The following is a 71,908-nucleotide window of genomic DNA, read 5'->3' as shown; positions in this document are numbered from 1 at the left end:
GCACCAGTTTCTTGCTAAAGAGCCATTACCCTGCCAGCTGCTAGGCACAGCACAAGCCTCAGGCAACTAGTGAGCTCAGCTCTTAGGAAGGGCGCCACTGCATAAAACAAGGGGAGCCCAAATGCCACTCCCACACGATTCATCTGTCTTTCCTGCTCTCTCCCTGTTCTCTCCCCATTCTTTTTCCTTGCCTCTCCCCCTCCCCCTTTTTCTTGGCTTTCTTCCCTGGTGCCTAAGGGTGGGGGATCAGGCAGATGACTAAACCAAAGGTTGTCCCCCCTTCACTCCCTACCACATGAATCATTCCTGGTGTCAGTTGTCTCCTCCCTGCTGTCATTCCCCAATAGTTTTACCTTTCAAGGAATTGTGTCTGGTCTGAGCCAGTTAAGCAGAATTCAATGACTAGGAATGGAAGACAGGTAGAGGAACATGGAGGCATGAAAGAGAGTACAAGACTATTCTTAGAATAAGATGGGGAGAGGTTTAGAAGGAAAAATACCACCTTTCTTTGTACCCTTACTTTTATCATCCCCTTCAATATGAATGGGCAGTCAGTCAAAGGCCTAGATAGGTTCTGGCACAATGTTTGGGGCTGAGGCTGGGACTGGGACTGAGGAATGGGATAAGAGTGTGGTTATCAGTACTTCCTGTAACAGATTTCTTAGGCAGAGGGTCTGGAGCATCATCCTAGATATGGAAAGAATTTGTAAAGACATTTTGCAGATGGCCAACAGGATCTGAGACCAGTATCTCAGCTGTATTGTGAAAGGAGAAAGAACCTATTTTTTGTTAGTCCATGCCCTGTCTTTGTTGGTCTAAGAGCCATGGCGATTGGCTCTTGCCATCTGCCCTATGGAACGTGCATGCTAATTCCCTCCCTCAATGGGATGAGATGGAGAGTGCAGGGTGGAGAGCCCCAAAGGGCAGTGAGGTATCTATCTGTTCAAGAATCTGTGGAGAGGCCTATCCTGTGTGATTTACTCTGGGCTGGATAGAGCAGTAATGACTCACTAAAAACTGCCCAGTGACCTAGCCTACCCTGGGGAAGGCATCCTAGGCTGGGATCAGCACCTCTTGGTTGGGTCACCACACGGAGGCTAAACCATAGCATTATCATATTAGCATCCTGGGGTGCCTCTTTACCCTTGAGTCTAATTCCTGCTAACTCACAGACACACTAGTTGTGATTTATAATATATTTTATCAGAGATTAGAAATTAGACCTAATTGGTTTACCAGCCCCTAGGGCAGGCCTGCTTGTCTGCCCTTACTTGTTCTGTCTGCTTTTGTCTTCTAAATCTCAAGAGACAACCTTCCTTTTATGCCCCACCCTAGGGAGACCTGTTTACAGAATAGGAATGGGGGTGTTGGTGGTATGAAACCCCAAAGGTCATCTAGTCTATCCCATGGTTTCGAGTCCCTTCTGAGAAGATAAAAGTCTCAAACCTCTTTTTAACCCTCTGTTAATATATATGGCTAGCTGTCTAACCCAGATTCCTTTACCTATGATTGTAGGCCAGCTTCTCTTACTTTGGTCCTTAGCCTAGTGGATTCAGTGCATTCTTAGGAGTTGAAAAGATCCAAGTTCAAGTTCTGCCTCTTACATGTACCAGTATGCTACTAAGAGCAAGTTACTTAATCTTTCAGTATTTTAAAGACTATGTTGGGACAGCTAGGTAGCATAGTGGATAGAATGCCAGGCCCGCAGTCAGGAGGACCTGGGTTTAAATCTGGCCTCAGATATTTCTAGCTGTGTGACCCTGGATAAATCATTTAACTCCAAATGCCTAGCCCTTACTGCTCTTTGCCTTAGAATCTGTACATAGTAGTGAGTCTAAGACAAAAGGTAAGGGTTAAAAAAAAAAAAGTCTATCTTACAGACAAGTTGCTTATCTGCATTGCTGGAAGAGGGAATTTCCACACAGAGAATTTCCTCTCATCATCATCCCTGCCTCTCCCCCTATTCTCCCCCCCCCCCAAAAAGAAAGGTGGCAAAAAGCAGGCCAGCATTCTTCTTTTAATCAACTTTCTTACTCTGAAAGGCTTTAATTAACTCAATCCTTCTCCAGGCTAAATAATCCCAGAACTCTAATGCTTTCCTCATAGCAACTATTCTCCAAGCCTTTAATTATTTTCACTGCCTTTCCTTATATCTTAAAAGCCTAGCTATAGAACAGAAGTTCTTAATCTGGGGTCCACAGACCCAAGCTTCAGGGAATCTGCAAACTTGGATGGCAAAAATATGCATCTTTATTTCAAGACAATTGATTTCCTCTAATTTTTCTTATGTATTTTATCTCATGCATTTAAAACATAATTCTGAAAAGGAATCCAGAGGCTTCACCAGACTGCCAAAAAGGTCCCTGATATAAAAATGTGGTTGCTCTTCTGGTCAAAGAACTCTTGACTAGAATCATAAGAAGAGAAGAGCTGGAAGGACGCTTCTAGGTCCTTTCATTTTGTGGGTAATGGAACCAAGGACTCCCCCCAAATAAAATGACTTCATTAAGGTCACCAGATGAGTTAGTAGCAGAGGAGCTGGGTCTCCTGACCCTCAATTCAGGTCTTGTTCCATGACCCCACATTGCCTTTTTGCCATCTTTCCTTGAATAGAGAGAGCATGATTCTCACCCCTTACTTAAATGTACCCTATAACACCCCTACCTCCCCCCATTTAGCCCCACTCCCTATTTTTCCATCTGCTTCTGCCCACATCTCGAATAACTGTGTGCTGAAGTCAGTTGAGTCTTAGTGGGGCCAAGAAACCTTCATTTTGTTTCATTCATCTTCCCTGCTACTCTGGCCCCCACTATCCCATCATTCCTGTAGCAGGTTCCAGGGCCTCCTTCTGATCTCTTGGGCAGAGAGGAAGGAGACCAGAGCTGGGTTAAATGTATGCTCCTCCTGGTCCTTATAGGAGGCCAACTCCATCTTCTTGAATGGTAAGGCTAATAGGTCACCTTTTAGGGTTCCACAGAAAGAAGCTGCTTTGTCTAATATTCCTTTTCCCTTTGACCTAGCTTTGAGGAGTTATAGAACTCCTTTCCCAGAGAAGGCCAGGCACGGAACTACTGGGCATAGCCCTCAATGGCTAATGTCCTATAGATCTTTGTCTGCCTCCTCTCCTTCTCACCTTAAAGTATGTCCAAAATATATGTTGTTTCTCTCTTCCCTAGGCCTTAGCTTATATCCCCTAATATTCCCAGGGAAGGAAAGGAGTATTTAAAAGAAAAACAGTTACCTCTATCTTAGAATTGATACTAAGAATGGGTTTTAAGGTAGAAGGATTGTAAAGGCTAGACATTTGAGGTTAAATGACTCCCCCAGGGTCACAAAGCAAGTAAGTTTCTGAGGCTAGGTTTGACCTCAGATCTTCCTGATTCCAGGCCAGTGCTCTATCCACTGTACCACCTAGTTTCCTTCTAATTCAAGCACCACCAGACAGATTTTACCAGGTTTCAGTTTAGTTTTATACATTTTTTGATAGCAAATAGATATACTGAACTAAAATGAGTCCCACAGAATCATAAAATGTCAGAGCTGAAAGGAACCTTAGAGAACATCTTTATTTATTTTACAGATAAGGAAAAAAGATTAAGAACAATAATTTCTACTAAGTCTTAGAATGAAAACAAGATGATGCTAGAAATTTGAAGGTACCCCACAAGGTCATATAATGTATTTTCTTGTATACAAAATGTATATGAAACCATCTCATTTGGATGGGAATTGGTCCTTAGCTTTAAAGCTTTCTCCAGAAAGAAATGGATAAGAACAATAGTTCTCTTCTTTCATCTGAAATCCAGCTTGGATCCCTCATTATGTCTCAGAGGTGACTCTGGATTATGGGAGGCTATATCAATTAGAAAAGTTACATGTATGAACTAAGACACATTGGGTCTGTACTCTGATAATTAAACTGAGCCCAGAAAGGCTCATTTGATCATGAAGGGATGAACTATTTTAGCCACAATAATTCCTGAAGAACATTTGTTAAGGTGTTGAGGGGTTCAGATCTGTGTCAATGGACCAATGAAATCACAAGGCTTTTGAAATGGTGATGCAATGTTTCCCATGGTAGCATGATTCAGTGACTCACAACCTAGAAAATGATTCCATTACTGTCTAATATAAACTCTTTCCTGCCCCCTCCCCCCAAGCCCCTGATCTCTGCTCTAGTCAAGTTGGCCTTGTAGCCATTCCCCATCCTATTATCTCTGTACCTTTGTGTCTTTGGTCTTTGGTGTCTGGAACTCACTCCTTCATCACCTTTGCTTTGAGGCATCTCTAGATTCCTTCAAAGGAAAGTTTCCTTCTGTCCTTCTCTTCATTTGAACATTTCTCTTTGTGCATTTTATTATTTCATGAACGGCTGCAGGAGACATCCGTGTGGGAGCATCCCCAAGCACTCCTCAGTGGGTGGCTACATTGGCTCCACCCCACTGAATCAGGGGAAGCTTCTAGCAGGCAATGGGCTTTGAGGCATACCTTGTGAAAGAGATGTAGGAAGACCCACAGAGGTGATGGGGGGCAACTCTTGTAAGGAGCTTCTCTGGTGTCACTTCTTATTTATCACCCCTTCATTCTCAATTCAATCTCTAGCTCTGTTGCTCTGTTGCTCTCTTTCCCTGATCCCTCTTAAAACTCCATATTAATTTATTTGTGCATGTGTATCTCTTTGAGGACAGTTTGGGTCTCATTTTTCTTCATGCACATTCCATTCTCAGTATTAAATGCTTTGAATATTTTGTTGTCGTTTGGTCATTGATCAGTTGTGTCCTATTCTTTGTAAGCCTATTTGGGATTTTCTTGACTAAGAAACTAGAGTGGTTTGCCATTTCCTTCTCCAGCTTATTTTACAGATAAGGAAACTGAAGCAGTCAGGTTCAAGTGACTTGCCCAACGTCACACAGCTGCTAAATGTCTAAGACCAGATTGGAACTGAGGAAGATGGATCTATTGGGCCACCTTGCTGTCCTACTTTGAATATAGTATGAAATTAATAATGCCCTGAATGTTGTAGGCAATTAACAGTGTTCTCTGAGGTTCCTTCCATCTCTCAATCTCTGAAACTCTGAACAAATCTTATATATTCCTGCCTACTGTGAATGGGAAAATAAGGCTGGCTGCCAACTCTCAGCACATCTCTTGTTCCCTTTCTGAGATAATGAGTATGACTGTGTTGAATCGAGAGATTCATTTTTCCCCCAGCCTTTTCTTAAACACAGTGTCAGAGGTGAGATTTCAATCCAGGTCTGATGAATTTCAAACCTGAGTCTGCAAGGCTTCCATTCCCTCTTATCCTGTGTTCAGTGGCTACAGGGAGCAGTCATTTGCCACTGTCTCTTTCATGTCTAAAATAATTATTATAAAAGATTTAGGTTAGGTTTAGGAAGAACTTTCTGATGGCAATGGCTACTAAGCCCTGAGATGTAGGCTTATGAGAGGTTGTGGAGTCTCCTTCTCTTTAGAAATAGGGAGGGGCAGCTGGGTAGCTCAGTGGATTGAGAGTCAGGCCTAGAGACGGGAGGTCCTAGGTTCAAATCTGGCCTCAGACACTTCCCAGCTTGTGTGACCCTGGGCAAGTCACTTGACCCCCATTGCCCACCCTTACCACTCTTCTGCCTTGGAGCCAATACACAGAAGTTAAGGGTTTTAAAAAAATAATAAAAACCTTAAAAAAAAAGAAATAGGGGAATGACCTCCATCTATTGGGGAAAAGGTCTTGTACAGTCTTACACAGGGGCAGAAGACGGACTTGTCAGCTTCTCTCTTCCAGATTCAGGATTCCGATGAAGAATCTTTTTCATTTGAACAGATCTCTTCACACATTTTATTATTTTATGAATGATTGGAGGAGACATCAAGGGGGACCATCCCCAAGCACTAGTCAGTAGGCGCCTACCATGACTCCACCTCACTGAATCAGGGGAAGCTTCTAGCAGGAGATAGGCTTTGTGGTATTCTCTGTAAAAGGGACCTAGGAAAACCCAGAGCTCTTGTAAGGAACTGCTGAAGTGGAAGGGTGGAGACTTAGGGGACTGGTCAGAAAATGGATAGCTTGTGTGAGATCAATATGGAACAAAAAGCTTGCTTACACTGTCCTTTGCTTTGGCCACTCATTATCCCACGGAATGAACAAGAGATGTGTTGGAAACTGGCAGCCAGCCTCATTTCCCCATCTGCAACAGATAGGAGTATATAAGCTTTGGTTAGAGTTTCATAGATTTAAAGATGGAAGAACTCTCAGAGAGCACGTAGCTCAGTCCTAACACACCTTCCCCTTTTTTAAACTTGAAGAAACTGAAATCCATTTTGTCTTTGTTTGATCATTCCAGGCATATCCAACTCTTTATGACCTCATTTGGGGTTTTCTTGGCAAATATACTGGAGTGGTTTGTCATTTTTTTCTCCAGTTCTTTTTACAAATGAGGAAACTGAGGCAAACAGGGCTAAGTCACTTGGCCAGGGTCACGCAGCTAGGAATGTCTGAGGCTAGATATGAACTCAGGTCTTCCTGACACCTGATAGGTCAGGCGCTCTATCCACCACACCACCTAAGTTCTCACAGTCCAGTTTAAACTTAGCTAAAGGATTTATCCAAGGTCATAGTAATTATCAAAGGTAGGATTTGAATCCAGGGATTCTGATTCCAAAGGCAGTCATTTTTTCTATCATACTATGTTGCAGCTTCACATGAGATTCAAGAGAGAATTTTCTCGACCATGAAGGTTGGTAAAGGATGGTAAAGGAGGTTTCGGGGTTGCTTTCTTTGAGAAATATTGGGGAGAGAGGAGATTCCATTTGGTGAAGAGCCTTGAGTTCATTCTATGTCAGAATTCCTTGAAAGTACTAGGGTTGGGGCAGCTGGGTGGCTCAGTGGATTAAGGGTTAGGTCTAGGGAGGTCTATGGGTTCAAATATGGCCTCAGACACTTCCTAGCTGTATGTCCCTGGGCAAGTCACCTAATCCCAACTGCTTGTCTTTACCACTCTTCTGCAAGGGAACCAGTACCCCCAAAGACAGAAAGAATAAGAGAAAGTTCTGGAGTTATTTGGCCAAGAAAAGAATTGGGAGGCTGTGATAGTTGACTTCAAGGGGCTGTCATTTGGAAAAGATACTAGAATAAATCTGCTTAGCCCAAGGAGGCAAAACTGGGAGCAATTGATGGAAGTGACCGAGATTCAAATTTTGATTTGACATTAAGAAGCTCCTAACAATCAAAGCTGTCTAAAAGAAGAGGGACTGCCTTGGGAGGTGGTGGATTTCCATTCATGAGAGTTGTTCAAGCAAAAGCTGGCTGACCACTTGTTGGGTAGGTTGTAAAAGGCATCGTTTTTTAGGCATGGGTTGAGTTTAATGGCCTCTGGGGTCCCTTCCAAGCCTGAGATTGTTAAAAAGTACTTACATTGTAAATAGGATAATAGATTTATAGCTGGAATGAATCTTAGAGGCCATCTAGTCCAACTCCATCATTTTTTAGATTAAGGGGAAGGGGGGGAAGTAAATGACTATTAAGCACCTACCATGTGCCTAGCACTATGCTAAGTGGTCTTAAAATATTATTTCATCTGATCTTCATAAACAATCTCAAGAGTTAGGTGCTGTTATTATCTTCATTTTTAAGGTGAGAATACTGAGGCAAACAGAGGTTAACTGAGGCAGACTAGACACAACTAGTCAATGCCTAAGTCTAGATTCAAACTCAGGTCTCTCTAATTCTAGATCTGGCATTCTACATGCACTTTGATACCCAGATGCCCCTAGGTAAGGAGAATTAAAGTCAAGAGGAATTAAAGGACTTATCCAAGGTAACCCAGGACAGGAGGCAGACCTGGGTTTTGAGCCCAAGTTGCTTGATTGTAGAGTCATTTTTTTAAACCCTTAACTTCCATTTTAGAATCAATCCTGTGTGCTGGTTCCAAGGCAGAAGAGTGGTAATAGCTAGGCAATGGGGGTTAAGTGACTTGCCCAGGGTCACACAGCTGGGAAGTGTCTGAGGTCAGATTTGAACCTAGTACCTCCCATCTGTAGGCCTGACTCTCAATCCACTGAGCCACCCAGCTGCCCCTGTTCATAATTCTTTATATTGGACTAGACTTGCCACTTCTCAGAGGCCCAGGCTATGTGACTTCTTGAGGTCTCTGACTCCAGTCTAAGAAAGAGGTGTAGTGATGCTAATGACAGCTCTAAATTATACTCCTCTTCCACAGATGCTTTTTGGAGGCGGGATATGGAGGTCATAGGAGTAGATCAGGCTTGGGCTAGTGGGGTTTTAGCTTGAGAACTGTCTTCTCATGGAATCCCTTCCCCCTCCCCAACCTCCAAGTCCTATTTCCTTCTCCTCCTCCTCTTCCTCTTCCTCTTCCTCCTCCTCCTCCTCCTCCTCCTTCTTCTTCTCCAACTCCTCCTCCTCCTCTTGCTCCTCCTGCTCCTGCTCCTGCTCCTTCTTCTTCTAAATTTTATTTTATTATTTTTTAAAAAATGTTTTTCCATGGTTCTGTGATTCCTGTTGTCTCTCTCCTCTCTTCCCTTCCCTGTCCTGGAGTTGCTAGTCTCACCTTCTTAACTCTAGGCCTTAACACACAAAAAGTTATAATCCTTCAATTCTGATAGGTGCAAACAGGCTTGGGTGAATCATAAGGGGCTAGGTTGGAGGAAAGGAGGAGACCCTGGTGCTTCTGGCAGATTCTCAATAGAAGGTGGTTAAATTATATCTTATAGTCCCTGGGATACTGCGGCTCCTTCTAGGGAACCTACCCTGAACTTGACACTATAATGACGCCCAGCACAGAAGAGGAACAATCCATTAATTGCTTTAATTTAACTTGACAAATATTTATTAAATGCCTACTAAGGTCTTATGAAGAAACTAGATAGACCATTGGAGAGAGCACTGGGTCTGGTATCAGGGAAACCTGAGTTCAAATCCAGATTCAGACATTTACTAATTGTGTGACCTTAGAAAAGTCACTTAACCTCTGTGTTGGAGGCTGCTAGGTGGCTTGGTGGATAGAGCCCTGAGCTTGCAGTCAGGGAAACCTGAGTTCAATTCTGGGTTTAGATGCTTACTATCTGTGTGACCCCAGGCAAGTCAATTGACCTCTGTTTGCCTTAACTGTAGAAATCCTGGAGAAATCCAGTGGCAAAATCCATTGGAGTGACAAATCACTTCAGAATCTTTACCAAGATGGGATCATGACTAAAGAACAACATTACACAGGTAATGAGTATCATAAGTGCATTGGACCTAGAGTCAAAAAGACTTGAGCTCAAATCTGGATTAAGACATTTACTAGCTGTGTGACCCTGGCCAAGTCACTCAATTCTGTTTGCCTCAATTTCCTTATTTGTAAAATGATCTGGAGAAGAAAATGTCAAACCACTGTAGTATCTCTGCCAAGAAACCCTAAAGAGGGTCATGAAGAGTCAGACAAAATTGAACAAGATAATCATAAGATTTAGAGTTGGAAGAAAACTTGAAGATCACTTAGTTCTGGGGTTTTAACTTATGATCCATCAATCTGATTCTTAAAATAAGTATGTATATTTAATAATTGTTTCAATATAATTGATTTCCTTTGTCACTGGTTATATTTTATTTTATGGATTTAATAATATAATCCTAAAAATGGCTCCACAGGCATCCCTAGACTAACTGACAAAAGGATCCGTGATAACAAAGAGGTTAAAAACCCTGGTCTGGTCCAACTTCCTCATTGTGCAGAGGAGGAAACTGAGATCCAGAGCTAACATTTATTGAGCACTTTTAAGTTAGCAAAACATTTTCCATACATAAGTTCATTTATCCTCACAATCACTCTATGAGGGAAGCATGACAGATATTATTATCCTTGTTTTGCATATGAAGAGACAGCAAGAGATATTGAGTGACTCACCGATGTATTGCATGGCAATTGATCTGAATGGAGGTCTTGCTTTCTTTAAACCCTGGACATTGATGTATGTAGGCTCTCCATTGTATATAGCACTAGACTCTGAGAAGAAAACAAAGTAGGCTGAGGGCATTCTCTTTGGATTCGAGGAGCCTACCATTGATTTGAGAGGACAGTGCATATATATAAAACATGGGTGGTCCTGGGTTCAAAACTGAATTTAGACACTTATTAGTTATGTGACCCTGGGCAAGTTACTTAAACCCAATCGCTTAGCCCTTACCTCTCTTCTGCCTTGGAAATGATCAATTCTAAGACCGAATGTAAGGGTTAAAAAAAAAAAGAATTTGTGTCCATGTGATCCTCCTGCTGAAGGCCATACTCTTAGACCAGTGATGGGCAAACTACGGTCAGATGTGGCCCCCTGAAATGTTCTATCTGGCCCCTCTGACGTTATTCCTAACTGACGAGTACAATGAGTAGGATACAATACAATGAAACTTCGAAAGAGTTGCCTTAGAAACAGTCTGACAGATGAGCATTTTCTTTGGCCCCCTCTTTAAAAAGTTTGCCCATCACTGGTCTAGAACCTCTGCAGGTGTGAGAATGACAGAACAGGCCTAGATCTCACTGATCCTTGTCTTGTCTAGTGAATCTGGACCTGTAGGGGAGATGAGAACACAGAAAGAGACAATTCCCAGGATAAATCCATGCCTTCCCCACCTGTGACTAGGAATTTATTCTCCCCTTTAAGGAAAATTGAGGGAATTGAGGATTTTAGGACAGTATGTGGTTGAGTATGAGAACTGAGACTGACACCACACTGACACCCCCTTGTGATTCAGTTCTAGATCTAGCTTAGTTTCTAGTAAATGATGAGTCTAGTCCAAATTCTGTCCTGTGAGAAAACTTTATTCAGTTGTAGGAACTGGGAGAAAACTTTATTGAATTATTTGAACCTACTCCTGTGTGGCTGGGAAACTAGAGCCTCTGTACCTGCTGTTTGGAGACCCTTAACTAAAGATGTAGGTCCGTGTTGGTGAATCTATGATGCACCTGCTGGAGGGGGCTGCTCCCCTCCCCCTCTCCATGCACCTGGGGACATTTCTTCCATCACCCACCCCTCTGCCCAGCAGCCCAATGGGAGCACTTCCTCCCTCCCCTGTCTGGGGTAAGGGGGCAGCTCAGGGCAGAGTGAGGATTGCAGTTTGGGCACTCAGTCTCTAGAAGGTTCACCATCACTGACCTAGGTTATGCTGATCAGAAATGCAGTCAGATTCTAAGATCAATGTAAAGAGTTTCCTCATAATTGTAAATCTCAAGCAACCCATATGTTTTATCTGAAAACTAGCCCCATGCAAATCAGTCAGTTATTGTTTCTGTCCTTTGATCATATACAGACACTTGGGAGGAGTGGGACAACTCTCTTTCTGAATTCAGGAAATTCTACCTGTTCACTCACCCCCTTCCAACCTGGAAAGTCCCTAATCTTCCCTCCAATTAGAAATCAGATTGCCTAATGTATCCTTTCATTTTATCTAAATTTGGTTATTCGGTTAATTGTTTTTAATGTATAAAAGTCTATCCCTGTATTTGGGGTCCAGCCCTAAACTGAGGAAGGAATTTGGTCCTGATTTATTGGGCAGTTGCCACTGCTTAATAAATAGATATGCTCAGAAAATCGAACCCTTGTTTCCTCCCTCATTTTATCTTTCACCCGCCATACTTTCTGCTGAAATTCTCCTTTTAAGATTTTGGGCTCTTTGATTGTGCTCTTTAGAGGCCTCTGAATTTACTGGCCCTCCCTGCCCTGCTCCCTCCATCCTTCTCCCTGCAAAGCAAAGGATTAGGTGTTTAGGTCAGGGATCCAAGAGCAGAATCAACCCAGAGCTTGGTGATGCAATGGGAAGGGGAAAATCTCCCCTCACAGGCATTCAACCCAGAACCTCCCCACCCCGGGAGAGGGAAAGCCTTGTATCCAGTTCGTTGGTTTGCAAAGACCATCGAAACTGGAGGCCTCCCAGGATTTACTAGGTGGCATGCCCCAGCAAGAACACAGGAGATTGAGAAAAGTATGTCTGCAGTGGGAGGGCAGTGTACATTTCTCTAAGTCTTTTTCCCGTCATCCTCCCGGGCCCCAGGGGCTTTTATTTAGTTAATAGCCATACTGAATAACTGCTTTGACCTTCTTCAGGGAATTATACTGCACTATGGAGAGGGAGACTATCTGAGAAACAGAAGCAGTGGAGACCAGGGTCAGAAATGCAGAACTCTCTTGGCACCTCTTGACTTGGGCATTTCTTATGCAATGTCTTAACTAGGTTTTTCCATCTCTGAGGTGCCAGCTGGGGTGGGTTTAATGTGTATAGAAACATCCATTGCAAGTATGTGATACTTACTAGCTGTGTAATCATGGGTAAATCAATTAATCTCTCTGGGTTTTGGTTTCCTTATTTGTATAAAGGGTTTTTTTTTTCTTCTTCTTCTTTAAAACTCTTACCTTCTGTCTTGGAATCAATGCTGTGTATTGGCTCCAAGGCAGAAGAGTGGTAAGGGCTAGGCAATGGGAGTTAAGTGACTTGCCCAGGGTCACACAGCTGGGAAGTATCTGAGATCAGATTTGAACCCAGGACTCCCATCTCTAGTTCTGGCTCTCAATCCACCGAGCTCCCCAGCTGCCCACATGGCAATGCCGAGTATTACTCAGAGAGCTGAACTTGGAATCAGGAAGATGCAGGTTTAAATCCTACCTTTGACATGTAACTGTGCCACTCTGGGTAAATCAATTGCTTCAATTCCTAATCTCATTTTTCTCATCTGTCAAATGAGGGTGTTGGACTCGATGGTCTCTAAGTCTCTCTTACAGCGCTCAAAATCTCTATGATATTTTTGATGTTATATATGTTCTATATGAGGTTATATCTGTGTGGCGATGAGGGGATAATGGACCAGGTCGTTAGTGCTCCATTAATGCTCCCCTCAAGGTCCAAAGGACCAAATCCAAATGAAAACCACGAATGCTCCTTAATGTGAGACGCCATCCCGCTCTCTGAGGGTGGGGGAATCCTCCTCAGCAGCCCAGGCCTCCAAATTACAAGGCTGCTTAGCTTTGGTGACCCAATTAATGCCCCCTTACTCCGTGGGTCATTCTGGAAGCCGCACCCACCCTTTTAGGACAGATTTTTTTCTTTCCAGATGAGAAAGAGGCCCATTTGATGGAAGTAGCTCAACTGGTTATTGAGTTATGGAAAATAATTAAACTGGAAAAAATGTCTTCTTTTCACAAACCAGGTGAGGTCTGAATGTTCGGGGTGTGGTCCTGGCCATGTAATTAGGCGCTCAGCTGGCATAGCTGAGTCGTCCGCTCCTCCCTCCTTCGATCAGGTCTGCTCCTGTTGCTGAGGTTGGGGCCGCCCCTCCTCCCTCCGGGCCCTGCAGGTGTGTCTCCAGGTTGCCTGGCTCCGTTCTCCACTCCGTTCCCAGACTCGGACCTGATCAGTCACCCCGCGCTAGAGCTCCAGTCCGTCCCACCCCCGAGTACAGAGAGAATGGAAACTCCAGAGGGCACAAGGAGCAACGGGGCCAGCCCCGAGGCCAGGGATGCCCGCAGCCCCCTGGGAACCAACGGCAGTGTAGAGAACGGCGGTAAGGTGGAAGCCAAGGAGAGCAAGGGCACCAATGGGCATGCCGGGGAAGGCGCCGAGAATAAAAACCCGGGGAGCCCCCTGAAGCATGGGGAGGGAAGGAGCGCCTTGTTTTCTGGCAACGACTGGAGGAAACCCATCATCCAGTTTGTGGAGTCTGTAGACGACAAGAACTCCAATTACTTCAGCATCGACTCCGCTGACAAGAGGTCACCTTATGCGGGTCTCCAGTTGGGGGGCTCTAAGAAGCCCCCCGTAACCTTTGCAGAAAAGGGGGAGCTGCGCAAGTCCATGTTCTCCGAGTCCAGAAAGCCTGTGGTGTCCATCATGGAACCTGGGGAGGTAAGAAGGAACAGCTACCCCCGAGGGGGAGAATCGGGCGCTCTCCTCCGCAACAAGTCGAATTCAGAAGAGATCCTGTGTGACTCGTGCATCGGCAACAAGCAGAAGGCGGTGAAATCGTGCCTGGTGTGCCAGGCCTCCTTCTGCGACCTGCACCTCAAGCCCCACCTGGAAGGAGCCGCTTTCCGGGACCACCAGCTGCTCGACCCCATCAGGGACTTTGAAGCCCGGAAGTGCCCCCTGCATGGCAAGACCATGGAGCTCTTCTGCCAGACAGACCAGACCTGCATCTGCTATCTCTGCATGTTCCAAGAGCACAAGAACCACAGTACGGTGACTGTGGAGGAGGCCAAAGCCGAAAAGGAGGTAACCCATCGCTCAGTCCCCCAAACCTCACCTGTGCCCCCATTTGCTCTTTTCCCATCCCCCTTTCAGACCGCTGGAGGAGTGGGGGACTCCTTTTTCCCAGGCCGCCTCTGGCTCGACCTTCCCCCCACCCCAGCTTGTGGGACATAACGGTGTTGGCTAATGGTAGCGGGCTAGAATGTTTCTCTCCCTGCCTCAAGCTTGGGTACTCTTCGTTATTCCCAAAAACCTCGGAGAGGCAAGATGAGGAGGAAGGGGTCGTTTCTCGGCCATGGAAGGTAAGGGTCTTAGCCAATGTCCTGGAGAAAATCCACACTAGAAAGAACACCATGTGGGTGTACAGCTCTGCTAGTCTCTATACTGGGATTTTTTTTTTTTCCCCCCTGTGGGGGTAGGGGTGGGGTAAAAAGAGGAAAAAGAGGAGGGAGGAGAAGGGTGGAGGAGATTGGAAAGATTCCTGTATTTGAGTCAGAGGACTTAAGTTTCAAACACAGTTCTTTGAATTACTACATGTATAACTTTAAAGAAATGACTTCACTTTCCTGTATGGAATTCATCTTCTCTAGAAAGATGAGAATGGACTCTTAAAAAAAAAATTGAGGGGGCAGCTGGGTAGCTCAGTGGATTGAGAACCAGGCCTAGAGAAGGGAGGTCCTAGGTTCAAATCTGACCTCAGGCACTTCCCAGCTGTATGACCCTGGCCAAGTCACTTGACCCCCATTGCCTAGCCCTTACTACTTTTCTGCCTTGGAGCCAATACACAGCATTGACTCCAAGACGGAAGGTAAGGGTTAAAAAAAAAAAAATTGAAACCCTCACCTTCCATCTTGGAATCCATACTGTGTATTTGTTCCAAGAAAGAAGATCGATAGGGGCTAGCCAATGGGGATTAAGTGACTTTCCCAGGATCCTAGGGCTGAGAAGTGTCCGAAGCCACATTTGAACCCAGGATGTTTTTAGTCTCTAGGTTTGACTCTCTATCCACTGAGCCTTCTAACTGCCCCTTAGACTACATCTTCTTTAAGATCCTTTCTAACTCTAAATCCTAAGATCCTGTGCTTTTTGACTAATTTTAAGGAAAATAGACCTGAATAGGGTGATACTAGATGGGGGCAAGGGGTGTTTTTGGTAGTCTGGGTCCTTCTCGGTAGAATCCAAGGTCTCTCTAGGTAGCATAGACTCTTTGTCTTAGAATTTCCCAAGGATGAGGCAGCTAGTATCAGAACCAATACACAATATTTATCCTGAGTCAGATGGTAAGAGTTTAAAAAAAATTTCCCCAAGGATCTTATTTATCATTATATGTGACTCTCAGTGATGTGTGTAAGTGAGAAGCTTGGGAATCCACTTCACTTTAAGGCTGGACTGGCAATGCCTCTCTTCCTTTTCTTTCCCTGCCTTCCCCAGCATTATTCTGTCTTAACTTTCAGGGATTCCTCCATTTTCCCTGTCCCTTCCTACCATGGGATGAACAGAGAAATAGGAATCATTAACTCACAGGAGCAGACATTTAGAATTGGAGGGGACCTTCGACAACATCTGGTCCAAATTCCCTCATTTTACAGATAAGGAAACTAAGGCCAAGAGGAGACTTTGACTAAGGTCACACAGGTATTAAGTGGCAGGGTAGGATTTGAAGCCATGACCTTTGTCTCCAAATCCAGAATGCTTCCTATTGCCCCACACTGCCTCTTAATAATAATAATCTTTTATCATTGTGTAACACTTCACAAGTTTACAAGGGACTTTTATAAACACGGTCTTATTTGATCCTCACACAACCCTGGTAGTTAGGCATGGTAGATATGATTATCTTCATTTATAGGTGAGGAAAATGAGGCAGAGAGGATAGTTAAATGAGTTGCCTCTGGTCAGACAGTTAGCAGATGGGGTTAGATTTGAAACTTAAATTTAGGTTGAGAACCAGACCTAAAGTCCTGGGTTCAAATCTGACCTCAGATACTTCCTGGCTGGGTGATCCAGGGCAAGTCATTTCACCCTCATTGCCTAGCCCTTACTGTTCTTCTGCCTTGGAACCAATATAAAACACCAATTCTAAGACAGAAAGTAAAGGCTTAAAAAGAAAAACAACAACAAAAACTTAGGTCATGTGATTCTAAGTCTAGTGCTCTGTCCAATGCACCATTTTTTGGACATAGAGACAAATGATCTCTGTTCTGTCTCTGAAATAGCCTTTACCCCAGGATACTGAGGAGTCTGAGATCCAGGAAAGGGAGCATCCCTAAACTCACAAAACCCTCAGCTCCTTTCTGTTTCTTTTATCCTCCTCCTAGGCCTTCCAGCATGTCCTCAACATGAGTGGGCAGGCATCTGTCCATGCTACTGGCATCCTGGGTTAAGGATACTTTAGTTTTCCCTGATTTGGGGTGACTTTTCCCATGGTTCTGTCCTGACTTCTTCATTAGCTGAGAAGCTTCTCAGGGCATGAATCATGTCCTCTTCCCTCTGGGTCTTCCCTTAGTGCCCGTGACCTGGGGAAGTATCAATGGTAGTGATCAAGTTCAAGAAATGAGTTTCATCTAATCCAACTCCATCATTTTATGGATAAGGAAACAGACCCAGAGAGGGGAAGGGCTTATTCAAAGTCACATAGGTCATCATTACTAGAGGGGAGAACTGAACCCAGTTCCTTTGACCCTAAATCCAATGTTCACTGGTCTGCTGCAGCATGCTCCACTCCAAGGCCACTTAACAGCTGCTTTTAACAAAGCTCAAGAGGGCTCTGGAGAAGCTCTTGGCTCCATTTTAAAAGTCTCTAGATTTAGTCCTGGCCCTGGTCTCAGACTGCAGGTCCTGTCTCAGCCCAATGAATCATACTTCAATGTACAACAACTCAGATAACCCACTAGAGGCCTGGAATTGCTGTAATCCCTATGTGCATTCCTTCGCTTTTGTGTATAGATAATAATAACTAATACTTATAAAGTGCTTTCAAACTTTCAAGACATTTTATGCATACGATTTCATTTGATTCTCACAATATCCTTTTGAGGTAAGTACAATTATTGTCTCCATTTTGTAGATGAGGAAACTGAGTCTGAGAGAAGTTGAGTGACTTATCCAGGTTACAACTATTATGAGGCAGGGTTGGAACTCCGATCTTCCATGCTCCAAGTCTATCTATTGTACCCACCCAGCTAGATTTCTGAGAGTTACTTGATCATAGAGATTTAGACCTGAGAAGGACCTTAGAAATAATTTAATCCATTTAACCCTATGCCCCAAGTCATTTCTCCAAGAGAGTCAATAGTGGAATAGGCATCTAACAAACCTATTTCTTGAACTTGGTCACTACCATTGCGTAATAGACACTATGGGAAGACCCAAAGGGAAGAGGACATGATCCTTGTCCTGAGAAGCTTCTCAGCTCATGAAAAAGTCAGGACAGATCCATGGGATAAGTCCCCCCAAATGAGGGGAAAAAAGTCTCAAAGCAGCATGCTGGTACATGGAGAGAAGCCTGCTCACTCATGTTGAGGACATGCCAGAAGGTCTAGGAGGAGTAGAGCTAGTTGGGCCTAGGATGGGAAGGTCTCTTGGAAGAAAAATTCCAAAACAAACTTCACACACCTCATCTTGAATCCCCCAAGGTCCTCCTCCTAGCAGAAAAGTAGAGCAGAAAGATTTAGGATACATGGGTCCTTCTGACAAGTCGTGGGACTGTGGGCAAGTCATTGATCTCTTTATATGAATAACTCTTTTTAGTCCTAAGATTTTCCAATTTTTAGAGTCTCATGACATTTGGAAAAACAGAGTTAGCATAGTAGGTGCTCTCAGTAGAATGAGTTTAAATTGTGGGCAGCACAGTCACCAATCCAGAAAAGAAACCTTCCCTTGTACACAATTAGTTACCAGACTACAGCTGGTCTGCACCAGTTCAGGGTTCCCTTCATCTGTGTCCCTCCGCTTTCTGCTCTCCCTGAAAACCTCTGCAACTTGGAACTACCTGGGAGGTGTCAACATTTGTAAGTGCTTCAAAGAATTTCTTTTTTTCCATTAGAAAGATATTTTATTTTCCCAGTTACATGTAACAACAAATTTCTACACACATTTTCTGAGATTATAGGACCCAAATTGTCTCCCTCCCTTTTTTGCCTCTTCCCTCCTGGAGCTGGCAAGCAATTCAATCTGGGTTATACATGTATTATCATGCAAAACATATTTCCATATTGATCATTCTCCAAAGAATTTATGAATCGGAAAGAATGTCCAATTTGTACCTGTAAGAAATCCCCTCAACCATATCCCTGAGAAATGGTTGTCCAGTCTCTGCTGAAACACCCCCTATTGGCTCAAAGCATTTATTAAACACCTATTATGTGCCAGGAACCGTGCTAAGTGCTTTATAATTAGTATCTCATTTGATCTTCGCAACAAATCTATGAGGTAGATGCCCTCATTAACTCCATTTTACAGATGAGGAAACTGAGGCAGACAGAGGCTAAGACCAATAGAGATCATTCAAGTCCATCTTCCTTGTTTTACAGTTGAGGAAAATGAGACACTAAGTGTGGTTAAATGACTCATCCAAGATCATACAACTTGTAAGTGTCCGAAGCCAGAGTCAAATTCGAGTCTTCCTAACAGCAGACCTAGTACTCTAACTCTTGTGCTGCTTATCTGCCATAAAGCTACTTCCTGGGTTAGACTCCCATTAAAAGCCATTTCTTGATTTCAGAGAGACTCGGAGCCAGAAGGAGGAAATTTGGTAATCTTAAGACCAACCCTCTTTATTTTGGGCAAGAAGAACCCTGGAGAAGTGAATGACTCATGGGAGGTCACATAGGTGGCTGGCCACTAGGAATGGAGTTTCTAATGGGTCCAGAATCCTGGTCTCCTGACTGTTGGCACCTCTGCCTGTGCACTCTCTGGGGGTGCACTGAGCTGGGCACTGTGGGGGCTGCTCCTTGCCTTTGGGCTACTCCTAGTCTAGTGAGGACAGGGCATACTTCCATGCATGTGTGCGTGCCCAAACACGCACCATCTTAAAGAACACATCCCCAGAGAAAAGCAGCTCCGAATGACTATAGCATTCCCTGAACAGATGCCTGTAGAGGGGATGTGGGAGCCTGGAGTGACGGAGAAGACACTTCAGTGCCATACAAAGAATGCTCAATGTGAAATCTGAAGAGCTGGTTTGAGACCCTGATCTGTCATTTACTATTAGGGGAACTTTGGGCAAGTCATTAACTTCAGGGGCAGCATGGTGTGTGGATACAATGATGGTGTTGACCCTGGTAAAATCTTGCCTTGGCTGATTAGCTGTATGACTTTGGGCAAGTCATTTAACTACACTTTATGCCTCATTTTACTCAGGTGTAAAAATTTAAGTTGGACTTGAATGATCCTTATTAACCCTTCCAGCTCTTAAATCTATTGTCCTATGATGTCTTCTCTGAGCCTCAGTTTCCTTAGCAGTAAATTTTAATTCAAACTAAAAGATATTTACTAAAGACTTATTATATTTTTCTGGGGCTGGGGAGGGTGAAGCTAGGTGGCTCAGTGGATAGAGAGCCAAGCCTGGAATCAGGGAGACACCCTGAGTTCAAATCTGGCCTCAGGTACTAAGACCCTGGGTAAGTCACTTAATCCTATTTACCTCAATTTCCTCATCTGTCAAGTGAAATGGAGAAGTAAATGGCAAACCACTCACGGATCTTGGCCAAGAAGAGTTGGACATGACTAAAAGACAACTGAACAACAACAGACTCTACTCGGTGCTAGTAATACAAAGATAAGACATGAAACAAACTGTGAAGGTTCTTGCTTATCTTCTTCTACTGGGAGACTGGAGGAGAGAGGACACATATGCTGTTAAATTTAATACAAAATAGGGAAGAAAGGGGCAAAGGAGAGAGTAGCCAGAGAGCTTCAGGAATTCCTGAGGAGGGATAGAGTCCTGACTGCTAAGTTGGGGAGAGAATTCAGAAAGGGTTTCCCAGAGAAGGTGACAGAGAAGTTGTGTCTGAAAAGAAGGTAAGGATTCTGAGAGGCAGAGGTATAAGGTGTGAAGGAAAACGTCTCAGGCTCTGGGCAAATGCTCAAAGGCTGGAGATGGAATGTCAACTTCAGGAGGAAATGAGATAGATTTGGAAAGGGAGATTGGAACTCAGCTGTAAAAGGTCTTGAAGGCCAGACTTGAGGAGTTTGTATTTTATCCCAGATGCAATAGGGAGCCACAGAAGGTTTTAGATGATAAAAATACTTAAACTTCTTCCTGCTTAGGGCAGTCATGCAGAAAGCCTGTTCTGAAACATGACATAAATTATCTATTTACTATGATCATTTTTATGAGGGATGAGTCTTTCTCTATTCATCTCAAATGCCTATAGGGGCTGCCTTCTATGGGGACAGCAAAGCAGAGGACCAAAGAAATGGGATAGTTTTAAGACTTTTCTGTCTGTTTTTTCCTTGGACCTTTGAGTACTTCCCATTGGGATCATTTTTCTTGACTTAAGTCATTGTTTTCAGAAATGCACATCAGTTATCTGGGAAGGACACCTTCATGGTCATCCTTTGGAATGGTTTTTAGAGCTAGAAGGATTTCAATGATCTAGTTGATCATTTTACAAATGAGGGAACTGAGACCCAAAGGCAAGGTAAATGATGTACTCAAAATCATTACTATGTAGGAGGTAGGGGATAGCTAGATGGGTAAAGAGCCAGGCTTAGAGATGGGAGGTTCTGGATTCAAATCTGGCTTCAGACACTTCTTAGCTAGGTGACCCCGGGCAAGTCACTTAACCTTCATTTCCTAACCTTTACTACTTGTCTGCCTCAGAACCAATACATAGTATGGATTCTAAGACAGAAGATAAGGGTTTAAAAAGAAACTAGATGGTAGAACCAGGATTTGAACCAGGTCCTTTGGCCACAAATCCAAAGTTCTTTCTACTGTGCAAAACTCCGTCTATTGTCACCCTTGTGTAGATTAATTTCTCACATTAGCCCTTTCACAGAATGAGGCCCTGAGAGGATGGAATATAGAGTTGCAAAGTCTTAGCAGGGGTCTTAATGTCTGTAGGGTTTGTAGCTGATGCTGGCACTACTGATCAGGCAGTGGTGGGATGAGGAGCTGATAGATCAGGATGCCAGCTGAGGCTGGAGTAGAGGAGGCCATTCATAAAGGGATGTGGGGCATGCCACTGACCTCATAATTGTGCCTAGGGCCAGTCAGCCTCGTTGGAATGTCAGAGGTGGCAGACATCATGAAAGGAGTTTGTGGGTGGAGGAAAGAAAGCAAAAGAGAAGGCCTGTCTTCTTCCTGACTCTCCCGAGGACCCAAACATCAACCTCTGCACATGGGCTTTTGTTTGGGCCCTTGGACCAAAACTGGTTCATCAGGCCTATTAGCAAAGGGCATAGATGAGGTAACTGCAGAACCATCTCAACTGTGTGAGTCTGTAAATAAGGCCAGGGCTCTCCCTGGACTCAGGGTGAATGTATATCTTAAGGATCTCAATGTCTCTGAGTCAGGGATGTTTGGGGAGAGGCTACTTGGTAGGGGTAAACACATTAGCCTATGAGAATAATAAAGAGTAGGATGTTGACTAATCCACCCAATAGTATCACAGAATCTCAGGATTGGAAGGAGTGTCAGAGGCCAAGTTTAATCAGGAATCTTCCTACTGTCTAGCTACCAGTGGTCATCTGGCACTGTCTGGAAAACTTCCAGTGAGTGAGAATTTAGTACCTCTGAAAGTTGCCTATCTCAACTTTGGAGAGATATAATTGTTAGCAAGTTTTTCCCTTTATTGAGCCCGAATCTACTGCTGAGAAATTTCTCCCATCTGCTTCTACTTCCGACCTTTGGGACTGAGCAAAACAAATCTCTCTTCTACCTGGTAGCCCTTCGAAAACTGAAAGTTGACCATCAAGTCCCCTCTGCCCTAAACTAGCCAATTCTTCTGTCCTCACCAAACATTAACAGTTCCTTTGACTGACTCTTGGAAGGTATGCTCTTTATGCCCTTTACCATAATGGCTACCCTCCTCTGAATATATGCCAGCTTCTCATTATCTGTCTCAAACGGTGGCATTCAGAACTAGATACAATACTCCAGGTTTTGCCCTATTGGGACAGAATTCAGTGGGACTATCTCTTTGGTGCTAAACACCATACTTCTTAATCTTAGCTGGGGGCAGCTAGATGGCACAGAAGATAGAGTCCCAGGCCTGGAGTCAGGAGGTCCTGGGTTCAAATCTGGCCTCAGACACTTCCTAGCTCTGTGAACCTGGGCAAGTTACTTAACCCCATTTGCCTAGCTCTTGCCCTTCTATCTTAGTAGAAAGGAAGAAAGAAAGAAAGGAAGGAAGGAAGGAAGGAAGGAAGGAAGGAAGGAAGGAAGGAAGGAAGGAAGGAAGAGAGGAAGAAAGAGAGGAAGAAAGAGAGGAAGGAAGAGAAAGAAAGGAAGGAAACACTTCTTAGCTCTGTGACCCTGAGCAAGTCACTTAACCCCATTTGCCTAGCTCTTGCCCTTCTATCTTAGTAGAAAGGAAGAAAGAAAGAAAGAAAGAAAGAAAGAAAGAAAGAAAGGAAGAAAGAAAGAAAGAAAGAAAGAGAGAAAGAAAGAGAGAAAGAAAGAGAGAAAGAAAGAGAGAAGGAAGGAAGGAAGGAAGGGAGGAAGGAAGGACAGAGGGTTTGAGAAGAACCCATCATGTTCCTCTGTCTATTCCCTTTCTCTCTTTAAGTAAGCTAGGTAGCAAGGTGGGGAGACACTCTTGAACCTGGACTTAGGAAGACCCAAATTCATCTTGCCTCAGAAACTTATTAGCTTTGTGACCTTGGGCATGTCATTTAATCCTTTTCAGCCTCAGTTTCCTTAACTATGAAAACAATATCTACCTCAGAGTTGCTGTGGTCAAATAAGATAGTATCTGTAAAATACTTTGCCAGCCTTACAGCCTAATATAACTGTTAGCTGTTATTATGATCCTAAGGGCCATATAGGCCTTAGCATCATTGGATTTAGGGGGAAAGGGAATAAACATTTATGAAATACTTACTATGTACCAGGCACTGTGATAAGCACTTTACAAATATTACCTCATTTAATCCTCACAAAAACCACATAGGTAAGTGCTATTATTATCTTCACTTTACAGTTGAGGAAACTGAGGCAAACAGAGGTGAGGTGGTTTGCCCAAGGTCACGCAGCTAGGAGATTTCTGAGACCGATTTAGACTCAGGTTCTTCTGACTCAAAGTCCAGAGGTCTGCACCTCCTCGCTGCCTCAATGGATGCTACAAGCCATCCCACTAAACCTCTTATGTCATAAATGAGGAAACTGAGAGCCTAAGAATTGATTTGCCCAAGATGGTATGTAGGAGAACCAAGATTTGAATTCAAATCCTCTGACTCTAAGTCCAAGTGTTCTTTGCACTATACTACATCGCCTTCTGTCTAACCAGTATCCTCACTGCGGAAACCTACCAGTAGAGGAGTTCTCAGAATTTAAGCAAGTTCAGGGCACCTTCCCAGGGCAGACCAGCTGTCTATTTTGCATCCCAGCCTACTTGGCGTAATAAAATGGGCAGCTCAGCACTGACTCAGGCTCCTGTTACCAAACTCAAAATCCAGAGTTGAACCAGCTGGGGCTGTGTTGGTTGCCAAAAACGTGTGGTGTGCTTTGGCTATCCTCTTTGGACTCTGGACTCTCCTGGCTCATGCAAAGCTTCTCATTTTAGTTTGCCAGGACCCCCTGGGACCAAATGAGCTCCCTGTCTGCCCTCTTGGTTTCAGTTGTTCCATTTAATTAATCTCCCTTTTACTTTGCTGGGCTCTGTGGCAACCCATTGCTCAATTCTTTTGCCAAGGCCCAGCTCTCCAGCCACTGGCAATGGTCTGTGAGAGGTCCTTTATCTTCTGAAGCAATGATGCCGAAAAAAGTTACTGTTTGGACCCAGCTCTTAATGGACCCTCACCTTAATGGGACTTCCCCCATAGGAAGAAGGACTTTGGCAAGAGGGGAAAAATCCCTCTCCCTCAAGGTTTTGCTAGATTTGTTAAATATTAAAAGTGGGTAAAATGTTAAAGGCCATCTAGTCTAATCCCTCATTCTTGAAATTAGGGAAGAAATATAACTCTGGAATGGGAAGCTATATGAAGAAAATTTAACAATTTATTAATGTATTTTTAAATTAAAGTAATGTATTGTTTATTATTTATACCAATTATTTATTGTATGTATAATTATTTTTGTTATATGTAGCTTATTAATTTAAATAATGATTTATTACTTATTAACCATCTGCTATGTGCAGGACACTATGTTAGGCATTAGAGACATAAAGAAAAAAAAATGAAATGGTTCCTATTCCCAAGGACAAGCTATAGAAAAACATTATAGAGAATGGACACATTTAACCAGAAAGTAAATAAAGTCACTTTAAGATGAGACAGTCTTAAAAGTTATGGGGTGAGAGGAAAAATCAGGAAAGGGTTCATGGCAACTGAGCTATGCATTAAAGCAAGCTAGAGATTCTTCTAGAGGGAGGAGAGAGTGGACTGCATTTCAGACATGGGGGCCCATCTCATCTCTGAAGAGCACCTCAAGAAGTCCTGTTTCTAATAAGTGAACAGTAAAACTTGGTCTCAGATGCCCAGAGCACCAGACAGGAGGTGAGAGCTAGAAGGTTGAATGTAGCAAGTAGGAAGTGGAAATGACATGAAATGGCTCCCATGAGTCATCTCAAAGTCAAGGACTGGAAAGATCGCATGGTATGGCAAGACTTGTAGATTAGGATTCTTCAAGAACCTGGGTTCTAGTCCTAACTCTGTGTCGATTGGCTGTGGGATCTGCAGCATATAACATCATCTCTCTGGTGCTTGTTCTCCAGCTGTTCAATGAAGGAAGTGGACTAAGTGATCGTGAAGATCCCTTCCCATTCTTGGCATTCTGGGACTCTCGTCCTCTGTAGCAAACTGAGAGGCTGGAAGGCTTCAATGTGGGTGGCCTGGTATCATGGTTGTGTTAGAATCTTAGATTGGAAGGGGCCTTAGTCAATCAATAAATATTTGTTGAGCACCCACTTAGGTGCCAAGCCCTGGGCTAAATGCTGGGGCTAGAAAGAAAGACAAAAGTCCCTGTCCTCAAGAAGTTGTCCATTTGTTTTTCAGTCATATCTGACTCTTCATGGCCCCATTTGTGGTTTTCTTAGCAAATATACTTGAGGGGTTTGCTATTTTCTTCTCCAGCTCACTTTAAATTTGAGGAAACTGAGGCAAAGAAGGTTAGGTGACTTGCCCAGGGTTGCACAGCCACCTAAGTGTCTGAGGCCAGATTTGAACTCAGGAAGACAAATTCTTCCAGACTTTAGACCCAGCATTCTATCAACTGTAAAACCTCCCTGAAGACTGATGGAGGAAGATACCATATAAAGATAAGCTGAAGGGGGAAGAGATAGTACCCAGGTAAGGGGCATGATGGAGTCCTGCAGTGGGTTAGGAGATGATGGAGTTGGCTGCCCTGGGAAATTGTCTATTCCAGCACCTTCATTTTACAGCGGAGGGACCTGGGGACCAGAGTGACTTGTCTAAGGTAACACACTTAGTTTGTGTCAGAGTCAGGATTAGAATTTGGGTCCCCAGACTTCCCAGTCCAGGGCTCTTTCTACTGTACCAGAGTTGACTTTCCTGGTAGTGGGATGCCTAGAAGGAAAAAGGATGATGAGAGACCAGGGGAACAGATGAGTGCTTAATCTAGGGGACATCAAATATCCATATGAAACTGAAAGCTGTATTCAGTGTGTTGCATGCTTATTCAGATAACTACCAATTACCTAGAAGTAGAGGCTTCAATTATCTAGTTCATTTGATTATCGTCGACAGCCTCTAAGATCTCTTCCAGATCTAACATTTTATGAGTCTGTGTGGGTAATTTGGGCCTGGAGGGGGACATACAAGTACCTAATCACCACTTCCTTTTGGGAAGCATTGGCTCTAGTGGAGTCCCTCTGCCTCTGGCTGGACTCCATAGTTGGTCAAGGCATCCCTGTGTATTCAGGTCTGTCTTTTGCAGGAGAGGTTCTGTTCCTGTCCCAGGGTTCCAGACAGGTTTGGGCTACCCAAATGGAAAAGGCTGGATACAGTGGCATAGGAAGGGTTCTGAGCCTGCCATTTAGAGTCAATCCCAAGTAGTGGAAAAGCAAGAGGCAGCCAGACAAGTGTGGGAGAGAGAGGAAACAAAGAAAGTATTTAGGGACAGGCCTGGGCAGGGAGAAGGGAATTGAGCTGGGAGTAGGAGGAAATCAGCACAGAGGTGTAGGTAGGGGTGGGACTGTGGGAGCAGGTGAGGCACAGAGGCCCCAGCCTGACATCAGGGGGATCCAGCCTAGCCTCTAAGAGAAGGGGGATGGGGGAGACTGCTTCAGATGGAAGTGGGGAAAAAAGCAAGATCATTAGTGGGGAAGAAGGGTGGGGACAATCTTAGGATCATAGATTAAAAAAAAAAATTCTTACCCTCCATCTTTGAATCAATACTGTGTATTGGTTCCAAGGCAGAAGAGCAGTAAGGGCTAGGCTATGGGAATTAAGTGACTTGCCCAAGGTCACACAGCTAGGAAGTGTCTGAGGCCAGATTTGACCCCAGGTTCTTCTGTCTGTAAGTCTTGCTTTCAATCCACTGAACCTCCTAGCTGCCCCTCCCCGAATTAAAGACTTAGAATTGCAAGAGACCTCAGAGAGTTGGGCAGAATTTAGTTTCAGGAAGGGAGAAAAAAATGATTTAGGAGGAATAGAAATGGGATCCAGAAGGGAAGTGTCAAGGTTAGGTAGGATAAAATTAATTTAGACCAGACACTTTAGTCTTTGGAGACTTAAGAAAATGAGAGGACTGGAATAGATTAGTTCTAATGTCTCAGAGATCTAAGGTCCTACAGTCCTAAAGATAATAAGGGGATGAAGAGAGAATAAAGAACCAAAGACCAGAGGGCAGTGGGAAAAACAGAGAGCAAAGTAATAATCAGCTCCAAGAGGGTCTGTAAACTCGGTGTGACTCAAAGAGGCAACAGGTTGGAGACCCAGAATAGTACATTCTAGGACAGATGGGTGGAGGTCCTGCGAATGAGAGATTCCTGGGAACTGAAAGATCAGCTGGCTGGATTAGAGCAAGAGGCTGGGCCAATAGAGGAGAAAGAGCAAGGCTTGGTGGAGGTTGGAGTCCAAGGAGGAGAAAGCTGAAAACTGAGGGTGATGATGAAAGGGCAATGTTTTAGGGAAAGGGGAGATGGATGGGGGCAGGAGAGGTAGGAAGAGAGGGTGAAGGAGAACTCTCTTCCTAGAGTGAAGGCTGAAAGAACTGAAGTTTATTGGGAGAGGGGGGACAGGACATTAAAGATGGAGGTGAAAGGAAACTCTCAACTCACCTTTTCCTCAGAGAAAAAGGGATGATAGCCTTTGTTTCTAGAAAAGGAAGAGGTGGAGGAGGAGGAGGAAGAAGGAGAGAAGCAAAAGATAATTTGTAAATGTGTGAGGGCAGGGTTCAGAAGAGGAGACAAGCTAGTTGTCCGCTGATCTAGGCAGAGGAATCAGTCAGGGAAGAGAGGAGAAGTTGTTGGAGAAGGCAATAGGAGGCCTCTTGATTCCTCCAGGGCACTATTAGTGAGTCATTGAGAGGGACTTTTCTTCCAAAGATGGTTGTTCAAGATTAAAACTGGGTGGGAGAGAGAGCTAAGGACATAAAGCTAATAATAGAGAACAGCCTTTGGAGGGAATGTCTTCTTATAATACTTCCCCACCATGTCTCTTTTGGAATGAAGAGACTATAGAGGGGTAAGTGGGGATTGGGTTTGGATGACAACAAGGGAAGGAGGTAGCTCCCAGATGCCATCATCAATCCTTGTGCTGACTTGTTTGGGACCAGAAAAAGCTGGGTTGAAGTTATAAAACATGTTGAAGTCTCAGAGAGGTTGTATTTCTTTTGTTGTATTTCTTTTATAAGCGATAATCTATGCTCACCTAGCATTTTGAGGGGTGCTCCATTTTCAGAGAAATGTGAGTAGTTGGTTTTCCAAAATGGAGCGTGGATTTTTCCCTGGGATTGGGAGTAAGAGAGAGGGTTCGTAGGAATGAAATGTTTCTTTCTCCAGAGGATATCAGGGAATAACAGAGATGGCCCAAGACTTGGAACCAGGAAGACTTGGATTCAAATTCTGTGTGACTTTTTGATCTCTCTGTACCTAAGTTTCCTTATCCATTACAATGAGTTAGGCCAGTTGATCTCTAAGATTTCCAGTTTCAAAGAGGCTACAATCCCTCTTCAGGAGCAATGGAAAGAGCATTGGAATTGGAGCCTTGGCTTTGACCTTCACAAGCCTTGTGACCTTGGGCAAGTCACTAGTTATCTGAGTGTCAGTTTTCTTCTCTATTAAATGAGAATAATTACAATATGAATAATTCCAATTATGATAAATTTACCTACCTCATGAAGCTGGGCTGAGCAAAGTATCATTGTTGTATAGATAGGAGTGATTCTTGCTGCCCCCTTTGGGTGGAGTCCCTGGCGGATAGGTCCTCATTGTGCCAGCCCTCCATGACTTCATAGAGAAAACAAACCCTTCTGCCTCTAGATTGGGTTAGGAAGTCTCACCTTGAGTAGGAAGGACTCCAACTCCACCCTCAAGCTCATGCTTAGTTCAGAATTTCCCTAATGACAGGAGAATCACTAGGAATACATTTTTCTGTCCTTTGACCACCATTCTTCTACATGGGAGTGGTAGTGAAAAGATGGAGTGTTTCTCTTAATTTTTAGACTAATTCAGGTCTACCATCTGCTTGAGTCTCTCCAACTCATAGTACTATCCATGATAAATAAATATTGATGGATAAATATATTTGTATAAATAAATATTTATAAATATATCTATATAGAGAGCCAGAGACAGTCAGAGAGACAGAGGCAGAGCAAGACAGAGAGACAGAGTTGGACTCTCAGAAAGCCTTTTAGAAGTAATCTGGTCTACACCCAACTCACACTTTATGGATGACAAAACAGAGGTCCAGAGGAGATATGATTTGCCCAGGGTCACATTGGTAGAGTTATTAGCCCAGGTCTCTTGACTACTAGTCTGGGACTGTTCCTAATTTCTCTCAACCTTGAACTGCCTTCTGTCCAATGGATAAATTTTTTTTTTTACTTTCATGTCCAACTGGGTGGGACCATTTCTAGATCAGGATTAGACAGAGAAGTCTAAGATCTCCTGGAAAGACTAAGAGGCCAAAATAATCCTTGGCTTTTCCAGGAGGTCTTGGACCTCCCTGTCTAATCCAAGAGATGGAAGTCTTGATTACTTTTTCCACTTTCCTGCCATGATGCTTCTTTCCTGGGAATGCCAGTGGTGGTTAGGCTATATTTCTTTCTTGTTTTTCCTTTAGGCTGATTTAATCTATGTTTTAGCCAAACTAGCCTTCTTCTTGTTCCCTACATGCACCATTCCCTCTCTAGCTTCAGTCCCTTTGCCCAAGGTCTCTTCCTCACCTCTGCCTCTTAAAATCCCAATGCCCTTCAAGTGCTAGCTCAATTTACCACTTCTAGCAAGATATCTTACTTGACTCCCTAATAGTTAGTGCTCCCTTTTGCACCTTCCCCCTACTAATTTGTATTTATTTTTTGAATCTACTTCTCTGTAGAGTATTGTAAGCTTCTTGAGGGCAAGGACCATTTCTTGCTTGTCTTTGTGACCATTTCTTGCTTGTCTTTGTGTCTCCTAGAACAGAGCCTAGTACACTGAAAGGGCTTTTTTCCATGTCCCCTTTTCCACGTCCCTTCCTGTCCCTTCCTCCAATTGCAATCTAAATTTGCTTAGCACTGCCCAGTGGGTGGTCAGTAGCTTTTGAAGTTGACACTCACTTTTAGCAAGTGGCTTGTGTGACCTTCCCTACTTAGTGTTAAGTAGGGGTGTTTTCAGTTTTTGTTGATTAATTAAAAAATAGGCAAGGGGAAAGTTAATCCTATCTTCACACTAAATATGTGACCCTAGGCAAGTCATTTAACCCCTATTTCCTAGACATTACTATTTTTGTCTTGAATCCAATACATAGTAAGGGCTAGGCAATGGGGATTAAGTGACTTGCCCAGAGTCACACAGTTAGAAAGTGTCTGAGGCCAGATGTGAATCTAGGACCTTCCATCTCAATCCATGAACCACCTAGCTGCTCTACTCTTATAATAATTTTTCCTGAGAAGAAAACTGAGGCTCAGAGAAGCCAAGGACTTGTCTGTAGTACAAAACTATCAGAGCTAGGGTTTGAATCAATGTTTCCTGATTGCAAATTCAACAGGCTTCCTAAGACAGAAGCTGGGGAAAGGGTAGAGAGATAAGATAATCTGCCGAGTAATCTATGGTTTCCTGATTGGATAACCACTTTTCTCTTCCCCACTAGTTTTCCCAGCCCCCTGGGCTCTTTCTTCCTTGAGAAAGCCCAAAGGAGCTTCAGCCACAGTCAAATCTCTTCTCTCTGATCTCTATCCATAATTGGCCTGTTAGCTTCGACTCCTGTCATTTGTGGGTAGGAGTCTCGATCCCAGGCTGAGTCTAATGGCTCTGTGCTGGCCAAGGGCCAACTAGCATTCCTAGTGGTTTTTGACTTCTTTCATTTTCTGGTTCTCTTGGCACCTTGGCAAAGGACATGGAGTAGGGATAGGGGAGGGAAGATGGCGGCCCTAAATACCCAGATTCAAATTATGTCTACACTTTTGCAGAACTTGGGGGAGTCAGGGTTCTTCTAGGGACCTTGTTTTCTTCATCTACCAAAAATGGGCCATTCACATTCTCTCCCCACCTTCTTTCTTGGGTCAGCACAAGGATAAATGCTTTGAGATTCCCATGGAAGAGTCCCTATTAGAACAAGAGGATTTGCTATTGATTTTGATTAACTGGGTTGCTCCCCTTAAGGTCTGGCTGATGCCCAAAGGTCGAGTCAATGGAATACCCATCATCTGTGCCAGAGGGACATGTAGACACAAGTGTGCCCAGGTGCACTTTTTAATCCGGAAGACCCAATAGCATGGGAACAGAGGGACATCTCCTTCTACCTTACCCCCAAGCTCGAGAGGCCCACCCTTGCTCCCTTAGCCAGGGCACTAATTAATTCCTCTTCTATTTCCCCATCAGACTTCTGCCCTCCTCACTTCATCATCTAACCCTTCTCCCATCAAGGGTGATGGAAAAAAGTGCAGATCCCATCAAAACTGAGGTTCTGCCTGCCCAGGCAGAGTCCTCCCCAGCACACAGCAGTCTCAGTACCTGCCTGCCTGCCTGCCTGCTTGCAACACTCACCTAACACCATTCCACAATTATATATGAGACTGTTATTGCTGCTGGGACACTCCCTGGGCTGGGCTAGACTGGGCAGGGCCTCCCATCTCACAAGCCCATCTGACCTGACAAGGCAGGTGTTTCCCTCCTGGAAAATGGCCCAGGTCCTTATAAAGGAGCAGAAGCAACCTTTGCAGAAATGCCACAGGAGGGGAGTTGGGTAAAGTGGGGCCTGGGGAGCAGTCAGAGCTGATCCCATACCACTCACTTTCTGCCAAGTTTTCTTGTTCTTCTGAGAAATAAATCTGCCCCAGATTTGAGGAAGTAGCTAGTTCTTTATAGAGGTCCCCATATGTTCCCCCCAGTGGAAGCAAAATCTTTTGTTCTTTAAATGACTGAGTCTGGATAAGACTAAAGAAAAGAAGTTTTCTACTGTCAGTAAGTCAATTTGCATTTATTAAGAACCTATGCTAGGCATTTGCTAAGCCCAGGGGAGACAAAGAAAAGCACCCCTCACTCCGGCCACCAAAAAAGGAAAAATGAGTTCCTGCTTTCAAGACGCTCATGGTCTAACAGGGAGACAATATCATGCAAAAAATGATGTTCAAATGAGATATGTAGAAGATAAGTTGGGAGTGGGCTCAGAGGGGAGACACTAAGAGTAAGAAAGGCTGGAAGAGGCTTTTTTCAGAAGGTAGGAATTTAGCAGAGACCAAAACAACAAAAGCCTACATTTACATAACACTTTTTAGGTTGAGTTAAGCTCTCTGCTTAATTTTTAGGGAGTGAAAGAAAGAGTATCCTATTTTTCTGATGAAACAGGTTCCGACAGATGAAGAGACTTAGCCGTGATTTACAGGATTACAGAATTTAGAGCTGGGAGGGACCTTAGAGATTCATCTGGCTCAATTCTCTCACTTTACACATAGAACAACTGAGCTTTTTAAAGGAACATAGAAGTAGAGGTAGAAGGACCTGAGAATTTGTACCATATCAGTATTGGATCATAGACCTGGAGCCCGAAGGAGCCTCAAAGGGCACTTTGTCTTAGAGTGTAAGGAATCATGAGATCTTAGATTTGGAGCTGGATGTCTCCATCTTCCCTCGCCACCCCATTTTATAGATAAGGAACTGAAGTCTAGAGAGGTTAAGTTATCTAAGTTTTGCTCTTGTTTAGTCATTGTTGTTGTGTCTGATTGTGATCCTGTTTAGGGTTTCCTTGGCAGAGATACTAGAGTGGTATGCCGTTTCCTTCTCTAGTTCAATTTATAGAGTGGTGTGTCCCTGGGCAAGTCACTTAACCCTCGTGCCTCCATTTCCTCATCTGTAAAATGAACTGGAGAAGAACATAGCAAAGCCATTCCAATAACTCTGCCAAGAAAACCCCAAATGGGGTCAGGAGGAGTCAGACACTCCTGATCAACAACAGCCAGCTGTAGACCTACGCCCATATAGATGGACCATTGTGGATCTGGACCTGAGGGAAAGCTCATGCGTGCCCTCCCTTTTCCATGTCTCCCTGGGATGCCACTGGACTCTCTGTAGTTTCCTCAGTAGTCCTCCTTTGCTCCTGGCTCCTTTTATTCACTTTCAGGTATTCAGTTTTCCGTGGTGTGCCACAGGAACATATCTTCACCCACTTCTTCAGAGTGACAGCTGGTCACAGATTCCCTCCTCTATACCCTCTAGGTAACAGGATCTCCATAGACACCACACATAAACAAAACATCAACACTTTAACAACTAACCCCTCCCTGCCTTAGTAGCTTATTTTATGAGTTTTTAATATGACTAAATGATCCATGATTTCCTCAATATAGGGAATCCCTTCTGTAGGAACTCCCTCCACTAACCCAGTAGCAGGTAGGGGTGAAGTGACTTACTCAGGGTGTCAGAACTGGTTAGAATCAGAGCCAGGCTTTAAGTCCAGTTGTTGAACCTGAAACCCTGACTCTCCATGAGTCACTGTGGCCAAAATATTTATCAGCACCATAGTGTAGTGGTAAGAGTCCTAATTTTGGTATCTGGTGATCTGGGTTCAAATCTTGGCTCTGTCACCTTTTTGATCTTTAAGTCACTTGTGAGGTTGAGACTTAGTTTCCCTTTTAGGAAAATGATGCCCAAATCAAGGATATCAATCTCAACTATAAAGAGGGCCATTAAATGGATCCCTGACAGCTTCACATTGACTTAGAAAACTATGTATTAACATTATCTAGGTTCTACTGCATTTTTTGTTTATTCTATTAAGTATGTCCCCCAAACATTTTAATCTGGCTCAGCTGAATTGTGGAGTGTGGCAGGCAGACAGTTTTGTCTAGATGACCTCTATAAAGTTTCATATATCTCTAAATCAATGATCCTCAGATCTGATAGCCAGTCTTTGGCTGATGAGATCTCCAAAGCTGACTAAATTAGTTCTAGTCCACTGACATTCTGAATGGGAAGCTAGATGAGAACCAGGACTATAAATAAGAGGACCTGGGTTCAAATTTGACCTCAGAAACTTTTAATGTAAGGAATTAAAATGAAGGGTTTGACTAAATATATGAGAATTTTAAGATAATACTGTGGTTGCCGATTTTAAAATATTATAGCTCAAGCCAAAATGACTTTTAGTAGTTTTATTTATAAAAAGGTGGAAGGAGTGAAAGTAGAGAAATATAAAAAAAGGTAGAAGAAGCCTATTACCCTAAATGTTGTTCTGGTCCCCAAGTCAGCCTGGGAGAGCTTGTTGATCCTCAGCCAGAGGACTCTGATGGTGAATGAAACAGGGGTTCTACCCATGCAGCCTCCTCTAAGAGGGGAAGGCCTCTTTGGAACTAATCTCTCCAGAAGCTAGGAAAGGAAGATCAGCTTCTCACTCACTCAAGTGAAGCTCCAAAGGAGAAGACCCAGGAGCAGTCTTACCAGAACCAAGAGTCAGAGTCCCAGATCAAAGTCCTAAGTCATAGCTTCAAGCTACAGTCCTAGTCCAAGGTCCTCCAAGCCAAAAATTCAGGCTGAAGACCCCCTTGGATAGGAAGTCCAGGACTTTTATAGTCCTTTTTTCCACATCTCTTTTTCCACGTCCCTTCCTGTCCCTTCCTCCACTTTACGGGAGCCAATTGCAATCTAAATTTGCTTAGCACTGCCCAAAGGGTGGTCAGTAGCTTCTGGAGTTGACACTCACTCTTAGCAAGTGGCTTGTGTGACCTTCCCTATTTAGTGTTAAGTAGGGGTGTTTTCAGTTTTTGTTGATTAATTTAAAAATAGACTAGGGGAGAGTTAATCCTATCGTCACACTAAATATGTGACCCTGGGCAAGTCATTTAACCCCTATTTTCTAGACATTACTACTTTTGTCTTGAATCTAATACATAGTATTGATTCTAAGATGGAAGGTAAAGTTTTAATTTTTAATTTTTTAAAGATGGGTAGGACTTGGTGCAACTTGTGCTACACTGGCATATCCATAGACTCTAGGATCCCAAGATCACATCTGCCATGTGATAATGAAGCATCCAGAAGAAGACTTCGGGGAAAGACATGACAAACTGTACAATTAAAAAAAAAGGGGGGAGGGATAATCACCTCCAAACTACACACCTTCTCCTTTTCTGCTCTGAGTTTGAGTGAAGAAGACAAAGGTCTGATCTTTTATACACCATGGCCTGAGACTGGGACTATCTACCCGCTTTATTTCACTTCATTCCAAATGCAGCATACTTTCAGAGTACAAATTAATCTCTCAAATAATCAGAAATTGCATTAATTTCACTGTTCCTCTTTTTTCTTTCCCTCACTTCTCCCCTCCCCAACAGACAGAACTGTCTTTGCAAAAGGAGCAATTGCAGCTGAAAATCATCGAGATTGAAGATGAAGTTGAGAAGTGGCAGAAAGAGCGGGACAGGATTAAGGTGACTGGGACTTCCAGAGTCTTTCTTTTTACATTCCCTTCCTCTGCCCCAAGTCTACAGATTTTCCTAGGCTCCCAGGCCCCTTTTGGAGCAAGGTAGAGGAAAGAACACTTTGGCTGGTTGCTCCACTTGGAAATAACAGTCTTTCTTGGTTTTCTTGCCTCCTCTGGGTTTACCCAGTCCTTCTCCCTGTGTATTCCTTCATGCTGTTCCATCTATGGTTAGTTCTAGCATAGAAGAAGGAATTCAGTTACCACTCAAGCCTCCATTAAGCAAGGTTCTACAAATGATCAATCTAGGAATGGTCCATAATGGACCAGCAAATCCTTCTCAATGGATGTTGCACCTTCCAAATATATGTTTCTCTAGTTATCCAGGTCATTGTGTGCATGTACATTGTGGGTAGGAAAGGAGAAGAGAATAAGCTGGTATATGAGCTAACACACACGTAGGTGGAGTTCTGAGAGGTAATTGGTGAGTCAGACTAGATAGCTGGACAAGAACAATCAACCAAATAGAATAATCTTCCTGTGGATAAACAAAAATTGACTGCAAATGAGATTGGCATTCTTTGTTCATCAGGAGAGCCTTGAAGGTAAGATCAGTTGTACCACTTGGGGACAATGAAAACAGCCTGGTCCTAATTTCTGGGGATCATGGAATGCCTGATTTGTTCCAACTGGAGACTTGCCTTTGCTTATTTTCCTTCTCTTCCCCTGCTCCAGAGCTTCACCACCAATGAAAAAGCCATCCTGGAGCAGAACTTCCGTGACTTAGTTCGAGACCTAGAAAAACAGAGGGATGAAGTTAGGGCAGCACTGGAGCAGCGGGAAAAAGATGCTGTGGACCAGGTGAAGGTGATTGTGGATGCACTAGATGAGAGGACCAAAGTGCTACAAGAGGATAAGCAGACCAGAGAGCAGTTGCACAGTATCAGTGACTCGGTTCTGTTTCTTCAGGTAATCTGCCCATCCATCCATCCATCCATCCATCCATCCATTCATCCATCCCTCCATCCATCCCTCCATCCCCTCATTCATTCATCCATCTCCTAATCCATCCATTTATCCATCCATCTCTCTCTCCCTATAAGTATTTGTTGCTTCCTCCTATGTGTAAAGCATTTTGCTATTTACTGTTGGGGATATGGAAGGTATTGAAGGCTCCATTGGGAAAGGAGTTTACTATCTATTTAGGGAGATAAGCCTTACATCCAAGAAACAATTAGAGAACAATATAAGATACTATGTAATTAAAGGCCAAACTAGGTGTTTCAGATAATTAGGTACCATAAGGGTTTAGAGAGGGGAGAATGACCTGGAATGATATTACAAATGGAGAAACTACAAATAGAAGTTCACTAACTTATAGCAGAACAAGATCTAGAACCTAAATTCTAGGGCCTGACTCCTGGTTCTGAAGCTCTTTTTATTAGATTACGAGGAGACCTGTGTAGAAAAGTGGAAAGACAAGGTACCTGGGTTTGAACTTAACTTAATCCTCAGGGCAAGTCAATTAACCCCGCCAGGCAGCTAAATGGCACAAGAGCTGAGTTCAAATTTGACCTCAGACATTAACTAGCTATGTGTGACCCCAGGCAAGTCACTTTTGTTACTTGAATGTCTCCATCTCCTTAACTGTAAAATAGGAATAATAATAGCACCAACCTCTTGTGGTAGTTGTGAGGATCAAATAAAATAATATTTGTCAAGAGCTTAGCACAGTGCCTGGCACATAGCAGGTACCCGTTTCTTTTATTCTTATTAGTCTCAGTTTCTTCATCTGTAAAATGAGGTGGTTGAACTAAATGGCTTCATTTAGGTCTCAACTCTAGATGATTTATATGATCACCTATATGATCCTATAGCCTTTGTGACCATGGGTAAGTCTTTTCACCTCTCTGGGCTTCTGTTTCCTCATCTATAAAATGGTGGAGTTAGACTCAATGATCTCTAAGGATACTTCTAGCTCTTAATCTCTGATTCTGTTATCTTATCCTTTGAGATGATGTGAGGATCCAAGTATTTCTGACCCCCAGGGGCACAGACAATTTACTGGCTTCTGCTCCTTCTTATTGGCAGGAATTTGGAGCTCTGATGAGCAACTACTCACTTCCCCCACCTCTGCCTACATACCATGTCTTGTTGGAAGGAGATGGCCTGGCTCAGTCACTGGGCAACTTCAAGGATGATCTACTCAATGTGTGCATGAGACACGTGGAAAAGATGTGCAAAGCAGATCTGAGTCGGAATTTCATTGAGAGAAACCATATGGAGAATGGTAGCTACCAGGCTGGTAAGCTGACTCCAAAGACCCTTTGTTTCCCTTTAGAGAGTGCTCCTCCTCCCTGTTTCAGAAACAAATAAATAGAAACCCAGCCTGCCTCCTCCTTCTGCAGTCACACTGATATCAGTGCATACTATGGGTGATTTGGACCTCAGCTAGACTGGTTCAACATCTAGAATAGAATAGAATGGAATGTTATGTATATTCAACGGATAGACTGATAAACAGGTGGATAGATGGAAAGACACAGACACATATAGACAGACAGATGGGTAAATAGACAGATAAATATTAGGTAGAGTTCAAAAATAGATGGATATGTAGACAGATAGTGATAAATAGATGGATATAGAGATAGATTTATAGACATTGTAAAGAGAGATAGCTGTAGTATAGTGGTCAGAGAGCTGACCTTGGAGCCAGAACACCTGGGTTCAAATCCTACCTTTGACACATCCCAACTATGTGGCCCTTTATTGTGAGTCATTTATTGCTCTAGGCCGTGCTCTGACCAACTGTGGAAGAATGTAAGTTGGGAAGAAGGTACCTATCTGAATTAGGAGAGGGAGTTTTCTCACCTGGAGAGATTTCAATACAAATGAAATCATAGGTCCATATCCATAGCTTAAAACTTAAAACTCTAGATTTTTGGAACATGTCCACATATCTAAACACTCATATATGTGCATACCTATATATCATTATGTTTATTAACTTAAAAAAGATAAAGTTATCAGAAGAAGCTGTAGAGAGAAGCATATAGGGCACAGGGTTAGTGAGTATGGTCACTGAGGATAGTTTCCTGCTTGGTCATCCAGATGTTGGCACAGGGTAAAGCCAAGGGAATGTAGATTGTGGATTTCAGATCATCCACATCTGTTTAGCAGGCAATAATCAGTGGTCAATGGGATGTTGCCCCTTCCATGGAGCCATCCATATTGCCTTTGGCGATCTGTTTGACTGCAACCTTGCTAGCCATCATAATACATACTCTCATTTGATCGTCACACCTCTATGAAGAAGATAATACCATCTTCAATTAGCAGATGAAGAAAATGAGGCCAAGAGAAGCTAAGTAATTTGTTCGTGATCACACAGCTAGTAAAGGTCAGAGGTGGATTTCTGATCTGGGTCTCTCCAGGTTCCGTATATAATGCTCATCCTAGTACTCTGCGCTACTTCAACATGACTTATCAGACAATACAAATTAAATCGAGTTTTGCACAGCTACTGTGTGCCTGGCCATAGAGGAAAGAGCTGAGGAGGGCAGGCCAACCCTATCTTAACAACTCAAAGATTCCTATAGAATTGGATTCTGTGTGAGTCATTGCCATCCCAGATGAGGTCACCTGCACCATGTCTCAACATGCTCAGGTCCCATAACTTGAAAAATGGCTTCAATGGAGTAACTGTTTTGTTTTTTAATCTGTAATAAGCCAGTCTCCTCAGGCTTCAAGCCTTTGTCTAGTTCTCTGCTCTTCATGGACTATTTCCATACTCTAAACCTTAATGTCAAGCCTCTGACAGATTTAATTTGATAGATGTTCTTGCCAGAGCCATCATTAGGAATTTTGGTGCCGAGGACAAATGTGGTTGAGGCAAAAGGGAGTTTACGTGGAGTGCAAGAAAGCCTGTGGGTCCTTATATCATTGTAATCTTGAGTGCTCCTAACCCCTCCCCCCCCAAATATAGCATAGATCTCCAGAAGTGAGGGCAGTATAACATAGACCAGCTCCGTCAGTTTTGTCAGGAAAAAGTCCCTCCCTCAGGGAGCTTGTTATATGCTAGTGACATCCAATTCTCAGTTCTCTCAGTCACCAGGAAAGGTGGAAGTTGGGAAGGAGCAAGTGTGTGGTGATATGGTGGGAAAAGTCAGTCTTATGACAAAAGGTAGCTGTCCATAACAAGGTCTTGAGGGTAGTATGTGAACTGGACAGGAGAATAGGAGAACGCAAAGGCTGTGTGATATATGGCCAACAGAGGATGAGAAGAGATAGAGATATTGGGCTTATATTCTCATTTCACAGTCCTGTGGCAAGGGCCCAATTTCCCCATCCTAGTTATGGTTCTGGCTCTTGAGAAGTGAGCCTGGTACTTTTTCCTCTCTGGCTGAGCATGCCAAGGAGGGAAATGATTGACCTTTGTTGTCTACCAACAAGGTGGAAGACCTGATTTTGTGTGGGATAGAGGTGAAGGGAAGAAAAGGTAAAGGGGTTATGATGTGTAGGAGGCTCAGGGTAGAAAAGTAAGACAACTTTTCAGTGAAAGTATCATGAAATGATCTTCTAAAATGCTGAGGACTCATTAATGTGTGACTCATTCCTCAGGCATAGAACATGGAGGTGGTAGTAGGGCATTCGATTCCTATTTCTGGGTTGCAAACATCAGCTGAAATCCAGGTTTTCCCTGTGAGATCTGAGTCTCATCTAGTCCTTGGTGGAGGCAGGTGGGGCCTGGAGGACTTGCGTGAAGAGCTGGGCACCCAATCCCACGCTGGCCCATTTTGTAGGTCAGGGCTGATGACTCTACCTAGAACAGGTGTGGTTTCTTCAAGCCTTAACAAAGGCAGGAAGCCTAGTGGAAGAAGAGGAATACTGCTGATGTCAGTACCTCAGCCTCAGGCTGGGGTGGCTCCCTTATTGGGATTTGTTCCTTCTCTGTCCAGATATAGTTGGTGAGTTTATAGTATCATAGGATTATAGACTCAGATCTGGCAGAGACCTTAGAGGCCACTGAGTTGTGGGTGGCCATGGCTAGAAGATTTGAAGTTAGCTATAAGGACAAGATATCTCTATCTCTTTTCTGATTGCCAAGAGATTTAAATTAACCTTGGGTCTGAGTCTCCCCAAGACTTTGTACAAAGGTTAAGGGGGAAATCAGGAGCACGTTTGTCCAGAGATGGCATTAGGGATGAAATGGGCCAAATCCCAAACCAGGGGCAATTTGACTTAAACTTTCTAAGGCTGTTCTGTCTAGGATCTGTTCTTTACACCTAGCTTGTCCCATGACTCTCTCTTGGTGAACCTAAATCACCCCTACTCTTCAGGAGGAAGAGGAAAGAAAAGAGGAGATATTTAAGAAGAAGGAAAAGGCAAAAGAAAGGAATAGGGTGGAGAAGTGAATGAGAAGCCAAGTGGCAATGAGTCTAGTTTACATGGATTAGGAGACCTGTCAGTGACTGTAACTCTAGATCAATTAACTCATTTCCCTTCCTGTTCCTAGGATACTAGATGGTAGTCTAAATCTTTAAGCTCTAGGCTTTTTCCTATGTGTCATGGATGCCTTTGGCCATCTGGAGAAGCCACTCTCAGAATAATGTTAAATGTATGAATTAAATACATGAGAGTACAAAGGAAACTGATTATATTGAAACAAAGATGATGGTTTTCTCCCCTATGCTCATAGATATCTTGAAATCTACCCATGGACCACTTCAGGGTCCTGTGACCCCAGATTAAAAACCTCTGTTGTAGGGGAAGACATGGGGACTTAGTTATATAGGACCTTGAGTCATAATAATAGCTCACATTTGTAACAAAGATAGTGAAGTGGTGTAGTGGATAGAGCCATTGGACTTGGATTCCAGAAGATTGGAATACAAAGCCTCCTATGGGCCTTATTCATTGTGTGACCCTGGGCAAGTCACATAATCTCAGCCTCAATTTCTGTTTATAAAATGGAAGATAGTAATCATCTGTCTCACAGAGTAAAGCAGAACAAATAAGATCATATTTGTAGAGATCTTTACACACCTTAATACATGAGACAAATTGCAGTTATTTTAATTTTATTTTTAAAAACCCTTACCCTCTGTCTTAAATCAATACTGTATATTGGTTCCAAGGAAGAAGAACAGTAAGGGCCAGGCAATGGAGGTCAAGTGACTTGCCCAGCTAGGAAGTGTCTGAGGCCAGATAGGAACCCAGGACCTCCAGTTTCTAAGCATGTCTCTCAATCCACGGAATCACCCCGTTGCTTTCAGCTATTTTTATTAATGAAGGGAGGGGGAAGCTTGGTATACTAGAAAAGGAAGAAATGAAGAAAAGAAGAAAAGGAAAGAAGGAAGGAAGGAAAAAGGAAAAGGAAAGAAGAAAGAAAAGAGGGAAAGAAAAAAGGAAGGAAGGAATAAAAGAAGCATTAGTAAGCTCCTACTATGTGCCAGTCATTGTGCTTTACACAGTTTTCATTTACTCTTCAAAATAACCCTCAGAGGTAGGTACTGTTATGAACATTTCTGTAAAATGAAGAGGTGGGGTAAGATGACTTCTAAGGTTCTTTCCAACTTTTAATGCTAGAATCCTAAAAATGAACCAGTTAATTTTATATCAAGAAGGCTACAGGAAATTTGTAAGCTTTGATCACAAAGAGATAGGCCAAGAAGGTGAGAAGGAGCATGATGAAGAGGAAGCAGGATTAGATAGCCCAAGTTTAAATCCAAGCTTCAACACTTACTATGGGGCAGCTGGATGGCTCAGTAGATTGAGAGCCAGGCCTAGAGATATGAGATCCTTGGTTCAAATGTGGCTTCAGACACTTCCTAGATGTGTGACCCTGGGCAAGTCACTTAACCCCCATTTCCTAGCCCTTACTGCTCTTCTGTCTTGGAACTAGTACTTAGTATTGATTCTAAGATGGAAGGTAGGGTTTAAAATAAAACAGCTTATTTGCTGTGGGACTTTGGCCAAGTCACCAGTCTCTGAGCCTTGGTTCCTCAGCCACAAAATGGTCATGATAATCCTTGCACCTTCCAGGATTGTTGTAAAGTAAATGTGAGAGTTCTCTAGAAATGTGAGCTGTTATTTTTTTTTTTCCTGCGGAAACCCACCTGAACTCCTGGAGACAGCCTGAGATACTCTGTGTTTAGCATTGAGTGGTGAGGTTGTGTTGTCTCTTTTCACCAACACAGATCGTGCCTCTTCTACTCCTTCAATTATGATATGACTAGAAAAGGTGGGGGACAAGCTAGGGGTGTAGTGGATAGAACACTGGGCCCTGGAGAGTCAGAAAGTCCCAAGTTCAAATGTGACTTCAGACACATACAATTGTTTTTAGTCATATCTAACTCTTCTTGACCCTACTGGACTTTTCTTGGCAAAGTCACTGGAGTTGCTTGCCATTTCCTTCTCCAGACAGATGAGGAAACTAGGGCAAAAAGGGTTAAGTGACTTTCCCAGGGTCATACAGAGAATAAATGTTTGAAACCAGATTTTAACTCAGGTCTTTCTGATGCCAACCATGGTTCTCTATCCAGTATTTCACATAGTTGCCAACTTACTACTATGGGCAAACCTTGGGCAAGTCATTTAACCTCTGCCTGAATAAAACTGGAGAAGGAAATGGCAAACCACTCTAGTATCTTTACCAAGAAAACCCCATAGACAACATAAAATGCTAAAAAGATGTGCCAATGGGAGATGAGCCCCTCAGGTCAGAAAAGCCTGGTGTGCTCTGGTCCATGGGGTCACAGAGAGGCAGATATGACTGAACCCCCCAAAAGTACCGTTTCTGGTGACGATGCTAAATGCGTGTAGCCAGAGCAGTTCTTTGGCTTCAGGCATCAGTACCTTTCCAGTTGGCTTGGGCCTGCCAAAGTTTGGGCCATGCTAGCTGAGCCTTTTTCTGTCCAGACCATAAGAGGACCACTTTAGTGTTATTTACATGAAATTCCCTGAGATGGGGATCTTGGTTCCTGATGCCAGCCTATCCCAAGATTAGGAACTCCCTCCATTCCCACTCAGCCACCCTGTATCCAGCCTCTGCTCATCCAGCCCTGTCTTTCTTCCCCAGGGGACCATCGCTTCATGAACAACTACATGTCTGACTGGGGCCAGTCAGACACCATGAAGAGATATTCCATGTACCTCACACCCAAGTGTAAGTAAGCAGTGGATGCATTAATTTCTTTGGTGAGACCGTGAGGAACAGAGGGGCTCCTTATCAACTTCTGTGGCAAGCTCATACCTCCTGGCCTTGGCCTTCAAAGCCCTCCCCTGACAACCCTCCACCCTACTCAACCTCCATTCTTAGGATGACAACACACGCTCTATGCTCCAAACAGGTTTACCTGCTTAAAGAGCCTGGCCCTGGTAAAATAGGCTACCTTTCAATAGCTCCTGACTCCTCCTTGTAGTCCATTCCCAGGACCTTGCCTTGGGTTCCTGGGCCCTCTTTTCTCTGTTTTCTAAACTCTCCTGACTATTTTGAAATTCCAGTTTGAGTAAAGAGCCCTTGACCTTGGCCCCTGAGCCCACTGGGTTCCCTGAGTTCTATTGGCTAGATAATCCTTAATTAACTTCTCCTCTCATTCTGTCCCTTGCTACTATCTGGCATCTCTTTCTGCAAGGGGGCTTAAATGTCTTTCCCAGGTTCCCACAGCTAGGAAGTGTCTGAGATAAGATTCGAATCCAGGTCCTCCTATCTGTAGCCCTGGTGTCCTTTCCACTGAGTCACCTAGCTGCCCCCATGTGCTTAAATTTGCTTTTCTTTCTTTTTTTTTTTTTAATTCAAATTTTCCCAATTACAGGTACTAATAATTTTCAATGTTTTCCAAAATTATAAGATCCAAACCATCTTTCTCTGTCCCTCCCCCAACCAAAGAGCAATTTATCTGGGCCATATATACATTATCATGCAAAACGCTTTTCCATATTGGTCATTGTTGTAAAGTGCTTAAGCTTTCTAAGTCTATTTATCTAATGTTCAATTCTTCACACCTCCTTGCCTAAAGACAGTCTCCAGGCCTCTAGCCTAATGCCAATTTCCACACCCTCTTGGCTGAAAAAGAGACCAGACCAGAATACTTTGAGTGAGAATTGTTCTTCTTGGGCTGTCTGGATCCAGCTGGTTTGTCCATTCTAAAATGCCATGATTATACTTTGAGCCAATCAGAGAGCCTCCAGTTCCTATGTCCTGCCCACACTGTTGCTCTGTTTCTGACTTCTCAATCTCTCCTTCCCAACCACAGAAAAATATGCAAACAAACTCAGATCTTGTTGCCCATCACCTATGGTGATTCCCAAAGTGGGCGCCACTGCCCCCTGGTGGGTGCTGCAGTGATCCAGGGGAACGGTGATGGCCACAGGTGGCTTTTATCTTTCCTATTAATTTCCAGAGGTGCTAAGTAATATTTTTTTTCTGGAAAGGGGGTGGTAGACCAAAAAGGTTTGACCTAGAAAATCAGAATAAAAATTCACAAAAGTCACTCCAAATTTTCCTGTACTCTTGTAGAATTTGCTTTTGTAAAGCGATTCCTTATTTTGGCTAGGAAAACTTTCCCCCTCCCTCTTTGATAATCCATGGTGCCAGTTGACTTACAGTTGCCAAGATGGTAGAGTAAGGTAATCCATATTGCCAAATCAATGAACCTCAGTACTGGGAAATCATGTTGAAAGTTATCCAGTTCAAATTCCCCCATTTTATAGGTGATGAAACTGGGACCCAGAGAGATGATATGATCAATCCAAGGTCCCAGCAAGTTAGTGACAGAACTGGGACTAAAACTAAAGTCAGCTGACATCATATCTGAAAAGAATGTTGTCCTTGGAGTCACAGGACTTGGATTTGAATCCTGGCCCTGAGACGGATAGGTAGCACAGTGGATAGAGCTCTGGGCAAGTCACAACCCTATTTGCCTTAGTTTCTTCATCTGTCAAATGAGCTAGAAAAGGAAATGGCAAACCACTCCAGTATTTTTGCCAAGAAAACCCTAAATGGGATCACAGAGTCAGACATGAATGAACAGCAACAAAATCTGCCCCATCTTCACTACCTCATCTGTAAAATTAGTGAGTTGGATTTGATCCTCTCTCTTCCATCACTCCTTCCTCCCCTGAAAGACAAGAGGCAATTTTGCTACTTTCTGAATATTCCCCCCAGTTTTGGATTGCAGAACAGGACTCTGTATCAGATAACAAGGTGGATTCTCCCTCTGTTTCACTTATTCTCCACCTGACTGGGGAGATTCCCCTAGTCATAGGAATTTCCCTGGCTCAGAAGATTATTTCCTGTGTGTTTATTCCCTAATCCCCATTGCCCACCTTCATCTTCCCACAGCAGGCCTGCCACGCAGAGTCCTGGGCTGCTCTCTCGGAAGCCCCAGACGGCCCATCATATCACTGAGGGGACACTGATCTCCTTCACCCAGAGAATGCAGGGGAAGGAGTTAAGGCCTCGTCACTAAAGGAAGCCCAGTGAATGGGTATTTTCCTATTCAGTGCCCATGGACATTTGAATCTAATTGTTCCTCCTACTGTGAGGGCACTGCCCAGCTTGAAAAACAGTATCTGGGTTAAGTGGGGACTGCCTGGGGGTGGCAGCAATAAGGGACGGGGCCTCACCTTCACATTCCTAACCTGTGCCAAGCCTGAGTTCACCTTCCAGCACATGGTTGCACCAGCTTACTGTGCTTGGCAAGGGGAGGAGATGACATATAATAACCTGACCCATGCCTCCACATGTAGTCTTCCTGGCATCTGGGTCTCCTGCCTGGATGGACCTGTTCTGGGCTCCATAGGTCCCTTCCTAGCCAGATATTCAGGTCCCTGGCACTAAGATCCATGCCACTTGTCCTTGTTGGCTTTCTCACTCTGCCAGAAGTGGTGTTTTTCGAGTCCTGTCCTCTCTAGTGTTTAGTAAGTCTAGTAAGAGAAACAAGCAGATAGTATTATGATACAGTGAGAAAAATGCTAGACTCAGGTGACATGGGAACACACAAATTACAGGATTTGGAGCTAGTAGGATCTTAGAGACCATCTAGTCTAACCTCCTTATTTTACAAGTGGAGAAACTGAGGCCTAGAGTTGGGAACTGACTTGCCCACAATCATATAGCATATGCCATCCCAGGAAAATAGTCTTCTAACTTCTGCTAAGACCCCCAGTGATGTAGATCCTTCCCCTCTTTTGAGGTAGCCCATTTCACTCCAGGATGGCTTCAGTAACTAGGAAGTTTATCTTTAGAGGCAGTAGAAATATGTCTCCCCATTATTTCCACTTGCCACTTCTGGTTCTGACTTCTAGGGTCAAGCAAAAGAGCCAAATACCGGAATAGAGTGCTTGAATTTAGCTTTCAAGATATGTTCCTCAGCAGTCTCTCTGGGCTTCTTCGGAGTTATAGTTATTGTTATTGGTAAGTGCTTTTAGTTGAGTCTGACTCTCTGTGACCCCATTTGGGTTTTCTGGGCAAAGATGCAGGAGCGATTTACCATTTCCTTCTCCAGTTCCAAATTTTACAGATGAGGAAACTAGGCAAATAGGGCTAAGTGACTTGCCAAGCAAGGGTTACACAGCTAGTGTCAGAGGCTGGATTTGAACTTAGGTCTTCCTGACTGTAGACCCAGTGCTCTAACCATCGAACTGCCTCTACATATTCCCAGTTCCTTCCCTGATCCCCTTAATGACATGATCTTGATTCTTCTTTCTTACGTGGTTGCCTCTTATGCATCTCATTTCCATTGCCTGGAACAAAATTTCCAAGTTTTTTTCTAACTTCTCCTTTCTATTGTCCATGGTATCTCACCATTCCTTCCTTCCTTCTCCACAGAGGCTGGTGCTATTCCATGTTCCACCGATAGAAGGCCTTGCCCTTAGAGAGCTTGGTATTCACTGAAATACCCCTAAAGTGTGAGCTGGTCAAACTTAAGATGGCCCTTGTGCCAAAGATATGTCATTCCAATAAGAAAATCCTGAATGGTTTTAGGTCCTTCCCTCTTCTTCCTAATTAAATTCCCAATAACAGCAGTTTATTCACCAGAACAGGGAATTGGAGAGGGTGTTCTTGGTCAGGGCTCCTGCTGAGCACTGTTTAGTCACACCTGAACACGTGTTCTTCATCTGTCTCTTCCCAGCTGGGGCCAGGACATCTTATCAACCTTCTTCTCCAGGCCGCCTCACCAAGGAGACCAACCAAAAGAACTTCAACAATCTCTACGGCACCAAAGGTAAATGTCATCAGAACAGCTCATGAGCTGGCTGAGTGACAGCGAGGTCACTTGAGAACAGGAGGGAAACCTAAACAAGAGGAGAATGACAATGATGGGATAGAGACGGTGGTGGAGGGAGAGCCAGGGGGAGGGAGTCAAGATGGGTTTAGAGAGCGCTGAAAAGGGTGGGAGGCCAGTGGAGATGCACGTAGATGGCAAAAGCCTGGAGAAAAGGTCAAAAGGGAAGCATCATATAGGGATAAGAAGAGAGCTATGGGGCACTTCATCAAAAATGAGAGAAGGATTCCTGAAATCCATCTACTTTTCTATTCTCACTGAGGATAAAATAAGGGGAAATGGGACATGAGCTGCCTCCAGAGGAAGGAGTCTAAAAAAGATTCACTTCTCTATAATATTTCTTTTTTTTTTAAACCCATAACTTCTGTGTATTGGCTCATAGGTGGAAGATTGGTAAGGGTGGGCAATGGGGGTCAAGTGACTTGCCCAGGGTCACAAAGCTAGGAAGTGTCTGAGGCCAGATTTGAACCTAGGACCTCCCGTCTCTAGGCCTGACTGTCAATCCACTGAGATACCCAGCTGCCCCCTTCTCTATAATATTTCATGATTTGCAAAACGATTTCCTCTTAAAAACCCTATGTATTGGGCAGAATACCCATTTTATATGATGGAGAGACTGAGGCTTTGGGAGATTAAGCCAGTTGTCCATGAGCAAATATCTGGTAAATAGTGGAGGCAGGACAGAACTCTTATCTTCAAATTCCAGGTCCTACTATTACACTCTGCTGCTGTTTCTAGAATCAAGAGGTTCCTTAACAATCTGACATTTGGGGCAGGGAATCTCTATCCCTGTTATTATGATAAAAGCACCAGGTTTAGGATTAGAGGACCTGTGTGGCTTAATCCTGCCACTTGCTTGCTGAATGGTACTGGGGAAAACTGCTTAACCCCTCAGAGCATCAGTTTCCTCATCTATAAAGAGGGAAAAAATACCTGTAGCCCTTACTTCATAGGGTTACTATGAAAACACATCTTGTAAAGCTTAAAGGGACCCCAGAAGTGAGAATTATTATTTTAAGGTATTATTCTGCCCAAAGGCAGGGGGATGGCCCAAATGACTCCATAACTCTAGGAATCTCAGATTTTATGCCAGCTTTTTGTCGTTCAGTAGTTTCAGTGATGTCTGACTCTTCATGATCCCATTTAGGGTTTTCTTGTCAGAGAGACTGGAGGGGCTTGTCATTTCCTACTCCATCTCATTTTACTGATAAGGCAACTGAGATAAGCAGGGTTAAATGACTTGTCCAGCATTACATAGCTAGTAAATTTTTTCTTTTTTTATTTATTTAAAAAATAAACCCTTACCTTCTGTCTTAGAATCAATACTGTGTATTGGTTCTAAGGCAGAAGAGTGGTAAGGGCTAGGCAATGGGGGTAAAGTGACTTGACCAGGGTCACACAGCTAGGAAGTGTCTGCATCCAGATTTGAACCCAGGACCTCCTGTCTCTGGGCCTGACTCTCGATCCACTGAGCCACCCAGCTGTCCCCAATAGTAAATTTCTGAGGCAGGGTTTGAACTCAGGAAATGAGTCTTTTTGATTCCAGGTCTGTTACTCTATCCACTGTGACACCTAGTCATTTATACTGTCTAGTCATATGTTATTTCATTAAAGAATATACTGAGATGATAAGACCTGAAGCATCAACCCTAATATGTGAATTTTCTACCTCTGTATTCCCATAGAAAGTTCCTTTAATATGGAGGATAAAACTGAATGGCTTATACTGGGGAAAATATGGAAAGATGGAGGGCATGAGGAGGGGAGATGGGAGATTCCTTCTCAGTTAGGCCCAAGTACCAAGCTTCTCTAAGAGAAGGATCACAAAACCTGGTAGAAGAAACACTAGATTAATGCTTGAGGACCAGGAAGGAAGCCTGATAGATGGAAAGAATCCTAGATTTAGAGTCAGAGAATTGAGATTCATTTCTCAACGCTGCTGCTCAGTACCTGTGGGGCCTCGAGTAAGTCACCTGAACTCTTTGGGCTTCAATTTCTTCAGCTCTAATATGAAGGAGTTAGATTAGATAATTTTATTGTCTGTTCAAGCTCTAAATCAATGATCCACTCCCACATGGACAATATTGGGAAAATCCTTTGGCCTTTCTAGGTCTTGGTTCCAAGAGAAGATCTCCTGTAATTACAAGAGGTTATAAACTCCCTGGAGCTCTTGGTAGCAAATGGTTATGGAAATAACTGCTTATGTTTCTATATGGTTTTATTCTAAAGATAAAAAGTTGATAATAACTTCTGCTGTGCTCTGTCTCCTCTGCAGGTAGCTAGAACAAATAAACAGGGCTAGAGACTGAGAGGAAGGTCTCAGACATGCTGGGACCTCTTCTCGTTGTCATAGAAGGGGATTTGGGTGCTACTCACATGTCCTGTCAATTCTCCATTACGCACTTGTTGAACTATCTGTGGCAAAATGTTGGCTCCTGACTGATTTTTTCCCCTCAGGCATCCAGCCCACTCCATCCAGCCTTGTCCCTTCTGCTCAATCTGAATTTATTCAGGAAATACAAATTCCTTTGACTATTAGACCAAACCATTGAAAATTAAGGAGGTACCACAAACTGCCCCTCAAAATCACACATCCCATGACACATAGAAATGGCTTTTGGATTATTGGAGGTTTTGGGTCAACATGTCATTTTTCCACTTGCCTAGTATGTAAGAATTATTCTAATCCCTAGTGCTCTTTAACCCCAGGGATGAATCCAGATGGAGTGGCTAGATTTTAACACTCATTCTTCTTCCCTACCAGGTAACTACACTTCCAGAGTATGGGAATATTCATCCTCCATTCAGAGCTCCGATGATTTGCCTGTTGTCCAAGGCAGCTCCTCCTTCTCCTTAAAAGGTATCATTTCTCCCTCCTTCCAACTCCCTTCCCAGTGACCACCTCGAATTGCTCCTGTTCTTCTCTTTAGCTATGTTCTCTTTTCAACAGCTTACCTATTGAACCCCAAGACTTTTTCCCCTCATCTATCCATTTCCCCCATATTAGCTAATTTATTATTATGTAGCATAAAAAGCACTTGGACTCTGGAGACCTGGGTTCTAGTCTTAACTCTGTCACTGCTGTGTGACTTTGGGAAAGACACTTTTCTTGGACTTCATTTCACTAATTTATAGAAACTAAAGCAGTGGTTCCCAAACTTTTTTGGCCTACCTCCTCCTTTCCAGAAAAAAATATTACTTAGCGCCCCTTGTCACATACTATCACTGCCCCGTTACAGTTATTCACTGCCCCCAAATGCACCTGTGGCCATCACTGCCCCCCTGGATCGCTGCAGCACCCACCACTTTGGGAATCACTGAACTAAAGGTTTGGACTATCTGTTACAGCATGGTATAGTGGATAGAAAACCAACCTTGAAGCCAAGAAGACTTATGTTTAAGTTTCACCTCTGACATATACTGTTTATGTGACCCTGGGCAAGTCACTTAACTTCAGAGTGATTTGGGCAACTCTCTAAACCTTGAAGTTGTAGAAAAAATGCTGATCTACATTAGTAGAGGGAATTTCCTCACTTGGAAATTCATGGGTCACATTTCTATCCTTATCCCTTGAATGATATGACCCCTAAGGATCCTCCTAGTTCTGGATTCTTTGACTCCTTTCCCTGCAAGGATTTCTCAGCGTATCTTTCTTTCTTCAACTTTGCCTCATTCCTTTAAGCCATCCCACAAGATAGGAAGTACTTAGGACTGCTGTCCTTGGATGTTTCTTAGGTCAAACTGAGGCGTATGGAGTCTATCACCACCTCTAAACAAATCCCCCAGCCAAAGAGAGCAGAAGACTGGGGAAGGTCAAAGAGGGAGGCTCGCATCCCCAAGGTGATGCTGGGACTGCCCTAATAGGCACTGATGGAAGCAAACCTTCCCCTCTAGCTGCTCATTAATAGGTTGTCAAGAAAGGAAATAATCCCCAGATGTGGCAGGTGATAGGGGCTGGGAGACTATCAAACTAATGATTTAATATCAGATGCTCTATCTTTGAGGTGGTCTCAGCATCTTGGAAATGGACTGGAATAAGACTGGCAGTTGCCAGGAAACTTGTTCCAGATTGCTGGGCAAGGTCTAAGGACACCGAAGGACTTTATTCTAGGAGCAGGGGCCATGGCAGGAGGAGGGGGCGGGAAGAGTGGTCAGTCCTAAGAGTTTCTGGGGAGTTCCAGAGGGCCGGTAGTCTTTCAATAGAATCTAGAGTCTGTCAACCACCAATAGGGATTATGTAGATTATGTAGATATATGTAGATTAGCAACACGCATGATTGCTTGGCCTACTGTAAAGATACTACTTTTGGAATCAGATGATGTGATTTTGATTCCTTATTCTGCTCCTCACCACTTGTGTGACTTTAGACAAATTGGTTCACTCCAGGACTCACTCTTGTCAGCTGTAAAATGGGGGGTGGGCTGGATGGTCTCTAAAGTTTCTTTCCATTCTAAATCCTATGATCCTCCATGGGCAGAGGAGATGGATCCTTAGGTAGGGTTAAAGATGGCCTTTATTATTGTTTAATCCTTTCAGGCATGCCTGACTCTTTAAGACTCCATTTGGGGTTTTCTTGGCAAGAAATTGGAGTGGTTTGCCATTTTTTTTTCCAGTTCATTTTATAGTTGAGACTGAAGCAAATAAGATTAGTGACTTGTCCAGGGTCACACGGCTGGTAAGTGTCTGAGGTCAGATTTGAACTCATGAAGATGAGTCTTCCTGACTCAAAGCTCAGCACTCTATCCACTATGCCATCTAGCTGCCCAGGGAAGATAGCCTTTCTACCTCCAAATATTCTAGGCCCTTGAATGCCCCATTATGAGAAATGTTCCTTTGGATTAAGGCATCCTCTCTGTAAATCTCGCATTCATTCTTTCCTGAGTGAATAATATATCTATCTCAGAGAACAGTTAATATATGTAAAGCTCTTTGCAAACCTTAGAGTGATATATAAATGTTAGTTGTTATTCAGCAGTAGAAAGAATACTCATTCAGAAATCAAAGGACCTGTGTTCAAATCTCTCTATTAATGGTTCCTACTTATGTGTATTTGGTTGTCAATTAACTTCCCTTGGTCACAGTTCCTTAATCTTTTATTTATATTAAAAAATTTTTAATATATTATATACATTTTATATATAAAAATTTAAATATAAAATAGATATATTTTATACATAAATAAATCACATATATCTAAATGTATATAAATATATAATAAAACATAAATATATAAATATATAAATTGAAGTAAATTTCATTTGCTTATTTGTTCATTCATTTTAAGACTTTCATTCATTTATCAATCAATCCATTTATTTACTTATTTATTTGTCTATTCACTTTCATTTATCTGCCTGTTTGTTTATCTGTCAGTCTATCTGTCTGTCTGTTTATTTAGAGATTAGGCCTCTCTATCTCAGCCAGGCTGGAAGTTAAACAATTACTCCCAGGTCATAATCTATCTCACCACTGATTAGAATAGGAGCTTTGACCTGTTCTGTTTCTGGCTTGGGCTGATTTGTCCCTTTTTAGGCAACCTTGTGCTCGTCTCCACTCTCCACCCCACCTCCCATTGCCCACCGACTCACCATATTGTTGCTGGACATAATGTGTTTGATTGATTTATCCTACTGTCACTCAGAAATCCAGAGCTCAAGGGAGCCACCAGCCTCAGCCTCCCATGGAGTAGGGATCACAGATAGGTGCCATCACCTTTATCTTCTTTTATCTTTACAATAAAGGGATTGAGATGGATGGTCTCTGAGGTCCCTTCTAGCGTTAGCTCCACCATCCGTGATCCCATGAAGGATTCACTGTATGTAGTATTGCTACCTATCAGAGGTCCCAGGGAGATGTAAAGCTTAGATAAGGCATAGTTTCCTGCCTTCATGGAGCTTAGGGGAAGTCATGATCCCAGGACAGCTGACTGGACTCTAAAATGTTAGGTGATAACTAACCATACCGTAGAGGTGTAGACTAATGGGATTTGGAGGAGAATATCATTACCAACCAGGGGGAGCCACCCTCTACATGATAGAGGTTGGAAGAGATCATTTTGTCACATGATCTGGGAATAGATCATAGGAGAGCCGAAGAAATCATTGAACTAGTAATTGATTCATCGAATCACTCACATTCATTCATTCAATATATCTTGAGAGACTTTTTTGGTGCCAGCAGTTATGTTAGATACTGTGCATTTTTATAGACAGCAGAGAGTCATAGGAGAGCCTTGGAGCAGGGGATGCTGCCTTGGAGGTCAGGCCCAGGATGGGAAGTCTAGCAGCAGTTCTAAGGTATATAGTATAGGTGGGTAGTGCTGAAAAAGAAAAGGGGGATTTAGGGGAAGCACCAAAAAGAAACTTTTTGTCCTCCTCTTTCCCCAGGTACCCTATTCCTGCCTCAGTCTTCCTTGGGCTTTCTCAGACTTAAAGAGATCTTCTTCAGGAAGCTCCTAACATTTAGGGTGCACCCCTGGAGGGTGTGCTGGCAAGCCTCAGAAGCAGGGAACTTCTGTTGTGAAGGAGGGGGATCCAAGGAGAGGCTAGAGGCATCTGTGGGAACACCCACACTGTCCTTATTCCATTGGGCCTTTGATGTAGTAGAAGGACTGTTTAACCAGAAATCAGAGAAGCTAGCTTGAATCCCAACTCTGCTACCTAATACCTATGGGACCTTGGATCAGTCACTGAAACCTCTCTGGGGCTCAGTTTCCTAATCTGTAAAATGAAGGAGTTGGACTAGATGGCTGTGATATTATTGTTTTTTAAACCCTTACCTTCTGTCTTAGAATCGATTGTAAGTATCAGGAAGGGCTAGGAAATGAAGGCTAAGTGGCTTGCCCAGGGTCATGTATCTGAGAAGTATCTGAGACCAGATTGGAACCCAAGTTTTCTGGACTCCAGGCCTGGCACTATCCACTGTGCTACCTAGCTGGCCCAGGTCTGTGATCCTGTGATCCCTTCTGGTCATCCAGGCTGGTCCCCTGGTTGCTAATGCCTCTCTCTCTCCCAGCAGGCACTGGGAAAGTCCCCTATCACTTCATCACCCGGGGACAGGCCTCTACAGAGTTTTCCAAACAGTTGGATGGTGGCCTGTTTAACAGTAACACCGGTACCCGATCATTTTACATTCATTTCCCCTGCCCTTCTTCTCCTGCCACCCTTTATTCCCTTGTGGGGAAGATGGAGTTTCCAGCAGGGCCTCCTTTTTTCATTTCTGGGGCATCCTGACCCTCCTTCCCAGAAGGCCCTTCTCCCAAATCCCCAAGTTCAGACCTTCTCTCTGGGGCTCTACTGGTCGCACAACACCATCCATCACTTTGCAGCCGCTATACCAGCCTTTGAGCAGGAGCAAGGCAGTCTTACCCTCCCGCCCTCACTGGTATTTCTTTCTTCCTGGGAATGTAGGACATGATGGCAAACTCTAAATCTCCCATCTCAAAAGCCTTTCTTTCCCTGGGAGCAGGATGACACTTTGGTCTTCAACTCTCCATCTCCTTTCTTTTGCTCTCGGCTCCTTACTGCCCCTGTGGGAAGGCCACTGCAGCACCCCCACCCCGATCCCTTTACCCCAGGGGGTTCTGATGAAGTCCTCAGGGACCAGGGCTGTACACTGATACTTGGGGCTGGGGAGGAAACGGTCCCTCCCAGAGGAAGAGCTTTAGATGAGGCCCCAGAACCTCCTGGGCTGAGCTGCTCCAGCTGTTTATCTCTTTCTCCCCGTGGCATCCTGGGTACCACTGGCAATCTTAACCACCGCTGTTTCCCATGGCATCAATTGCTGACCCGTGTAGGGCTACCCGAGGTGGGTGGCTGCTGAAGCGTGCGCTTTTCATTTTTATAAGCTGAATTGGAGCTCAGTTGGGATGAGTGTTATGCAAATTGTTTGTGGGGGAGGAAGGACAAAGAAGCTGGGGAGACTTCATTCTTCTCATCTATAAACCCAAAGAGCTCTGCCAGGTAAACCCCATTTCTAACATCCTTTGGTTCTACGTGGGGTCTCCCTGTTAGTAATTCCCCATAGCCCAGTCCAGAAGTTCCTACCTCTTAATTAACCTCTCCTAGACCAAGCCCTGCAGTTATCCATGTGTTCTGGACATCCCGACTTCGGTGGCCCGTCACTGCTGCGCTATTCGACCCCATGGCTCTCAATTTCTTGTTTTTTAAAATAGAAAGAATCAACGGTGTCCTAGGATTGTGGTAATAGAGGATGGGAGTGAACCTCTGGGAGAAGATGAGCTATTGATGAGAAATGGTGGTTTTAAACAGCAAACCCCAATGGATGGCATTGAGGGTGGCAAAATCACACAGGAAACCAATACTATTCCATTCTAATAGTTTAGTTTATGGGTATTTTAGTAGGTCATTTGTGCCATAGGTTAGGGTCTCAATTAAGACATTCCTTTTCCTTCCTCTGGATGTCAGCCCATTCCTCAGGAACCCCATTGCAGCTTCTCTGGGTCTTAGTCCCTCAGTGGCCTTATTTCAGATGAGGATATTCCCCCATTGTCTGGGGAAATTCTGTCCCACAACTCCACTGGGTCACTGGTTTCATTCTCCTGACTCCCAATATGGTTTTCCTTATTTTTATTTCCTAATATTTGTTTCTTCTCTCTCACTTCCTTCATGGTATTTCCAGCACCGGGATTCTGACTCCCCCATCAGAGGTGGTTGCATTTTGGTGATGGGCTAGATACAATGCCTGGGTCTCCTTGAGGAAGGGAGTTGGACTGCTATCTAGCATTTCTTGAAGGAACAACCAGTCTTCTCTCATTCTGAATCATGTGCCTTTTCTTTTTCCTAGGCTATCCTTCTATCATCAGAAGTCAGAGTCCCAAAGCTCAACCACAGACGTGGAAATCTAACAAGCAGACCTTGATGGTGAGTAAGGAGGCTGGGGAAAGACAAGGCTAGAGCAGGTCTACTGTATGTCACTTTTCTACACAGGGAACACATGCCCTTTCCTTGGAAATGGGAAGGAATGGAGCAGCAGTGCCTGGAGTTCCTACAAGATAATATAGTAGAGAGAAATCAAGTTAATATTAAGTAAAAAATAAAAATCAAGCAATAATTTAATAATAATTTATTAAGAGACAGGTACTTTGATTCTGGAAGTATTAAAAAAAGAAAAGAAATGATCCTTACTCTCTAGGAGCTTACATTCTATTGGAGAATGCCAAGATTCTATTCCTGGTTCTGCCACTACATAATCATGTTACCAGAAACAAGTCATTTTACTTCTCTGGGCCTCTGTTTCCTTGTCTGTAAAAGGGGAAGTTTGGATTAGGTGATTCCTAAGGTTCCTTCCATTTCTCTGATGTCTGAATTTCCATAAAGCATCTGGCAAAGTCCCTTTAATTTGTGAACAAGATGGAAGGATGTACGCTGGATAATGGTACAGCTGGTTGAATTTGGAATTTGTTGAGTGACTGGACCCAAATCAGAATCATTAGTGCTCAGTGCCAACCTGGAAGGAAGTCTCTAGTGGAATGCTTTATTAATTTGTCCTTGGGCCTATGCTGAAAAAACATCTTAATTGATGGCTTAGATGAAGGCATAGAAGCACTCTTATCAAATTGCCAATTGCATGAAGCTGGGAGGGAGGGATAGATAACAAGCTGGTTGACAGAAAAGGCTAGAGTATCAGGCCAAATTGAATACAATGAAATTTAATAAAAACAAAAAAAATGTAAACTCCTACATTTGCACTTAAAAATCAGCTTCATATATGTAAGGAGATGGATGGCTTGACAACAGTTTGGATATTGAAATGTGGGGATAACTTAGGTAGCACAGTGGATAGAGCACCGAGAGGACCTGGCCTCAGACATTTGTTAGCTGGGTGTCTCTGGGCAAGATTCTCATTGTCAATTCTAAGACAAAAGGTAAAGACTTAAAAAAAAGTGTGGAGTTTTTGGTGGACCATGAATGAAAAATAAGCCAACAGTGCAAATGGCCCAGTTCTAAGGGCATATTTTAGGAAGAATATTGGCAACCTGGAGTACATTCAGAGATGATCAGTTAAAGGAACTTGAAATGTTTAGATTGGAGAGGAGAAGACTTCGGGGAAATCTGACAGCAGCTTTCAAATGATGTGAAGATGGATTTTCCTTATTTTGCTTGGACCTTTGGAGAACTAGGAACAATGCATAGAAGTCAGAGAGCTGCAAATTCAACTTCATACAACAGAGAATTTCTTCAGAAATTAGAGCTATCCTAAAATGAAATGACCAGTCTCATGAGGTAGTGGGTTCTTTGTCAAGTCACTAAGACTCTTCCAGTAAAGTGTGGATAGTGACTTGTGGGGAATTGTTAGAAGAGGTTCTGCTTACCAAATTTGCCTCTGATGTTCTCGTCAATTCTGAGATCCCATGGTGGTAGTGGTGGTAAGAACAGAAGTGGGAGTTCCTTTCCTCTCTTCTCTTCTATCCCTGTTTCTCTCCTTCTCCTCTCTTCTCCTCTCTTCCTAGAGTCCACCAGCCAAATCCTGTAGGGCAAGTTAGTTGTTCCCTGTGAGGAGGGATAGAAACCTCTCCCTAGTTCTTCTTTTGGGCATAGAACTGGGGTTCTTAACTTTTTCTATGTCATGAACCCATTTGGCAGTCTGATGAAACCTATGAGTCCCTTGTCAGAGTAATGTTTTAAATTGCATAAAATAAAATACATAAGGCTACCAAGGAAGCAAATTATCACAGTTATTAAAATATTAAAAATACCAAGTTCAAAGACCACCCTCCTTGACCTCTTTCTCTTGATCCCAAGTTAAGGACCCTTGGTATAGAGATGGATCTGTTAGAAGGTGAGAAGGCTATGCTACGTGTTTATTAGTGTTAAATCAGAAAATTCTAGCATCTAAAAGGTAGAAGAGACCTCAGAAATCAACTGGTCAATGTCATTTAGTCCCATACCTATCCTAGCAGGGTTTCCCCCCAAAAGAATGGTTGAAGCAGTGTAATGGGAGAAAGCCTTTAATTTATTGGTGAGGAGGGAACTAATTGAGTGTATTTTAAATCTGGAGCCAGGCCCAGAGGCTCTGTATCAACAGGATTACAAAAGTAAACATGGGAAGAAAAAAAGGAATTGTTCCCTGTCCCATGTACCCTCGCTCCCTAGACACTCATTTCCTGGAAGAAAGCACAGTCTCGAGCAAGTCCCAGGGGGAATCAGTTGGCCAGAGGCCACTGAGGCCTGGTGCCCCCACCAACATGAGGGATGAGCTATGTGAGCAAGAGCCCCTAGGCGGAAATCAGACCATCTCTCACAGCCCCATCACAGCCTTGCTTGGTTTACTATTTTCTTTTCTGCTTTACTAGATTTTTTTATTCCATTCTACTACTGGCTTCCCCAGTAGTATTGTCCTTTACTGATGCTACAGAGGTGGTGACCCCTTCTGAAGCATTCCACTGCTGCCATAAGTCTACAAATGGTCTCCACATAGATGTCCCCTGGCTTTTGCTTTCCTGTGCCTCAGACAGAGGTTGGGTTCTCAAAAGGATTTCAGTAGCATTGGTGGAAAAGAAAATAACGCTAACTCACAGAACACAGAGCTTTTGAGTTACAGGGCCCAGGAGTTTTATCCTATGATGTCTTTATCTAGTCACAGAGGCCAGCACCGTTTCCTTGTCCTATTCCCATATGGCTCGCTTCTGGCCTGACCCAATTACATGGCCAGCTAGTCTACTTCTCTCTTCTTTCTAGTTTCCTCTCAAACCAATTCTCTTTTTTCTTCCCAACTGGTGTTCCTTCCATACCCTTTCTATTTTCAATTTTGGGCCACAAAGACCTACATTCAAGGCTTATTAAATTTGCAAAGGACATGGAGCTGGGAGAGATGACTGACATTAAATAAGAGGATCCCTGAATGACAAGCTAGAAAGATTGGCCAAATCGAATAATATGAAATTTAATAGGGGTATGTAAACACTCCTCTACTTGGGTTAAAAAAATCAACTAGACAAAACCATGATGGGAGATGTATGGCTAGACAACAACTTTCGTGGAAAAGGTTTGGAGATTTTAGCGACCTGAAAACAGAATCAGTCAATCAATGAATGAACCAATGATTTTTATGCCAGGCCCTATGAGGTGCTAAGGATTACAAAGGCAGAAAAGAAGTGGTCCCTGCTCTTTAGGGACTTCAGTTCAAAAGGTGAAGGGCAGTATAGACACATCCAAAATACATACAAAAATAGAAGGGAAGATCGTAGAATAGGGCAAGAGATTACCTTGAATAATTAAAAATAATGCCTGAATGAACCTCAAAGTGGCAGCAATAGGGGTGAAACAGTCATCTAATGTAGGACAACTTGGGAAGAAGCTGGGAAGGTTCTAGGAAGTGATCTGACAAACAGATCAGCCAACAACAAGACCTGGAGGTAGCCATATAGACCACAAACTCAGAGTTGGAAACTTCCACACACTGATTGTGTTGGAGGTTCAGTGGCTGACCAGGAGAAGATTTCAGGGTAATTTTTGAAGGGAGGTACAAGCAACTAGGATGACCAGGTAAGGCTTCAAATAAGATATATCATGTGAGCCCAATTTGACCAAAAATAAGGATTCTAAGAGTAGAACATGACGAGGGATTGAATTCCAGGCATAGGGACAACTTCTACAAAGGGACAGAGACAGAAGTTGGAATGTTGGGTATGAGGAACCACAAATAGGCTCATTTTATTGGATTCCAGAGTACAAGAAAGGGAGTAATATGTAATAAGGCTGGAAAGGTGGGTTGAGGCCAGATTTTGAAGAGCTTTAAGTTTACATAGAGGAGCTGATACTTGAATGAATCAGTACAGTGTAACATGGCAGCCTGATAAAGATAACTCATAATGTTATCCCATTTTCAGATGTGTAAAGCAGTGTTTTTTACTCCAATTATCCAGTGTTGTGGGGTATTGTAGGTATTATTAACCCCATGTCACAGATGAAGAAACTCAGAATCCGAGAGGTTATATCTTTTTATTTTTTAAACCTTTATCTTCTGAAACAATACTAAGTCTTGGTTCCAGAACAGAAGAGAGGTAAGGGCTAGGCAATGGGGGTTAAGTGACTTGCCCAGGGTCACACAGCTAGGAAGTGTCTGAGGCTGAATTTGAACCTAGGACTCCTCTCTCAAGCCACTGAGCTACATAGCTGCCCTTAAAAGGCCGTGTCTTGCTAAGGGTCATAAGCTAGTCAGTCTCTGGGACTGGATTTGGCTCCAAATCTTGTCATGGTGAATCCATCATTCTAGCCAGCAGTAGTAGCCTTGAGACAGTCACATGCCACCCTAGGCTGGATTAATAGGGGCCCTGGGTCCAGAACATAGGAGGTGATGGTCTCACAGCAATAATCAGAGCTAGCATTTATATATTACATTTATATATATATTATATATCATGATATATTATTTTATATATTTAATACATATTACTATATTATATTATTATATATATGTATATCATTTGCAAAGGACTTTATGTGTGCTAACTCATTTGATCCTTACAGCAACCCTTGGAGGAAGGTGCTATTGTTATCCCCATTTTATAGACTCAATAGAGTCATCATCATATCTAGTATTTATATAGTGCCTGCTATGTGCCAGGCACTCTGTTAGTCACTTTAAAAATATGTTTATTCTCAGCAACTATGGAAGATACTATTATCATCCCTATTTTGTAGGTGGGGAAACCAAGGCAGGCAGAGGTTAAATGAATTGTTCATGGTTACACAGCTAGGGAAGGTGTCTAAGGCTGAATTAGAACTCAGGTCTTCTGGATGCTGTGTCCTATGTTCTATCCACCTCACCAGCCAATATAATTTGCTAGTACAGTTCCTCATCTGTAAAATAAAGTGGAGAAGGAAATGGCCAACCACTCCATTTTTCTTTGCCAAGGAAACTCCAGATGGGTTCATGAAGAGTCACATACAACTGAAAACCACTGAACAACAATACAACAATAATGATAATAGCTAGCATTTATGTACCATTTCAAGGTTTTCAAAGTGTTTTTCAAAAATTATCTCATTTGATCCTCATTATAGTCCTTCAAGGAAAGTGTTTTTATGATCTCTATTTTACCATTGAAGGAACTGACACAAACAGTGGTTAAGTGACTTGCCCAGGGTCCCACAGCAAATAGGTTTCTCAGGATGGATTTGAACTCAGGTCTTCCTCCCTCTGGGCCCAGCTCTCTATACACTATACCCCCAACTGCCTTCTCATTTTACTAGTGAAATGAAAGATTGCAGAGGGAAAGTGACTGGCTAGATCATAGAATCATAAAATTAAATTGGAAGGGATTGCAGAGGCCACCAAGTCTCCCTCTTCATTTTACGAAAGAGGAAAAGGGATGTCTAGGGAGACTGTGTCTTGTGACACTTATATAGTTATGTTGCTCAGTTGTCTGACTCTTCGTGATCCTATTTGGGTTTTTTTTGGCAAAGATAATGGAATGGTCTGCCATTTTTTTCTCCAGCTCATTCACACATGAGGAAACTGAGGCAAACAAGTAAGTGACCTGCCCAGGGTCTCATGGCTAGTAAGTGTCTGACAACAGATTTGGACTCAGGAAGATGAGTCTTCCTAACTCCAGATTTGGTGTTCTATCTCCCGTGCAACTCTAGCTGCCATGGTTGGGCACCTTTGCAATTCCTACTAGTGCCTCAGTTGGAGTGCAATTTGGTGAAGAGCTTAGAGAATTAGAGAAAGTGGAGGAACAAAGAAAAAGGCTTTGATGATGGAGCCCAAAGGTTGGTTCCTTGATTCCAGAAGCAAACATAATGAACATACCAGAAAGAAGGCTCCCTCTTTCTCTTCTTCCTGGATCATTCTTGGATTCGGCCAACTTGGCCCTTTTCATCAGAGGCCTTTGCCTTATTGAATTTTCCTGTTCCCTAACTAGACTGAAGGAAAACAGTTGGGCTGGTAAATACAATGCAGAGTACCCATGAGAATCAAGATGCAGATGCCCCATCGTAGAATGTCAGGGAGTTCTGGCTAGCTGTTGGCATAGTAGGGGGGAGCACAGACTTTTGAGCCCAGCTGGGGAGCAAGCTTATTGCTAAAGTCAACATGGGGCAAATGATAGTCTCCGTAGGGAGGTGCCAGCTGCAACTCATTCTCTTGCTCCTGCCTCAGGTGACTGTTTCCCTGGGGCAGGGATGGTGGGGGGCATTGATTTTGTGAAATTGCAGGCGGGGATGAACAGAGCAGGGCTGGGAATTATGTAGTCATTGGTCTTCGAAGATGCTTTGAGAATGCCAATGAGACTGGGAGGATTAGAGAGAAAACAGCTAGGTTGGGATGGGAGTTTGGAGAACAGAGGCCTGAAGTTTAAGGCAAACGTATCCAAAGATGGCATGTTGTATGACCCAGACTGAATCACTTTCCTTGTCTGGGCAGGATTATCCCCTTCTGGCCAATGGGATTATTTAAGCCTGTCTAGCCTTCTTCAGAGACAAAACTAAAGGCTTGGATGCCTGGAGAGCAAATATGTGAGACATAGAAAAGGGATAAATGGATGATGGAGATGGAGCTAATGGTTGAGCCTTACACAAAAGCATATGAAAGTCAGCTCATGAATTATTTCCTAGGAGATCAGAGAGCAGGTGAGTTAGGCAAAGCCAGGAAAAATCAGTTGATTTGCTCTTAATGAATGGCAATTAGATTTAAATCCTGAGTTTCTAAGAAGCCATCCCTGAGAATGATATCTACTACTGCTATTCGGAGACCTGATGGCCAGGGCCAAGATGAAGCCACCTTTGCAGAGCAGTTTGAGTGTATTCCCAGAAGGTTAGGCCAGAGACTCTCAGACTTTCCAGGGACTCTAGTGCCATACCCATCTCTGTCCAATGGCTCTTCTCTCCTGTCTCTTCTTTCCCTCACCCTCCTTCTGAACCCAGAAAAGGGCACAGATTCCTCTGTAAATAGCCTACTTTTCTTCAGGAAATCCATTTCATGGAACCTTAGAGTCGGAAGAGACTTGTTTGGCATTTAAGGCTCTACACAACCTGACTCTGCCCTACTTTAGCAGGCTTAATATGCATGGCTTCTCTTCACACACTTCAGTCAAACTGACTTTATGGATCCTTCTATGCGTTATTACGTCTTCTATAGCCATGTTTTTGCACTGGTCATCACCGATACTTGGAATGCTCTCTTTCCATCTCTTAGACTTTTTAGTGTTCTTCAAAGATCAATTCAATTCAAATCTGGCCTCAGATACTTCCTAGTTCCTGGATAAGTCACTTAACCCCAGTTGCCTAGCCCTTATTGATTTTCTGCCTTGGAACTTAGTAGCCATTTTAAGACAGAAGATAGGGATTTAAAAAAAAATCTCAATTACAATATGTCTTCTTTCATGAGACTTTCCTGATGCTCCCCAGTGATGTCTCCTCAAATTATCGTGTATATAATTTATCTGTGTACATGTTACTACCTCCAATAAAATGTAAGTTCCTTGAGAGCAGAGATTATTTCTTTTTTGAATTTGTATTCCCAGAACCTTGCAAAATGCACTTGACATAGAAGCGCTTAAAAAATTAGTTGATTTATTGATTGACTGGCCTCAGGGGCTATCTAGTTCAACATTGACCTGACCAAGGATCTTTTTCCAACATAAGAAGTAGTCTTCTTATCTGTACCTGAAGATCTTTTTTAATAAGAGTTTTAGTACCTTTCCGGGGAGTCCATTTGACATTTGGACACCCCTAAATATTAGGAAATTTTTCCTCATACTGAATTAAAAAATTTCCTTTGATGTCACTTTTATTGATTGTCCTAGTTTGTCCTTCTTTCTGGGGTTAAGCAGAAGTCTATTCTCTGTCTCTGTCTCTCTGTCTATCTCTGTCTCTCTCTGTCTCTCCCTCTTTCTCTCTCTTTGTCTGTCTCTGTCTCTGTCTCTGTCTTTGTCTCTCCCCCCCTTACCTTGTGTTTTAGAATCAATACTATGTATTGGTTCCAAGGCAGAAAGGTGGTAAGGGCTAGACACTGGAGGTTAAGTGACTTGCCCAGGTTCATTCAGCTAGAAAGTATCTGAGCCCAGATTGGAACCCAGGACCTTCTGTCTCTGACACTGATTCTCAATACATTGAACCATCTCACTTCCCAACTCTTATTTTCTTTTCACATAACAACCAAATTTGAGAATTATAAGGTACCATATTGACCTACCTACTCCAAAATTTCCACTGATGTCACTTTTCCTGATTGTCATAGTTTATACTTTTTTTCTGGGGTCAAACAGCAGCCTGTTCTCTGTTCACATAACCACAGAATTTTAGAGAAAGCAGGTTCTCTATTGACCCACTTACTCTAATCAACAAAATTTATTAATCGCTTGCTATGTACCAGGTATTGTACTAGGATTAGGAGATACAAATATAAATGAGCCAGTCTCCACACTAAAGTATCTTATATCCTGTTGGGGTGGGGATGGAACATGCACACATTTAAATATTTATAAAGTATATACAGAATAAATACAAGACAATTTTGGGGGGAGGCACTAGCATCTGAGGGGATCAGAAAAGGCCTTATGTAAGAGGGGGTGCTAAGAGCTGAGTTTTTGTTTTGTTTTTGTTTTAATTTTAAACCCTTAACTTCTGTGTATTGACTTATAGTTGGAAGATTGGTAAGGGTAGGCAATGGGGGTCAAGTGACTTGCCCAGGGTAACACAGCTGGGAAGTGTCTGAGGCCGGATTTAAGAGCTGAGTTTTGAAAGAACAGAGGGAGTTGAAGGAGACCCAGGTAAAGAGGGAATGCATTCTAGGCATAGGGGACCACTTGTGGATGTCAGTGACACAGCATTCACAAGAGTGGGTATAATTTGTAATAAGGTTGAAAACATAGACTAAACCTGAAATGGAAAAGGTTTTAAATACTAAACAAAAGAATTTATATTTTTTTGTGTTGTTCAGTCTTGTCTGACTCTTCATGACTCCATTTGGGGTTTTATTGGAAAAGTTAATGGAGTGGTTCACCATTTTCTTTTCCAGCTCATTTTATAGAGGAGGTATCTGAGGCCAACAGGGTTAGGTTCCTTGCCCAGAGTTCCACAGGTTAGGAAGTGTTTGAGGCCAGATTTGAACTCAAGAAGATAGAGCCTTCCCAACTTCATGCCTGGTACCACTCAGATGCCTCAGTTTGTATTTTTTTTAAACCCTTACCTTCCATCTTGGAATCAATACTGTGTATCGGTTCCAAGGCAGAAGAGAGGTAAGGGCTAGGCAATGGGGGTTAAGTGACTTGCCAGTTTGTATTTTATTTTATTTTATTTTATTTTATTTTTTAAACTCTTAACTTCTGTGTATTGGCTCATAGGTGGAAGAGTGGTAAGGGTGGGCAATGGGGATCAAGTGACTTGCCCAGGGTCACACAGCTGGGAAGTGTCTGAGGTTGGATTTGAACCTAGGACCTCCCGTCTCCAGGGCTGACTCTCAATCCACTGAGCTACCTAGCTGCCCCCCCCCCCAGTTTGTATTTTAACCTAAGGCACTAGGGACCCACTGGAACTTCTTGAGAGGTGGAGTGACATGATTGGGTATATGAATTTGATAGTTGTTTAGAGGATGTATTGAGCAGGGCTGGATGCAAAGATAGCAGTGAAGATACTCTAAGTGCAGGCAAGAGGGAACAAGATGGACTAGACTAGGGTGACTGTGGTACGGCCCATATCTGAAAGGAAAGCCTACTATAGCATTTCTGACACATGGTTATCCAAATTCCGCTTGAACACTGCCAGTGAAGGGGAAGCCACCATCTCCTGAGGCAGCTCTTTTCCACCTTTGGATATCTCTATTTGTTAGGAAGATGTTCCTTGTCATCAAGGAATTTACCTCTGTGGAACTTCTACTTATTGCTTCTTTTTCTGCCCTTTGGGGCCAAAGAACCAGTCTAATCCCTTTAAACCCTATCCTGTGTCTCAAGACTTCTGCAGGCTAAACATTCCCAGGTCCTTTAGCCTATTATTTTGTGGCATTTTAGGACTTCACTGTCCTTCTCTGGATGCTCTCCAGCTTGTCATTGCCCTTCCTTAACCAGAGCACCAAGAACACAATATTCCCAAGGAGAGAGAAACCGTTAGTTCCATTACTTCTCTATTCCAGGAAGCTGGGCCTCCCTTCGTGCCCTCCAAGATCACTCTCTCCCTTTTGGTTGCCACAACACACAGCTAACTAAACCCTCAGATTCTTTTCAGTCAACCATGTTCATTTTCTACATGATGGTCCTTCAGGGTGCCTCTCATGCCCTCCCTTTGGAGATTTGGATCATCTTCTGGCTGCTACTTATCATGGAAGGAAGGAAGGCTGGGAACCTGGAGAGGGAAGGTGGAAATGGATAGGTTTGGGGCATTATGTCTAACTCTAACCTTTACTTCTCTTTTCTCTCCCACAGTCACACTACCGTCCATTCTATGTCAACAAGGGTAATGGCGTGGGTTCCAATGAGGCCCCTTGAGCTCCCAGCTTAGGAGCGAGACACCGAAAGACCACCTGATCCTTCCCCACTTGTACCTGCGACTACTATCTACTCAGTTACTGCTCTGTCTCTTGGGGGTCTGGGCTGGTGGGGAACATGACCTTCCAAGGATTTCCTCACTCCCTTTTAGCTTCCCCAGTCCTCCAAATTTTCTGACAATCCTAGAATTTGTCAGCAACTTCCCCGTTAGTTATACTCCCCTGGCTCCTCCTTTGTCCTCTTACTTTCCCTGAGCTAGAGAGGATTCTTGTCACCTCTTTTACTTTATGGGTCAGGAAATGGTTCACAGAAGGGACTCGCACCCTCCTTCCCCTTCTTATTCCCCCCATCCCCCCAGTAAGTCCTTCTGTAGACCCTGGGATGACGGCTCTGGAGGTGGGTACCCATTTGGCACCAGCCTGCCATTCCTACTGAGCTTCACTTCTGTGTTCTCAGCTCAGCCAATACATTGGTTTTCTCCTACAACTGCCAATAGACACCCTCATGGGTGACAAGATGGGGCTGTGCACCTAGCAGACAAATTTCCTGTCCTTGTGCAAATGCAGACACCATCTCACTCTTGTCAACTCATGTCCTGGCAGGGCAAAATCAACCTCCCTCCAACTCTGGTTGATTTTTCTAATACCCAGGTCTGCCCAGCACTCTGTGATCTTGCCCGAAGAGGGCAAAGTTCCTCCTATCTGGCTAGAGGCTGGTTTCCTACATAGTCAGAAGAGTTTGAAGCTTTTGGCATTGTGCCAATCAGGCCCAGGGTCCCTGACCAAGGGTGAGAGATAAGTCACCCCCATTCAGGAAACCTGTCTGTCTCTACAAGGAAGGCTTTGGCTCTCCAGAAAAGACAGCCAGATTGCTTGGCTCTTGGCTCTCCCCAATCCTTCTTTTAATTGTTGCCAGAATGGGTATTGCTCCTCACAATGCTTTTCCCCAGCCTTGCAAATAGCTGCTAGCCCGGTGGCCTTGGGGTTGTTACACATTCTGCAGCATTCTGCAGAATATAAAATGGGGGCTGGGGTAGGCCAGAAAGGGGAGATCCTGGTGAATGATAATATTGGAGCTGGTGTATGGGAAGCACTTAGGTAAAAATATGCTCCTACCCTTGCTCCCTATGCCCACTGGAACCAGAGTTACCATCCCCTTTCCCCCTTTTGACTAGCCTCACTACAGGGAGCTGCTCACCTTGACTTCCTTAGGACATGAGAGTGGGTCTTGGAAAGAAAAAAAATCAACAAAACACAAAACCATGAGGAATCTGAGTCCCCACACATGACCCTCCTCCCCAAATGGAGGGTCAGAGATGGATCAGGACTGGGAAGGTGGATTGGCAGATACTGAGCTGGCACAGGGTGGAGGGAGCTCAGCCTTGGTTTCCCCTTCCTGAATAAATCATTGTTTGATTCTTTATTTGTATTGGGCAAGGGGCTCCATGAAGGTCATATGGGGGGATTGGTCTGATTATTCTGTACATATTCTCCCCCACCACCAAGAATGTGCTTTCCTACCCATTCTCTGTCATTAATACATTGCTCTTTCCAAGTCTTTCTGCCTGATCACCTGCCACAGCCACCAGCCTTCCTGGAAAGGCTCACCTTATCTCAGCCTGAACTTCAGGAGGGAGGGAACATGTCTGCCAGGGCCTGGGGTGGTCCAAAAGGGCAAGGGCCAGGGGGCTATTCCTTAGTCTGAGTACCCCGTCTGTCCTGGCATGTTCTGTAGCCTGAAGACTGGAGAGAGAGCCCCAGGAGCTCATAATCTAGAATGAGCTACAAGGTACAAAGAAGATTCCTAAAATGGAGGCTACTGAGAATCAGCAGTTTTTGTTTTGTTTTGTTTTTGTTGCTGGCTTTAAGCCTGTCAATCAGGCTGAATAGAGAGTCTCCATCACAAGGAGGCCAGTCCTGGGCACTGGGGGGAGACAGAGTCTCCACCATCCTGGAACTAACCGTGTAACAGAGGAAGAACACACACACACACACACACACACACACACACACCCGGTATAGACTGATGGATATAAAACAGGCATCAGTTAATAGAGCCAGAAAGGAACCATTATATACAAATAGGAGGACTGCAGCAGAGAACAGCAACCAAAGCCAGAAGGCTCCTTGCAGGAGACAGGTCTCGAATAGGATTTAAAAGAAAAGAGATAGTGAAAAGGAATCATAAGAAATTAACCCTGAAAAGGGTTGTAGCCGGTTTATACTGTTTAATTTATAGAGGGGGAAACTGAGGTCTAAAGAAAGACTGTGATCTGCCTGAGATGTGGAGCATCTCCCAATGTCTAGTTCAGTCCTGATTCTCTACTGGTCTGAATGTGTTTGGTGCGTCCTGGCATCCTATGTTCTAAACCTTTGGAACTGTTCAGGGGCCTCTCTAAGCCAGCCCTAGAAGCTTTTATTGCCCCACCCCCCCAGTTCTCCCTTAGGACTTTTGCAGTCCTTTCCTGCTTTGGCAGCGGAGGCTGTGAGGCTGTGAGGCTGTGTGTGTTAGGGAGAGACAGAGGGAGGGATCTTCCCCCTCAACACCAACAATTGATTATTCCAGGAGTGTCAGGATCCCAGGCTGACCTGGACAGAGTACCTGGGAACTGTAAGGCTTAGTGATACCCCAGCTGACAGGTGCAAGGAGGGATATAGATCCAGGGCAGTACTGGAGACTCTGGTCCATTCAAATCCTAAAGGTAAACCCTGGATGGAGAAATCAGGTAGTGGCAGAGAGGAGAGAACCAATGAGAAAACAAGCCTGGAACCAGCTGTGAAATTTCTTCCCTGAGAAAGTAGAAATATTAGACATGTACGGGATGTGGTTGGGAAATAATTATGACCCTCACTAGTGGGGGAGTGGTAAGGAGGGAGGTAGAGAGAGGGAGAACTAGGGAGACAGAAATAGAGACAGATAAAGGAACAGCAGGAGACAAAGACAAAGAGTAAAAGGGATTGGGAGGGGTCCCAGGAGGGACCAAATGGATCCATGAATAGTTAACACTTCAGTTGGGTATTAAGGTTTGCAGAACATTTGACATACATTATCTCATTTGATCCTCACAAGAGTCCTGTGGGGAAAGTAATACAGTTATTATTATCTCAGTTTCACAGTTGGAGGAATTGAGACTTGGAGGGGTTAAATGAATTACCCACCTTCACAGATCCAAAAAGAGCCAAGGCAGGGATTTGGACTCAGGTCTTTTCCAACTCCAAGACTAACCTTTTAACCTGGGAGCAAGGCTTGTTGACTCAAGAAGGCAAAGAGAAGACCTACATGGGCCAACCTTCTGGAAGCCATGATGAATGAATGAATCGACACCAACAATTAAGCTCCTATTTTGTGGGAATCCTTAGGGTAGGGGTGAGATACAAAGAGAGAAACCAATCCCTGAAGGGCTGGGGGAGACAACATGTACAGTATATATAGTTACATACAAAATAGATGGAAAATAGACACCAAGGTGGCCGTTGAGGAAAGCAGGGGCCCTTGAGAGATTCGGGAAAGGCTTAGTATAGAAGGTGGCTGGCCCCTTGCTAGACACCCGCCACAGGGCTTAGCTGCCAATAGCATGGAGGCGACATGCACCGCAGCTCCTTCTGAGAGGGTCACACTAGGCTCCTGGGGAGAGAGCAGATAACAGCACTTAAGGGTGGAGCCAATAAATCCTTTTCTGGAGCCCACGTGGGACTTATCCCTGAATATCTTTCTTTTCCTACATCAATCCTCCCCCCCCCCCCCCCCCGCCACTCCATTACCATTATTACTGTGATTATAAAGCAATCAGGGGGAAATCTTTTCTTTCCAGTTCTGGAAAATGTCTCTCTCCCTCAAATAAGAGGATGAGAGTGAAGGGCCATTGGCAGCCCCGAGACTGCTCAGTTATGGGGCCTGGGAGGGAGAGGATTCTCTGCAGGCAGGGGGGAAGGTAGAAAATGAGCCACTATTACTCCTTCTCAGCTGCTATCAGGCTGGGATTTCAAATACTTCTGTGTGGTCCCTGCCTTGTGTTCTCTAACCAGTTTTGGTTTGAGGGTGTCCCGGGTATGGGTAACCTTGAGGCAGCCTACAGATGATGCTTTGGAGAGAGGGAATGGAAGATGCAGGGATGGGAATCTGGGGTGAAGTAGCATGAAACAGGAAGTACATTGAACTGAGAGTTCTGAAACCTGAATTCTACTCCTGCAGGGAGGTGTATAGAACCTTGTACCTGTAGTCAAGAAGACTTGAGTTCAAATTTAGCCTCGGACACTTATTACCTATGTGTTCCTGGGCAAGTCACTTAACCCTGTTTGCTTAAGTTTCCTCAACTGTAAAATGAACTGGAGAAGGAAATGGTAAACCACTGCAGTATCTTTGCCAAGAAAACCCCAGATAGGTTTATGAAGAGTCAGACATGACTAAACAACAACAAATTCTTGCTTCCACCAAGAACTTGTAGTATAATTTTCCCTGTAAGATTTAAATTACTATCCAATAACTCCAAGTATTAGATTTTATAAGATTTATTAATAATCACTTGAAGAAAAAGAAATAAAAGGAAGAAAAATAAAAACCTGAGTAAAGAAAGCTTTTCCCGGACTGTGTTTGCAGGAAAAGAGAGAGAGAGGAGTGGAGCTACACAAAACTTTATCTCCAGAACATGAGGACATAACCTGAGAATGAAAGCTGGATGCTGGGATTTAGAGTCCTAATTATACATCCCCAAGTCTTTTTTCTTATTTGAGCCTTAGGTCCTTCATTTGCAGAATGAG

At 43.5% G+C, this 71,908-nt stretch overlaps 1 protein-coding gene across 1 annotated transcript; it reads left to right on the top strand.

Moving 5' to 3' along the window:
- The first annotated feature begins 13,444 nt into the window (after window positions 1-13,444).
- Window positions 13,445-67,175, top strand: TRIM29 (tripartite motif containing 29). Its single transcript, XM_044666399.1, has 9 exons — window positions 13,445-14,248; window positions 35,328-35,423; window positions 36,149-36,382; window positions 37,505-37,706; window positions 43,497-43,583; window positions 47,554-47,646; window positions 50,471-50,566; window positions 56,513-56,589; window positions 67,089-67,175. The coding sequence occupies exons 1-9, from the start codon at window positions 13,445-13,447 to the stop codon at window positions 67,149-67,151; spliced, it is 1,752 nt and encodes a 583-aa protein (XP_044522334.1). The 3' UTR covers window positions 67,152-67,175.
- Window positions 67,176-71,908: the final 4,733 nt, after the last annotated feature.

The sequence above is a fragment of the Gracilinanus agilis genome, chromosome 3 (genome assembly GCF_016433145.1).
Source record: "Gracilinanus agilis isolate LMUSP501 chromosome 3, AgileGrace, whole genome shotgun sequence".
NCBI classification, from domain to species: Eukaryota; Metazoa; Chordata; class Mammalia; order Didelphimorphia; family Didelphidae; genus Gracilinanus; species Gracilinanus agilis.
This window is presented reverse-complemented; position numbering and strand designations above follow the sequence as displayed.

Bases quoted from the DNA above. Each gene is read 5' to 3' on its own strand.
- TRIM29 (XM_044666399.1), top strand. From the start codon at position 13,445: ATGGAAACTCCAGAGGGCACAAGGAGCAACGGGGCCAGCCCCGAGGCC. The intron at 14,249-35,327 runs GTAACCCATCGC...CCTCCCCAACAG, and splicing joins AGGCCAAAGCCGAAAAGGAG to ACAGAACTGTCTTTGCAAAA. The intron at 43,584-47,553 runs GTAAGTAAGCAG...GTCTCTTCCCAG, and splicing joins CATGTACCTCACACCCAAGT to CTGGGGCCAGGACATCTTAT.